Source organism: Patiria miniata, unplaced genomic scaffold (assembly GCF_015706575.1).
Source record: "Patiria miniata isolate m_02_andy unplaced genomic scaffold, ASM1570657v1 HiC_scaffold_6, whole genome shotgun sequence".
In the NCBI taxonomy this organism is placed as follows: Eukaryota; Metazoa; Echinodermata; class Asteroidea; order Valvatida; family Asterinidae; genus Patiria; species Patiria miniata.
In genome coordinates, this window is record NW_024037073.1 from 7,906,939 (window position 1) to 7,977,702 (window position 70,764).

General features: G+C 40.1%; 3 protein-coding genes across 5 annotated transcripts in view; 1 reads left to right on the forward strand and 2 right to left on the reverse strand.

Annotated features, from left to right (window-relative positions):
• Positions 1-691: 691 nt before the first annotated feature.
• Positions 692-27,946, reverse strand: LOC119742600 (nuclear factor 1 X-type-like). 2 transcript variants are annotated; one of them, XM_038218713.1, is made up of 12 exons: positions 27,610-27,942; positions 26,166-26,700; positions 18,709-18,780; positions 14,021-14,107; positions 13,153-13,437; positions 11,946-12,152; positions 10,750-10,907; positions 10,145-10,337; positions 7,234-7,412; positions 6,221-6,389; positions 3,850-3,897; positions 692-1,724 (listed from the first exon to the last, which is right to left on the reverse strand). In XM_038218713.1, the coding sequence occupies exons 1-12, from the start codon at positions 27,643-27,645 to the stop codon at positions 1,645-1,647; spliced, it is 2,049 nt and encodes a 682-aa protein (XP_038074641.1). In that variant the 5' UTR covers positions 27,646-27,942; the 3' UTR covers positions 692-1,644. The 2 variants fall into 2 exon arrangements, 1 of the variants encoding a protein (XP_038074641.1); XR_005272876.1 differs by lacking the exon at positions 7,234-7,412 and having other exon boundaries at positions 1,633-1,724; positions 27,610-27,946.
• Positions 27,947-38,251: 10,305 nt separating this feature from the next.
• Positions 38,252-53,454, reverse strand: LOC119743484 (palmitoyltransferase ZDHHC21-like). Of its 2 annotated transcripts, none has more exons than XM_038219904.1 (8): positions 53,345-53,454; positions 51,249-51,547; positions 49,809-49,907; positions 46,325-46,436; positions 44,522-44,660; positions 42,498-42,614; positions 40,724-40,776; positions 38,252-38,486 (listed from the first exon to the last, which is right to left on the reverse strand). In XM_038219904.1, the coding sequence occupies exons 2-8, from the start codon at positions 51,511-51,513 to the stop codon at positions 38,351-38,353; spliced, it is 921 nt and encodes a 306-aa protein (XP_038075832.1). In that variant the 5' UTR covers positions 51,514-51,547; positions 53,345-53,454; the 3' UTR covers positions 38,252-38,350. The 2 variants fall into 2 exon arrangements, with proteins under 2 accessions (XP_038075832.1, XP_038075831.1); XM_038219903.1 differs by having other exon boundaries at positions 53,366-53,453.
• An 8,196-nt stretch (positions 53,455-61,650) lies between these two features.
• Positions 61,651-70,764, forward strand: part of LOC119742787 (muscle, skeletal receptor tyrosine protein kinase-like) — a 14,447-nt gene continuing 5,333 nt past the window's right edge. The window contains exons 1-6 of the mRNA XM_038218959.1: positions 61,651-62,123; positions 65,825-65,917; positions 66,109-66,168; positions 66,430-66,702; positions 69,203-69,327; positions 70,492-70,670. Of these exons, the coding sequence (XP_038074887.1) occupies positions 61,898-62,123; positions 65,825-65,917; positions 66,109-66,168; positions 66,430-66,702; positions 69,203-69,327; positions 70,492-70,670 (956 nt within the window). The 5' untranslated portion in view covers positions 61,651-61,897. The remainder of the gene's footprint in view (positions 62,124-65,824; positions 65,918-66,108; positions 66,169-66,429; positions 66,703-69,202; positions 69,328-70,491; positions 70,671-70,764) is intronic.

Sequence of the window (70,764 nt, forward strand, 5' to 3'; positions counted from 1 at the left end):
TTAGTAGTTCAAATGAGCACCAGTTAGAAACGACCTACTTTCAGTATGACCTTCAAGTGTCCATCTCCATGGCTACCTGTCCACCGTTTCACTAAAATGCTTTCCATGTCAACCCAAGACGTAAACTGGTGCATAGGATAGAACATTAATGTGATACACTTGATGGTTACAGTATTTTGCATGCATGATTAAATGCAACATATGATATTTGGTTACATGTTTCTTTATGAAAGTCAACTTGTGCATACATTAACTATGTAGGCAAAGTCTGGGTACAGTTAAGGGGTTCATCTAAACAATTTCATATCTTGGTTTCCAACCTACAATGGAATTAAAACCATTTGAATATATGCATTGTATGTGGATAAATATGGGGCATGCATGTGAATTAGGGTGGTAAAATGGTTAAGTAAATATATGTCATTTATGTACACACGATTGGCCACCAGAGGTGTTAAAGCACACTGACGAACAGCAATGCAGAAAAGAAATGACTTACGAAATCTTGATTAGTGTCTTTTTATAACTTTTGAAGTTAAGTGCTGGGGAAATATGACCCTTTCTTTTTATGAAAACTTAATGAAGTGATTTTTTTTGTTTTCTTTATATTTTGCCGAATATATTCACAATTTCAATTTTTTTTAAACAAATCTCTTAAAAATATTGTATTTTGTTTTCATCATCAATTTTTTTCCTTCATATTTCAAGATTTTTAAATAATGAAATGACTAAAAACAAATTCAATGATATGTACCATATCAGTAAAAACATTATAGCCTTTATATCACAATACCCTTAGAAAGCACATTTTGGCTTTTCATTCAATTTCAGAGTCATATGGGATACAATGATAAAAAAAATCTATATTGAGATGCAATAAGCTAGAATTGCGATAAGAAAAAGCTCTGATTAAAACAAAAAAAATTAAATGTCTCTCTCTCAAACAAACAAAAAAATAATACATAAAACATAAGCTTTTAAAGCATTTCAAACACAGGGACTGTACAGAATACAATATTATTCATAATATTATAAATATATCTCAATAGGGCACTTCAGCATGCATTTTTTTTTCTTATCTTACAAAACAAAAATTTCCCCTGAATATATACCACAAAACAAAACTTCACAGCACAAATTGAGGAAGACTGGGCAGTATGCCAATCCTGTAAAAGATGCAACATTGCAGATGTCTTGATGTCAGTATCAGAAGGCGAACGTTGTTGTTGGAGTTTCCAGCTTGTAAGCATTGCAGTAAGCGGAGTCAGCAAAGAATGATATATCACTTCATGGATCATGTTTTGCTGACATGACACATGTTTGGGTCTATGGAGTTCTCTGCAGTCAGTCAGCTACACAGAAGCTGCCATCCAAGCCGTGCATACCAATGTTGTAGTACTTCAGGGGTACATGTAGGTACCCTCATTAGTAAGTTCCAATTGGTTGGCATTTGTATCCAACAACAATGTTTTACTGGTCTCAGACACATACAATAAACATGCCTTGTACTTAAAGTATGTGACTTCAACACCGTTTCATTGTCACTCCAAGCCGCCTGACTTCACTCCAGATTTATGACTCAGTTGGAAGCAAACTGTCCTTGTTTGTTTCCGATACCGAGAACTGTCACTCTAGTTGCTTGTCTCATTTACTCACTGTGGGTGTGACGGCATTACTAGCAGTCTCCATCGGTTCCGCTGTGAGGTTGACGGGCAAAAATCTCTCTGTAAAACAGCAGTACAAGAGGAATAAACAACCGATTAATGGAAATTTATGGATAAAACATAGACATTGCAAGATGCCACAAGTTACTTTCTGTATATTACATACATATTATGGCATGAGGCTTTACCCTAGCCGCTTTGCAGTGGAGGTGGCTTCACTTTATAATATAGCGGTGATGTTAGGTTTATTACAAAATATCCTAGTGAGGAAATAGGTAACTGAGCAATGCGCTGAGAATTTCATGTCCAACAGGAAAACTCACAGTAATCTTGATTTATTCATTTCTTGCCAAGCGTACACATGCAAGTCACACCTTCATATATTATGACTTATTGGAATGTGTACGTATTAAGATACATTTGTTCGATGCTGTGATGTGGGGGGGGGGGGGGGTAGAGACAAATGCCGTATCACACACTACACCAATCACCTACTTTTCAAGCCGATGTAGGTGACAAATGTCGTATCCATTGATCTCCATTGGTAAGACTGGATAGGACACGCGTATACTTGCGCGCAGTGAAGATTCGGAAAACGCAGACACAAACAGCTGGGTAGTACAGTGCGGGTTTAATGTTTGTGACCGTGCATGCGTAACATGCGCGTGCTGCATGCTCTGTGCGTGACGAACACATTTCAAACTTTCAAACCCTCACCGATAGAAAACGTGTGCGTGAACAAGAGGGCGCTGTGTCCTATCCAGTCTTACTAAATGGAGATCAATGGTCGTATTCCACACTACACTAATCACCTACTTTTTAACCCTATGTAGGTGACAAATAACGTATCCCACACTACACCAATCACCTACTTTTCAAGCCTACATGTATGTAGGTGAGGTGTACATCCTTTATATGTGACAAAGGGTTGACGTTAATGTGTACCGTAATTTTCGGAATATAAGCCGCGCGGCGTATAAGCCGCAGCACGCAAAAATCTGCAAATTAAGATTTGAAGTCGGCGTATAAGCCGCACCGGCGTATAAGCCGCACCGACCGCTGCGGTTTCAATTTTGTAAGGCCTCCAAATTCTAGTTAAAATGCTCTGAACCAGTTCCATTTACACTACAGAAGCTATTAAAAGGACCACAAAAGTTATATCAAATCATTTACAATCGATACTTTTACAAACAAATATGGGAATTGATGAGAAATAAACACCGGGAACTGCTGCCGGCTGCCCCGTCATATCCCGGCAGCCTGCGCCACGCACGCCGGTGAATGACAACATTTTCCCACAGCACGTGAGAGAGTATGAAACCCACCGTGTGTTGTCTGACTGGAGCGCTACAAATCTTGCTTTGTGGCAACAGATGCTGATTTGTTTTGTCCTAAGAATAAACAGGTCCGTTTTTACCTCAAAACTTATCAAATTGTTGCGATTAGTTGCGAGAAAAATTCAAGTTTCGATCTTAACTTTCTTCGGAAATAGTCAAAACGAAGCGGACATTTTAATAGACGATTCCATTAATTTTGTAAGGGGTGATTTAGTCCCTCTTTTGAGTTTTACATCGTTTCTTGAATACATTTCAAGAAAACAAAATATATTGTGACGTTGAACAACTGATTATGTAATAAAAAAAAAATTGAATGCCATAAAAATTTTAGTGGTCTTTTTTTTTTTTTATTTAAACAGCGAAAATATTGGTAATTATTGTTCCCAAGAAAGAACACCCATTTGTTACCACAAATGGTGTGGTCCGTCGTTGGGAAAGCATGCCTGCATATCGCTGCTGCACTGTACCAGTATCACGTACGGCTGGTGGCAAGTGTCGAAGACAGCTTTCATCACCGTACTTTTTTACCGCTCGGTACCTTTACGTGAGACGTGGTTTCGGTTTGTTAATGACTTTCTTAATTTATAATTCATTTCAGCAACATATCTCTTCTTATACCAGTACATTAAATACACATGTGAATTTCATTTTTATTCTTCAAGGCTCGGCGTATAAGCCGCCCTGTGTATAAGCCGCAGTAAACATTTTCATGGGCAAAATCAACGTATAAGCCGCGGCTTATATTCCGAAAATTACGGTAATGTCGATGTCAAATTGGGCTATGGGCAAGTATTACTTCCCTTCATATAAGGGTGCAACAAGTATCTGCAAGCAATGGTGAGACTTACCCCCACAGCTGAGGAATGCTTCCTCACTGGTTGCAGCTGCTATTAAACCTGATGCAGTCAAAGAGAAAAAGCCAACAATAAAACCAATGATGTAGTCAAGATCTTTTTCAAGACCTCACACAAATGTTCATACAATGGAAAATCTTATTTGATTCAAGTCCAATGAGGGTGAGCACAGATTAGTTATGCTTTGACTTTGAACATACAATTCAGTTGGGTTGTTTTAATGTTAAATTAGGATTTCAAGTTATCATTTTATCGGGCAATTAACCTGTAAAAGTCTCCAAAAGGTCTAGGTGAGATTTTGGCTTCTGAAAATAACTTTTTAAATCCAACATTAGAACTAGCGATGAAGTCACTTTTTTTTTAAGGCCTTACACAAATGTTTACACAATATAACATTTTTTTAGCTGTGGGATAGCAGCTCCACAAACCATCGTGTTTCTCTGTTACATGTAGTCCGTTATAGTTAGTAATAAACGCTGACATTGTCCATTACTCCTACATACTTTGACCAATTTCTACCAAACTTTGTCAAAAGTATCAGTAGCCCAGCCCCAACATGTCACATGACCAAACTGGGGTCAAAGGTCATCATGGGGTCACTGGGGTCAAAAACCTGATTTTTATTTACTCAAAACACTACTCTTTCCAGAAATTACATGGCACAATCACTTGACTCATGCATGAACACGAATTCGTCGGCCCGCAGCTTCTGAGATCCGATCGAGCTTGTTTTAAGACAAATGTGGATTAACAAAGATTCGTAATGCTTTGACTTTCAACATATAATGAACAGTGAACAAATTATTTGTATTCCTCACTAGAATATTTGAATAAAATGTGACCATGTGCTCAAAAATGGTAACGTGAATAAAAAAATAACATTTTGATGTAACATGCAATGGTCTCTTTAAAACATAAAACTTATTATTAAAAGATAAGCAAAATATGTAGGCCCCTTTAACACAAATATAACTTTAATTCAAATGCAAAGAGGGGAAAATAATAACAATAATAAAACAACATATTTTGATCATAAATCAGTTAGTGATGTATCAGATCTGCCCTGGCATACAGGATATCCTGATCAGAAATGACAATAACTGTGCCTGGCAGCAAGCCAATCAACTTTTTAAGTGTTTAGTCTTTCCTCGTGGGGTCGGCAAGGGCTGGCCCTTTTCCTGCTTCAAGGCCACAAAATCTCCAGCAGCGGTATCGTATATTAGATATGAGTTGACTCATCTCCCAGCTGTTCAGCTCATTAAGCCGCAAAGGGGATTGGTCCGATCCATAAAGTACTAGAAACCACACGTCATCAATCCCTGGGCTGATTACCATTTCTGGGAACTTCCCAGATCATATGATCTTAATTCTTGGCAGGTGAAAGCTAGGTACAATTACTGGGGATTTTATTTTCCCTCTAAGTGAAACATGGCCTTCAAATCACCTACGTGGCAAATACATTCCATATGTGGCGTACTAGGAATAATTTGTTTGTAAAGAATTGTTTGAATGGGGTCAGAACATGATTAATTTATGTTAACATGATTAAGGGAATTAGAAGGTTTAAAACATTATGTTTAAGATCGGTTGAGTCAGGATGCTGATAATTACCTGAGCCGAAGGTTTTCGGTCCAAAAGTCAAAACAAATCAAAAATTAAAACTTCCCAACGATTTTGTTCAATAATCTAACTTCATGTTTTTCGAAACACCCCTCTAGCTATATAATGGAGTGTCCGGCTTGCGAGTAAGATGTAAAAAACTTTCATAGAGATTGGCGTGCCCGTCGCGCATACTGCGCGATGTCGCACAGATGCAGCTGTGGGGAGTGCGTTGTGAATTTTGGACTATGAAATATTAACTCACTGGTAGTATTGCGCATTGTGAACGTTCAACCAATAAAACGGTAGAAGGCACCAGATTTCATGGGAGTCCAAATTTCATGTGACACTGGAAAAGTGTTAAAGACCAGACAGCCAAGTCTTTATCATCTGTTTAAGACCAGCCACGTGACAGGCTCTCGACCAATGGGAATGGGTAAGCTGTCTGAGGTATTTATGAATGATGATTTAAAGCTCTCTCTCTCTCCACAAAACTCATGAAAATGGTCTTTTCAGAAGAAATACACTGATACAGTCTCCAACAGGTACCACATTAGCTCGCTGTATACAAAGAGTTAAAAGCAACTTGTCTTACATCACAACAAAATAATTTTAACAGTTTAACAAGGAGCTCAGCTTTAGATTTTTTTTTTTAAATGTGAAAGGATATCCATATTGCATCACATTAGGAAAAATGACTACAGAAAAGAGAAAGGAAATACATATCGGCTGAGACTGAACTTGATAACAATGTTAAATATCTCACCAGACAGCATGGTATAATCTGTATTCTCATCGAGTGAAATCAGGGGTGTCGTCCAACGTGGGATGGGTGTCGATCGAGGTGTAGATCTGGGTGTGGCCACCGGGGAGGTAAGAAATCCAATCGTTGTTGGACTGATATTGATAGGACTGATACTGGGGTAGGACAGCACCTGAAATTAATTACAAAAAAAAAAGAATTGTAAAAAAAATAGGAAAGCTATGAAGAAAACATGTAATGTACCACAGCAAACCAACATATACAACAATGAAAAACACTATGTACGTATTTTTTTTTTCATGCGAATTTAATGTCAAATGCAAGATGCCATAGACTTTGTGAGCAGAGATGCAATGTTAATTACAAAAAGCAGGCCAATTTGCTTAAGTTAAAAGAAATGTGCATTAATAATTACTGTTAGCAAAGCGGGATTGAGTATATATGCAAGTTCTTTTCCCTGCCTACCATCAGAAGTTTATAGTGAATGGGGTTCACTTTGGAAAATATGTTGGGGTGTGCCCTACAAAGTGGATTTTAAATGCCTTTAAATGTAAAGAAATTTACATCTAAGTGAAAAGCAAATTTTGAGAGTAAAATATCCATGCACACACTATTAAGTATGCAGATAAGCCTTTTCCATGAACTGAACTTGAAGCAAAAAACCACTCTGATTGCAAGCTTCAACTTTCACGGAATCACCACATGATGTGTTCAAGAGTACTTTGAGGTAAATTCGTAAATTAAAGAGCACTTTGAGTACTCCCATCATGCTTCGTTCCTCTTGAAGATGCCTAAAGGATATGTAAGATTGTGTTCTCAAATATTGCCTAACTTGAATTGGTTGCAATGGCTTAGGAAATAACTGAAATACATTACTAGAAAAGCAGAGACATTGAGATGGCAGAACTTTGGAGGTTCACTGCCATACTCTTGATAATTAGCGTACTGTTTCTATGGGATTTAGTTGGGGTGCAAGGTCAGGGAGACAATCTGGAGGTTTCCACACTAAGACACACCTGTTGTTGATGGGCATGGACCAGGCCGTTATCGGGCCTACTGGTACCCAGGACGGTGAAGGGACTCGTCATGATGCTCCTACTTACAGGGGGTGTGGTCGGATAGGAGGAGACGGCAGCTGAACTGGAACTGGACGATGAGGGTGTACAGGATGAAGACGCTAGTGATGAAGAGGAGACTGTATAGACACAGCAATGTGGGATACAAGACAAAAGCCATGATTCAACGCTATCCAATGGCTTCATACTCACACACCCCCATCATCAAACAGAAAACACACCGTTTACTTCATGTAAAGCAACAAATCAAGACTTGCTCAAGACTTGCTCAATTTGCTCTGGACGTCTCGGATTAGGTATGTCTTTTTGATCTACTTTCTTAGATGTGCAGAATAGCAACCTCGCATGTAATGTTATACAAACGATGAATGTTTATGAGTGCAATGGTAAGAATAATTTCATGAGGTGATAGATGAAATGTTCCATTTCACGAGGCGAAGTTTCATACAACACCTGAATAAATCCTCATCATCTGATATAGTGTGCCGCGTTTTCTCTTCTCAGTCCTGAGTAAAATAGCGACAAGAAGTTGTTCAGTTGTGAATCAGTATAATGCTTCAACAGATGTCCCTGTATGTTTTGCAAATGTGTCTAATTGTTTGGCAGCATATTTTATTTGCTTCTTTGTGTTAGCAGCTGACCTACAACTCTGATATTTCATCTTCTGTTAGGAGAACAAACGTTGTTTCAGTCTCGCGTAACGTCCGCATTTTGTGAAATAGATTCGTGTCACAGCGCCACCATCGGCAGCACTGAATCCGTGTAATGGAAGTTCTATTCACAGTGCAATAGAACTTCCATTGCACTGTGCGCTGCGCGCGGTGCGTTGGGATGAATAATTCAATGACATGTGATCAACGATCTACCAATCAGATGACGGGGATTCATTCAGGTGTTGTATAAAATGTATTGTGACCACCAACTGCCTTGATGTCACTCATAAAACAAACGGTTGGGATTGGTTCTATTATACATAGTTTTCTTCAGTTACATGCCAATACTGAAAAACCTGATTTGAGTACAAGACGACTGTGCGTGTATATAGTACTGCCTGTATTCTTAGACTACAGAAGAGAGACACCTAGGATATCAGGTAACTTCATGAGTTTGACATTGCAACTTGCATCCTCAGACACAGTCACACATTTTGGAGGATTTAAATTATTCTGTCATGTGTGTATATCAGTAAATTGGTAATGTATGTGAAACATTTTTTTTTGCCATGCAGCCTACAATGTACATGCACAACTTAAGCAAATTGTGAGGAAGTTTGTAGCAGCAAATGTACCGGCCCACCTGCTCTTTCATGCACATCATCATTCTCGCAGGATATCATAGTCAGTTCATGTCGAGTCATTGTGGAAAAACTGCAATATACTACAAACTCGTCTTTTGTCGAACAATGAGAGACTTTTGAGACGTTGGTGGCAGCAAACATACCGGTCCTTTTCAATTGTTTACGTCATGTTAAATCTAAAGCGCGCATGCTCAATATGATGCGAACAATGGAAAAAGGACGGGTGTGTTTGCTGCAATCAACGTCTCAAAAGTCTCCCATTGTTCATGAAATTCTTTAACAGATGTGAAACATGTCCATCTGTTTAAAAATGTCAAGAACATTGGGGGAAAAAAATCAAATGACAGTCAACTTCTGCATTGTCACACAGCTGTTTTTGATTGTCTTCTGAAGTAACTCTGTTGAGGTGCTTGATTGGTACTCTAAGCACTCTGTCTGTCCAATCAGAATGTATCGTGTAAAGTATTTTTCTATCCATGACATGCAGAGAAAGTAAGAGTTTGCAACTACAAACATATAAGCATGAACAAGCTTAGCTCTTTAAAAAATGTCTTACAAGTCAAAATGCAAGCAGATATGCAAGCAAGCACAGCTCTCGGAGTAGCAATGACAAATCACACATTTTCTTGAGTCACCAACGTATTTTCAAGGTTACATTATATTACAGTCACCTCAACTATGGCAACCTATCAACAAGATATCCGAGGGTGTTAGCATCGAGTGTGTTATTCATTCATTTGGTTATCTAAGGCGGCCAGTTTTCATATGCAGAGCAGTACATAACAAACAGTGACAAAGGAAGAAATGCATAAATGTCCTTAAACCAACAAGATAAGATGCCAAAAACTCTCAAATTGTAGGTTTCAGTGCTTCTTCAATTTCAATTTTCTACAAGTTGAAGTGTGCAAATTGTAGGCCCTGCCCTAAATTGCTAACACTATTTGCTTATAATCTAATACAGGATCACACATAAACCCTGTAATACCCAAACTCATATCAGAACTTGGACAGCGGCCATGCAAGAGGAAATAAATATCACCCGTTTCTCCCCAAGCAACCCCCAGATGGTTTTATTACTCCCTAGTTTCCCAGGCAACCAGCTGGGCCAATGACAAGCATGAATCATCAGCAGGTCCTAATTGGCCATGACATTCAAGGGGGCCTGTGGCACGCACCGCTGCCAGATCATGTGACTTCCTGTGTGCCCCGCGGATCAGCTGATGGGCATTGTTCAGCAATTTGCTCCTCCAGTGGAGTTTCCGCGTGGAAATTGAGGGCAATAAACTTTTCGGATTGACAACTTCTTCCCTTACACAACTGCAGCCTTAATAACAGGGTTTTTCATGCAGGGTTTTTCATTCTTGCAAAGATTAGTTGTTGCTTCGTATCTGAGGCCACAATTTTTCACTATTAGGCATGCACAATTCTTAAAGGTACTTTAAAAGTATCTCTGCAGAGTGATCCGAGCCTTCAATCTTTTTTGGAATTTGGCCTTTCCCGAGTGCCTTGTTACTGAGATTTCAGATATCCCTGATCATGATTCAGCAGACTCACCTTGAGCACTAGTTGAATTAGGAACGCTGGTTTGACTGGTCACACTGGACAGGGCACCAGTTTGGCCGATGGCGGTGGCTATGGCAACTGGTCGTGCCATTGGAGGGGGAGGGGGTGGTGGAAGCATTGCCGTTGGGATGAAGCCAGCTATCTTGGTGGGGCTACTTGTGTTGCTGACTGCACTACTTTTTATCTGAGATTTAAAAAGGGTTAAAAGTTCAAAAGTTTGTAAAACTCATGCATTTGAAATTCAGGTATCAAAATCAAAAACAAATCTATATGTGTACAGTTGTATGTGTGAATAGTTATTTTTGAATAAAAATTATTGGATCATGACACACAGTGACAAATACTGTGAAATTTTAGTCACTATGTCCAAGCCGAAGAAGAAATTTAATAAAAACAAATAATTTGTAGGAATGAACAGTAATAATTTTAATAATAATTTAACAACAACAACAACAACAACAAACAAAAAAACCTAAGGTGCCTTCTAGCCTTTTTTTTTTTATCCTATGCAGCAATTCTGGGCAGACGTTCTGGACAACAGGTCAATCGATGGTTTCATATCTATGGCTATGAAGAGGATGATGTGATGGACTTACTTGCTGCTGGTAGGCATCTTGGTGGCACACAAGCTGAACAAAGTCCGATAGTGGGCCAGAGTCAGGATGCTGGGAGTGTAACCTCAGCTGGTTAGAGTAATGAGGGGTCTGTGCTAAGGACGGACCCGTGAAAGACGCCATCGTTCCTTGTATCTGACCTACTTGCAAGGAAGAAACAACAGAAAAGTGGCATCATTAATATCATCTCTCTCTTTGGCGCTTTAGATTTTAGCATCAACACTGTTTTTACAAAAACAAAAATATTATTAATTCTGATCACTGACAAGTTATTTTAAGTCCTTTTTTGGTTCATACACGAATGTAATGCCAAAATTTTACTGTAAGTAACGTAACAGCACACTAAGTATTCCTGTAGCAAAATCACAAGAGTTGAGCACGTTTCATCAACTCCTGCACATTTTGCTGTGAATACTTTGGGACATACCAGCCTGGTATGGGGAAGGATAACAATTATATTTTAAGTATTCTGGCATATATAATGTACTTGTTTTGCATGTCAATACCCTGGAATTCACATCAACAATTTTCATCTAAATGTGTGCAAAGCTGTATTGCACCAAGCGTATGGCAGCAACGGTGTAATAAGAATCTGCTGTAAGCCGTGCTACAACTGATAATGTAGTAACAAACGGATAACGTATCACCAACCGCTAATGTCACAAACATTGACCGATCACTAACCGATAATGTAACAAACATTGACCGATACTGTATCACTAAACGATAATGTAACAAAAAAGTGACTGATAGTGTGGTAAAATGTACTACACTATCAGTCAATTGTTGTTATATTATAGGTGTCAACTGATGATCTAACAAAAATTGACTGACAGAGTCGTAATGTTACTACACTATCAGTCAATTTTTTGTTACATTATCGGTTTAGTGATACAATATCGGTAAATTTTTGTGACATTATTGGTTGGTGCGTATCCGTTTGTTCCTACATATGTATCCGTTTGTTCCTACATTATCACACCGCCTTTTTAAAAGCCATTTCAGTCCAATTGAAGTCCGATGTGTACAAAACCTTATTTTTAATTGTAGGCCTAACAACACCTCTCACAAAAAATGGAATGACAACGGAAAGGCAACTTAACACTCCATTGGTCACAATACACGCGGTACTAAGGCACTGAAGCCAAAGCACCATGGAAACTAAATTGTTATCTCACCCTTATACTCGTTTGCCTGGCTAACGTGGGACAGTCCCTGATGTAGGGAGCATGAAGACATTCCTCCATCTCCTTCAATCTTTGGTTCAATTTTGAGGATTCTCCTGGTTACTGGAGAGGACTGGGTAGCAAAACTGCTGGCTGCCTCTGAGATCTTGGGTTTGTGACCAACTAGGGCTAGGCTGGACGGGACAACAGGACTTGAGCCTGTAACAATAAAAGGTTGGAAATACAATGTTAAAGAGTTCATCTGAGACTTCACATTTGCTTAAAACACGCTTATAATTGAATTACTTAATTGAATGGAAAATAACACCAAAAGTTTTCACATACTCATAGCCTAAAGTGCATAAACACATTAAATTGTCACTTTACTCTTTACACCATTTTTAATTACAAACACCTTTGACCATAGCAAAAGAAAGCCTAATCCTCAACATCACATTGTCAATGGATATGGATGATTGTGCACCAGTTATAGCTTACATTAGGCCAAGCTTTAACCAAATCAAATTCTCTCCAAGCACAATGCAATCAGGGAGCAATTTCTCTTTGCATTTGAAGGTGGTAAAAACAGGGTTGCATGGGTGTTCCTGCCATGCATGACTCCTGAGTGTAAAACCAAGGAGCCATGGGTTCAAGCCCATAGAATGCGAGCTAGTCGAGAGCCAGTCAACAGAGCTCCTCTTTTGATGTTTTTTTTCAACTGAGGGGCAGGTTCATGGTTGCAGCTAGGCCAATAAATAGGCCTCAAATTGCCTATACCAACCAACTCACAGCCAAGGGCGGATCCAGGGGGGGGGGGGGGACAAAGGGGGCCATGGCCCCCCCAAAATGAATCAATTTCTTTTTTCTTTTTTTAGATGACTTCGCAATAAAGGCAGGCAATGAGTAAACCACCATCTTTTCCTCAAAAAACATTGGTTAAAGTGGTCAGAAATTCTAGAATCCAAAAATTTTTCGGGGCCCTTAATGCGCACCCCGAACCCCACAACGTAATTTTTTTTGACACACCCTTTGGGGATCAAAATTTTTTTTAGCCCACCAAAATTGTGTTCTGGATCTGCCCTTGCTCACAGCTACATGTAGTTTGTTCATAGGTAAGTGTTTGGTCTGTCAATTAATGTCTATGTATGTGTCTTACATGTAGGTCTCAAGTCAGCAGAAAATTGCGTGCTTGACACTTGTTGCCTACTCATGAACATACCAGGGTCTATGTCACTGTGCCAACTACCAGATTGGCTGCTCAGAGAGGCCGGAGACCGGCCATAGAAGTTCAGATTCTCTGTGTCTTCCCCGACACTATCCACGTCATCATCAGCTGAGGACATGGTGCTGGAGTTACGCTTGATTCGCTTGGTGATTGGATGGTTTGGTTGGATGTGGCGGCGGGTGGCAAGTGGTTGTGTGACATCCGGGGCATACTGGAAGTATGTAGGACTCTCTAGATCACTCAGTGGTAAGGTGGTCGAGGCGCCGTCACAGATTGACCCTATATAAACCAATGACAAACAATAAGGTCTTTCTCAAAGTTAAATGAGAAGCAATTAAAAGAAGAATTAAGAATAAAGTCAATCACAGAAATGATTTGCAACCCAACAAGTGATTGTTGTATTGTGACTAGACTTGTGAATGGACTCATGAATTACTTGTAACTGGACTTGTGATAGACTCGACCTACATCCCTAAATCCAACCGAATTCTTAAATCAGCAACAAAAATTGAACTGTTTAATGTCAAAACGAATCGGGTAAACAAAAAAAAGGCCGCAGTACAGGGAAGTGAACGTGTGATCTCAATACTGCTACAATAATCATCTGTAATTGTTCTTTGCCAAAATTACAAGGTCAAGTTCAAAAAGTGTTCCCCTGAATTATATATTTTTTTGATTTTCAGTTATAATGAAAATATCACTCTTCCCAATAAAATTTGTTCTATAAGGTTTCCCTCCGACTTGTCCAACCCAGAATTCTTCCTTGTGTATATTTAGGGCTTCAGGGAGTTGCCAAACACACCAATCACTCCAACTCACACAGTGCACTGTACAATGAAGTAAAGCATTTTATGAAACATACCTTGCGTAAGTCTTCTCAATTCATTGGAAGAGAAAACTCCGCTGGTGGCAAAACTATTCGGCTCTTCTTGGGCAGTTACAATTGTTACTAACAAAAACCAAAATCAGAAAAAAAAATAACTAAATAAATATATACTCTTTTTTTTTTTAATGATCTAAATGTTCCAATTTTGTTTTATTATAAACCCAAATTTTCTGAGCTGCAGAAGTGATCAATATTTTCAAAAAGAGTACACCGTGACCATCCCTAACTATCCGGCTTAATTCTGAGTAAGAAATCTTTTTGACATTTTAACATGCATTATAATAATCCTCCCGCATTATGTTATTGACTGGAAAAACAAACAAAGAAACAAACACAATAATAACTAGAAGGCAAATATATCACAGGTTTCCATTACCTTTTGTGTAACAAATGTTCACTTCAGAGTATTATGCGCCTATCAAATGTCCCCCCCCCCCACCCCACCCCCGCTGCCCCGGGTCCGATGCCGGGATTTGGCCAAGTTTTTCATGCCCCAGGGTGGGGATTTTTGGTCACTCAAATTACGTTGTTAACATTGGCGTACTGCATGGAAAGGCAATCACTAGTGCGCCCCACGTAGGCATGTCGGGCATGGTCGGGGATTGTCACTTAAATTTTGCCCGAGGAATGGGGATTTTGTCACTTCAAAAGTGACAATCCCCACATCTTGGGTGGGGCAGCCCGGGGGGGGGGGGGGGGGATTACGTTTAAGTTACACATTTACATTTCGTATCACTTTCTTTCAAGCTCTCCACAAGAAATTCATTGAAAAATTCTTCCTTTTATGTTATTCAAAATGACTACAATGCGTGCTCAAGATTGAGACTTTTTTTTTGAATGTTTTCCCCTGCTTTAATTCCTTTGATCATGATGATATTTAGATTTGAATTGTATGGTCAAGAAGAGAGAGAGACAGAAAAGTGCAGGTGGCTTCAAAATTAGGGTAGCAGCTTAGCCAATAAAAAAAAAAACCCCAAAAAACCGACAAAACTTTCTGTTAAGCTAAATGCTCTGCCCATGCTCTACCATACAATTCTCCATTTGATACTCGCAGGATCAAGGCATTTCTCTCAGTGTTACACCCTGACTGTGGGTCCAGGGAAGGATAAATCCCTGCAATTTCAATACTGAGAGCACCACCCCCTCCATTGAGTGTGTATATAAGTAAGCCATACACCATTTGTCCTTGCCCTTGGCATTTCAGCATCATATCCCATCAGCTTTATTTGCCATTTCCCTCACCTCACACACAGGCCATTGACCCCATAACTGGTGTGATCCAATGGGGGTCCAGGTTCTCAAATCCCCATGCGTCATTTTCCAGTAACCCAAGCTACCGGTACGTACACAATACTCATGTAAGTATGAACATGAACATGTACGCATACAGTTTATACCCTACATGTTTGAACGTACTGCATCCACATACATACCCTAGGGGCCAAGAGGTTTATTGACCATCAATGCTGTACCAGGATGTGGGGGCAAACTTTCATAAACAACCAGTTCTCAGAACTTTCACTTTCACTTCCTATATCCAGTCTGTACATCTACTGGCCTATACTCAGCAAAGGGCAGTCAAGCTCAACAATAGGCAACGCAACCCATTGTTATCAACCAAATTGACCTCCCAGGGCTGATTGCCATGGCAACATGAACAAGAATCAGTGGATTTGCAAATCCACCCGTGCATTGTGCTCTTCATGCTGTACATTTTAATTGCCTTATAAAGCATTCATGAACACATACACATACATGTACAGGTACGTATACATGTAAACATAATTATGAGTATGTTCCGGCCCCTACAACAATAAAACATCTGCAAAGTGTATCACAATATCAGTGCCCCCCCCCCCCTAAATCCCCCCCACCAAAAAAGAAGTGACTGAAAATGTTTAGAAAATGAAATAAAAAAACGTGTAATTACTACAAAACCCTGGCTTCTGCAATTTTTCTGTGATAAATTAACCCCCCCAAAATGTATATCAAATGAGTTTGGAACACCATCCTATCTCCTAACCTCTAGAGAAAGAAAAAAAACCCAGCCAACTGAATACCAACAACTGTGTAAATGTATCATCCTATATGTACACGTACATGTATATTAAAATACATCCCTCAACCAAATTTATGATGAACATGATGAAGCCTGGCAGAAATCTATAAAACAACAGCCAGAGAGTAACTACCAGAGAGAATAATTCAAATCCCTCTTGATGGCCTCAACTTAGGTTGTTTACCGATGCCTGAGTTACAAGCCTCGTGACTCATGGACCAGGAAGCCGCTGAAGTCAACACTCACCACAGAAAAATTATACAACAAACTTCTCCTGGAAAAAAAACTGACAGCGAATTTCCACTGTGAATTTGCTCCCTGGAGGCAGGTAGGAGGGCATTGATCTCAATTGTTTGTGAGAAATACTCCCAGAGCGCCCTGTGGTGTTCAAGGTTATAGTTTATTAGGGCAATTGTCCATCAATTCTCTTTTTCTCTGAAAACAGTGGTCAGTAAGTAGGCCACAGAGTGGTGCACCCAGGTACACAGTGGTACATGGAGTGGTACTGTGTATTTTTGTTTTAATTACTAATTACAATTCCAGTTACCAACACTTTCTGTTGAAAGCTTTTATTGTTGAACACAAATTGAGTCTGTGTAATAAGGCCAAGTAAAAAAAAACCAACACAGTTGGTCGCCCCCGCCCGCATCCTTTTTTGAAGCCGAAATCCTTTTATTTTTTTTTCATTTTAAAATTGTTTTTCTATTTTTTTTCATGCATAAATTGGGTAAAATATGGTACATAGTCATCATTGTTTAACACAAACATTTTGACTTATTATACTAGTAGAATAGCTAATAAAAAGCTGGAGGTCATTTTGAACTGAAAAGTTGGCGGCCATTTTGAATTTAAATACATGGCGGCCATCTTCGACAAAAATAAAAAATAAAAAAATAAAAAAATAAAATGCCCTTCATCCTCCTCAGTCTTTTTGAAAAAAAAAAACCCGACCAACAATTGGTATTTTTTTTTTAACTTGGCCTAACCTAGTTACACTGAAAAAAATGTGGTATTTAACTAATTAAGTTTATAATTTATCAAATTAAAGGAAACTAGAATTAACCAATGTGCATTAAACACCTAATCTATTCGTTGACAACTTCAGGGGACCATAACAACATATGAACTCTGAAAAAATGAAGAAGAAATTTTCAACATCACTGTGCGACACTTTCAGAGGGCCTTTCCGACTCATACGAGCCAAATTATACTTGATTGCATCAGAGAAACACTGTAATTATTTTCACAATAAACAAGTCACATCACACTCACTGGACATAAAAAGACCATAAAAATCTTAATACAGCTATTGTTTTCAAGATTGGTCTATGTATCAAGGAGCTCCACTTGCTGTAAGTACATGTACCCTTCCTTAATTTGTGGAAAAAGTCAACCACTAGAGGGCGATATACACAGAGCCGATAGGCTTAAAATGTCACTTCATAATCTTGTACAAGGACTGCACAAGATGTGAATGACACATGGAGGTCAGGAACATGCCTCTAGAGAAAGCAAGAGGAAATCTCCACTTTCCCACTTCTGGGAAACAGAAATGTGGTTTAGAAATTTGGGATTGTTTTATGTGGAGTCATGCAACTAGCAGGGGACCATAGTTGGCATTGAACTGTCAAGACCTCCATGTACATGAACAAGTGGGGACATAGACTTGAGGACAAGTCACTAGACAGTCGTGTAATTGTCTTGTGGCACTTATGGCCCTGCTTGTACATGTGTATGTGTTTCCGGGCTGCCAACTTTGAGCAAGAACTGATTTGAGCAAGAACTAATGGGAGCGTGAATTAAGCGCAAGCATGAAGCCCTAGCTAACAGCATGGGGGCACCAGAAAGTTTTGGATTCTGACCACTTTAACCAATTTTTTTGTTAGCAAAAGATCATCATTTAAATATCATGTTCGAGTTTGGAGCCAATCTCTTGATTAGTTGTTTTAATTTTCATTTTTGTAAAATTATCAATTTTTTTTGCATGAAAAATCCTGTGTGGGCGTGAGCATAAACCTGAAATGCTTGGGTCTCAATGCGTGAGGGTTGGCAGCCCCGGTGTTTATTATCACTTTCTGTTTCTGGCCAATGATAGCTTACCTCCACTGAGGAAGCATCCACTGTTAGAGTACATTTATCTTTTTCTTTTCGAAAGATTCTCATTAGAAATTTAAATTAATAAAATTAGATAATATTATTTGCCAAGTACTTGTTCTCCGAATAATAGAAATAAATATGATTGAATACCAAACGGCTCAGGAATTAGCAAACTGAGCTACAATTTGGTAGTTTTGCTATACGCCTTGGTCTGTAGGACTCAATGTATTTTATGTCTATTTCAAAAGTTTTGTTGTAAATTCATTCCTCAGAAATTATTTTGTTCAAACCTTTTTTCCCCCTTCAGCTGCAAGGATGAATCCCAAGGCGGTGGGTAGGGGGAGGAGAGGGGATCAGGGAATTAATTAAAGAGCCCCTCATTCCTGTTTAACCACCCCCCCCCATTCCCTCCTTCGGCCCTTTCAGCTATCTCTTGTTTTTTTAAAATATGTTACAACTTTTCCTGAAGTTAGTTTGTGTCTGGCTATATATCTATGTAAATGCTTACATGGATTCTGCCAATCTGGTTCACTGCCACTTTTGACTGACATGCTGTCCCCAGAATCACTCAGTGCCCGCTCTGCAGGAAAGGAAAGAAAGAGATCAAGGTGTAAAGAAAGAGATCAAGGTGTAAAGAAAGAGATCAAGGTGTAAAGAAAGAGATCAAGGGATGGATTAACACTTACTACATTTATGCTCAAATTATCAAGAGTCTGTATGATTCCAATAAACCATTGAAGCTTCGGGTTAAGTTAAATGCAGGATACTCTAACAAGTGCGGGTGCTCAATAAGCTCTGGCCTGGTTCCAGAACATCAGTATGCAAAATAGATGCGCATGCGCATCGATCAAGACAAAGAGGCTTGTTCCGAAATCTTTTGTCAAGAGTGCATTTACAGACGACAGCATTGCATTTGGTCGATTTCTTGATCAATTGGGGGCCCGTTTTCCGGGGACAGACCGACCAACCAAGAACAAAGTGACATATGTAAAAGCACTGCCAGAGCTCAAAAACAAACTCAAACATTTGAATTATAAACTACTACCTACAGGTTACGAGAAAAAGGCTCAGCAGGTCTTTCCCTCTTCCCCCAACTCCCAAAAACAAACAAACCCTGAACATCCCCCAAAAAATAAAATGGAGAAAAAATATTCTCCAACCACCCCTACTCCCCCCCCCCCCCGAAAAAGAAAAAAATTTCAGAGAGCAACAGTTTTCAAAGAAATGTAGCAATTAATGCTTCAAATTAATATTCTGAAAATGCATCAGCTGGTTATGAAAATATCTCAAAATCAGAGACTCAACGAATGACATGGGATTTCTGAAATCAATCAGTATGCAAAATATCATTCAAAGTAGGGCTGTGCCTGCCAGGGAAAATTTGTGTTGGTTGCATTCAGATCAACCTGTTTAACCATGCAAGTCCAAACACAAACTTGGCTGCCAAGTTCTAAGATGGCAACCCCCGGATGCGAACCTTTTAGATACCCGGATAAGATGCGGTCACTGTGGTAAGTTAATGGTCGAAGGGAAAATGAAGTCAGTTCCCGGGCACTTAGGGATAGATCAGGGGAAAAGAAGGGGACAGCCCCTTACTAAGACGAGCAGAGCGCCAGGGTCCTGACATTTCCTGTTCAGATTTACTTCCTCAATACCATGGATTTGTACACATCATTTTCATCTCACACAAAATGCCCATATAAAGAGATGGGGCAAGCTCCTTAAATATGGAGGCTATAGACTATATAGGCCAATGTATGCAAATTGCAGATGATGATGACATTTATCACCCCCCCCCCCATTGCTACTCCAAAACCAAACCAATGCAAATCCCAAACTCCGAAGTTCAGAAATAAATGTCATACTGACCAAGGTATGATCTGAAGAAGAGAGAATTGCTTATTTTATGTCATTATTTACTGTGAACACTTGAGCTGAGTGACGAATCAGTTAAAAGAGGTGCATACAAAAACTTCAGACTTATCTCTTTTCTCAATATATTGAACACTTTAAGTTTAAGTTACTTAAATGGTCCATTTCACACAAAAATTGAGTATCCCTCATGACAAAAGTTGTGTTTTGTACATTTATAAGCATACTACATGTATAGTGTTTAGGTTTAAAAGTAGCGTCCATTGTAATTTGTGCATTATGTTCGTTTGAAGCAACAAAAGTGCTCAAAACCTAAAGAAGGGTGCTAAACAACTAACCTGATGAACTTTCAGCTCAGCGAAGGCTGTATATTCCGAGAAAACACTATTCTAGGATCTCGTTTTCAAATCAATTTGCTGATTCATGTTTTGAATTGGGCCTGACTTCAGCGTCCGGGACACATTCTCACTGAGCCGATTGAAGCTATGCAATGTTGCGCACTGAACCGACGAATTATAGCAACCCCGCGCACGTGTGCGTTGTGTCAACGCTTCGCGCACTTACAGAAATTTCCAACAATGCGTTTTTCTTTCATTGATTTCTTCAAATTGACAGCTTGCCAGAAAGAATAATTTTATAGGGAGTTTAGTTCCATTACTATCTTTAAAACCAAGTAGGCTTTTCAACAATAATGATGTCAGCTTAACTTTTTGGACAGAAGCAAATGATGGACTGTATCTTTAACTTGTGTGAACATATGGTTTGACTGTTCATGTGGCTGCACAGCTGTCATATTACAATACAATTGTACATGTACATGTAGGCCCCAGTGCTGATACAACCAATTTGCACACATGAGCACTCAAGTGTACAAACCTATTACATGTATGTAAATCACCACCCCTTGTAACATACTACACGTATATTAATGTAAATTTGATACTTGTGAAATTATCAATGCATTTCACAGTTTGCACCAGTGGGAATTTTGTTAAGTGTGAATGAACAACACAAAGCGGCTACATTCATATGCCCTATGTAGTATGACACACAAGCCTTTATACATGGGTAAGGTCAAAGATCCAAACCTGTTTACAAAAATCGGAAGTGTAGATAGCAACCATGGTTGCAACACAGAATCAATATTATTGGCCCCAAAGTTTCACCGCAAGTATGTAAACAATAAGCAACCTTGACTGTAAAAGTTTAAGTTTCACTGTCTTCTTGATAAAAGGCCTACATTGTCCTTGATATGGCTACGCTTTTCACATTTGTACCCATTGGAAATTCATGTGCATGAGTCTCACCAAAAATTAAATATGATTGAACAACCAAATGTCAAAGTCTCTTAATCAATTCAATACTTTTAAGTAATGGCACTGTATTATAAACTAGATTTTTATCTGATCTCCCTTTTTCCAGCATGATTGGTGCAGTCTGGTTGGCACAGTACCGTAGTTCTTTCCTACCGGTAGCTTTTTTTTTTTTTTTTACATTCATGTACACATGTACTCCCCACTCCTAGCAGTTCTAGTTTTATTCCTTCTAGTCTACTAGTGCTCTACATGTGGATTTCAGTCTGCTAAGTGAGTTTTTATACCAGTTAACGTTCTCTCAAAACATTGCTCAGGCAACTCATGAGCGTTGAAAATGTATAAGAAATTAAGTTAGTAAAAGTAACTACCAGGCGCACCCGTGCTTGTGTGATAATTTATACTACTATCTTCAAACTGGTCGGTAGTAGTAGTTCTATAGATTGCAATGTGCTCTCCTACACTAACGTGTAATAGTTGTGATCGCAAGTGAAGTTGCCGATGGAACATACTAAAACCTTCATGATAGACAAGTGAGGTTGCCGGTGGAACATACTAAAACCTTCATGATAGACAAGTGAGGTTGCTGGTGGAACATACTAAAACTTTCATGATAGACAAGTGAGGTTGCTGGTGGAACATACTTAAACCTTCATGATAGACAAGTGAGGTTGCTGGTGGAACATACTAAAACCTTCATGATAGACAAGTGAGGTTGCTGGTGGAACATACTTAAACCTTCATGATAGACAAGTGATGTTGCTGGTCATTGCTGGTGGAACTACACTAAAACTTCATGATAGACAAGTGAGGTTGCCAGTGGAACCATACTAAAACCTTCAAGAAAGTGAAGTTGCCGGTGGAACCATACTAAAACCTTCATGATAGACAAGCAAGGTTGCCAGAGGAACCATACTAAAACCTTCAAGATAGTGAGGTTGCTGGTGGAACATACATACATGTACGTACTAAAACCTTTATGAGAGACAAGTGAGGTTGCCAGTGGAACATACTAAAACCTTATTAAACAATAGACAAGTGAGGTTGCTGGTGGAACCATATTACATCCTTCATGATAGACAAGTGAGGTTGCCGGAGGAACCATACTAAAACCTTCATTTAGATAGTGAGGTTGCTGGTGGAACATACTAAAACCTTTATAAGAGACAAGTGAGGTTGCCAGTGGAACATACTAAAACCTTATTAAACAATAGACAAGTGAGGTTGCTGGTAGAACCATACTAAAACCTTCATGATAGACAAGTGATGTTGCTGGTGGAACATATAAAAAACCTTCATTGATAGACACGTGAGGTTTCTGGTGGAACCATACTAAAACCTTCAGATAGACAAATGAAGTTCTGTGCAAGGGATGTCCCATAAACTTTTCAACAAAGTTTGATAATGAAACAAATTTAAAAACAAAAACAACATAGTTTTAGTGGCTGACCTCCCTCTACTTCGTGTCCGGAGGAAGTCAAATCAACCAACACCTGAGAACCAATAGTTTCCTACTACTTCCTCTCAAACCTTACATAATTGTATATTTTGGATTATTATCCCTGATGGCAGAATTGTTTTACTACGCGTAAATTCTATTCACAAAACTATTATTGTAATACATGTACTCAAAAGTTCTACTACGTATAAGTCAATGAACATCACGTCTGAAGCCTCAAGATCTTGCTGCAATTCTCTTTAAGACAATGAGGTCACTGACCTCATGACCTTGACTACAAGGCATGGCTCTTGCAGCTCAGCTTTAAGACATTGCACAATTTGTCAGGACTAATTCAACCCAACCTCTGATGACAGATGAGAAACTTGGCCTCTACCCAGATTCCTCTGAAACAGGAAGTGGCCATTTGGGGCCTAATCTAATATACCCGCTCCCAAGCAGCCAGATGTACGGTACATGTGCGTGTACTTGACACTTACTCAGAAGCAGAGTACACGTTTACATAACCTACAGCACTGCACAAGTGCACACACAAAAATTTCCCAGAAAGAAAAGCCTGTAAAGTATAATTCAACTTACATACATGTAATGTACAGGTACATGTACCACTGACATACCGTATAGTATACAAAGTTGTAATTTATACATTTGGTGATGATCTCTGGCATTCCTGCATGAACCAGAATGTGCAGGTGATGGTTAGCAAGTCTAACATCATTTGCATTTAAATGAATCTGAGCACGTGTTCACTGTACACTCACTAAGGCCCCCTTCAATGGAGAAACCACTGTGCATGCTATTGTACAAAGCAACCATCCTGTGACGGATTATCAGAGCAGAAGCGAGCACAATGCTTTCGCTATTAGGGGAGCCTCCATGACAGAGGTGATAGCGTGCCCGGATTGGCCTGTAACCAGGATCAGATGGAATATTCTGCTGAAAAAATATCCTTGAAATGGCTACTGCCATTGAAAAAAGAAATTTGTTACTTTGATCAATGAAGCACTTGTCACACACTGTACTCTTTTAAAAAAAATGTAACCATAGTTAGGGTGATGTAAAGGATGGGAAGCCTGGGAGGAATAAAAGCCTTTGGCTGCTCCATCAGTCCCCTATGCTGACATTTAGTTTTCATCTTTAAGTGACGTAGCAATATTTATGAAACTGTTTCCTTCTTGATTACATAACACGGTCTATATTACCAGCACGAAGAGTAAATCTTTCCAAAACTTATTAAATGATTGTACTTTGCATGAAGACTGATACAGAATACTTATGGAATTGGAAGAAACTCCAATTTGAACCTAGTATGTTACTTGTCATTGAAATATATCTTCACTTCAAATGTTAGCAAACTACGTAAGCATATGACCATTCAAGTAAGTTACCACGTTACTGAGATATCTTTTTGTGGAAACACTGCAACTTCTACACGATAACACAGATTTCAATGATAATTTTTTTTTGAAATCTATATATACAAGAGCAAGTTTTACTCGGCCTCCAAGAAATGTTTGCTCCTGAAAGGATCCAAGACCACGGTCTCCCGCGACGCCAAAATCGCTTCACGTCAGTGGAAAAATGTGGAGGGTGTCTTCCGCCGGGTCGGACACTTCGGGTCGTCCTAATTTTCCCGTACGGACCGGCGATCCGTTTCGTCGATTTTTCATGACTGCGTTTTTGTACAGGAATTGCAGTCGTGTGCACTTTCACGTTGACTGCCTGGCCGCCTTCTGTGTTGGCTTTATTTCGAGTCAAGACTGTGCGTGGTCAGCGGCTTCAACGTAGGGGCTCCGTTTATGTGTTCTACTTGCCCGTTCTACAACAGTGTTCACCAAACAGTAGTGAGGGGTGACCTTGGCAAAATATTTTTTCTCCATGGTGCGTGGCCACCAAGTTTCCCTATTGTTTCCTATGCTTTGCTTGCCGCCCCGCGCCAAGTGCCATGAATACTTAGAAGGACCACACATTAGTATACCTTGCGCGGTCAGCATCGGACCAATCTAAAGCCTGCACTGCGTACTTCCGGGCTATGCGTAAAACTGTCGATGTCAACGCGTACTGCAGCCTGCTCGACACACTGGAAACGAGGTTGGGTCTTCGGTGGAGGCTCGCTATGTTTAGTGCAAGCGTGTGACGTGATGGAGTGATGTTGCTTCCACCGGACCCATGCAAGGCTGAGTGTTGTGAGTTTGCTGCCCGCCACGCATAATTCAGTGTCGCGTGATAATTTCGGGGGCATTGTTTTGGGATCAACGAAGGATCAATTGCTTCAAATATCGCAAACTTAAGTTGAACTTCGTTAGGTTGGAATAACGAATTCCATTGGCGGTTGTTGGCTGTTTGGCCTTGCTTTATTAATTATGGTTGAACCAACTTGAATAAAGTTGAATCGACTTTTTCCTCGCAAGTCTCGCAAAAATTGTAAGAAGTTCAAGTTTACGTTTGTTTTCCAATACTGTAACTTAATTATCATGGGTGTCAATCGGTGGGGGACGGGGGACCCCCCCCCCCCCCACCCACCCACACACATTTTGAAGCGGGGGACATTGTTTGGTCCCCCCCCCCCCACTTTTTCTTCCCCAAATAAAAATTGTATCCAACTATAATGATTCTATTGCTCAGAATAGCTGATTCAATGACTCCAAACTCGAAAAATGATGTTTAAAAGTTGATCTTTTGCAAAAAAAAAAAAAGTTTTAGTGGTCAGAAACTCGGAAATCTCGGAAATATGCAATTCAACGATCTAGTATCTCAGAAACATGGAATTCATCTTCGAAAAGCGCACAAAATGATAGCGTGTGGTTTGAAGGTTCTGCAACCTTATCGTCTGATCCGTTCATTCAGCTCAGTCTTGGGTACATAAGTTATCATTACATTTTAAGAGAAAATCATTGAATTCCGTACATTTCAGAGATTCGTTATCATTAAATTGGTTCCCAGATATAAATAAGGGTCAGTATTTATAAGACTTTTACACTTTGCATTAGGATTGTACATCATTAGTGTCTGTCATTATCAATATTTTCACAAGTTAGTCCAAAATTTCAAGATACATGTAGTTGCTGAAATGTCTGCATTATACAGTTGAATGAAACTTAAGAATGGACAAAAATTGAATTAATAAAACCTTATTAAGCCCGGTTCATACTTCATGCGAAAGCGAAGCGAAGTTCGTGACGTCAACAATATGCACGAAGCGCGTCCGCCATCGACGACAACATGAATTTTGCTTCGCACTTGCTTTCGTTTGAAGTATGAACCGGCCTAAGGCCTTTAGTTTGCAAAATGTCAGCGTACACAGACAATCACAATACCTACCTGGAGATTGCACAATGAAGGTTGCAAGGAACAGATCCAACTCTCGGATGCTGACACTAATGTGGTGTGGCTGGACACACAGTACAGGATTGGAACAGTTCATAGACTTGACCAACCTCTCACCATCGGTGCTCTCCAAAGGTATAGCCTTGAAGAGCACCACCATCACCAGGTCTAAGCGCCAGACCTTGTCAGCCTGACGCAGGCAGTCAATGCGTCGAATTTTACCCTTTTGGTCCGGGTTACTCAGTATGCACATGGGGGTCTTCTTGCCTGTAACAGTGAGAACAAAGTCCTCCCGACACTCGGGCCTGATGTCTTTGCGCAGTTTAGCCAGCAGACGAGACGCCCACTTTTGCTTGACCTCGGGCTTGTCATTGGCAAGCTCTTCTTTGACCTGCCTCTCTTCTAGTGCCGACATGCGTTTCTCATGCTTCTTCAGGTACTTGCGCTTCCGCGCTTGCAGGTTGAACCATATGTAGGAGAACGATTTGACATAAGGCAGCACAGCCTCAATGAAGGGGTGAAACTCATCCTGTATAAAGAGACCAAACATTAATCAATTTAGCGTCATGTCGGTGGCCTCAGATGCAGATAGCCAGTATACAATAGGATATTTATTAAAGCACACAATCAACAAAATGATAAAGTGAAATAAAACCTGCATAAAAATGAAAAAAAAAAAAAACAACAAAGAATACTGCTAATGTTCTGTTATTATTTTAAGTTATTCCTACTCAAACATTAATGGAAATTTAGCACTTACTTCTGCATTTATTGATTTAAATCTTTCGAGTGAACTGAAATGTTTCCATAACCCCTGGAAAAGAAATCTACTTGTTTTTAACATACTCATCTAGTATAAAACCTCATGTCAGTATAGGTTTCCCAGTTTTGTTTGGACAGTCTTTTATCTACACGTATAATATGAAGAAAAAAATGGTTTTATCTACATGTATGTAGGCAGTATACCTAAAAATATTAACAGCACTATTTTATATAGGGCCTACATGTATTAAACACTGACATTAGTATAATAATTAGTATTCAAATAGGTAATACATTTCACTAATCCAGCTGAATCATGTTTTGCACTTCACTATAAAATTAGTCCAGCAACAGCAAGTACAAGTACATTGTGTACAGTCATTCTATTCCATACACTATGCCTATAATTTATCATAAGATTCATATGGCACCATTTGTTTACCGTTTTTTGCACAACTGCAATTTTATACACACAAGCATGAATGAAGAAAACATGTTGTCAAAGTAAGCAAGACATCACAGATTGGATATTGAGCCGCAGGAACTAATTCATTGGAACTTTTAGAGCTATGATCCAACATGGTTCGAGTCACATGGCAATATTTTGGCGGCATGAAAGGAGCCATGCACGCCGTGTGTGTGGTTGATGAATGTTTACATCCATGGCTGAACTTACCACCGACATATCGGAGCGTAATCGCCAAGCACTCATGGCATGCACCAAGAGTACACCCCAGAAAAACAGAAGCCAGCAAAGATTTCTGGCACGGTTGATGTTTCTTGATCGCTTCGGTAGAACGAACTAATCATCTAAGTTGAGAGCCATGAACGCGTTTAGTTGGCTATGATCCATGCGACAGTGCTTTGAGTTCTGTGTTTACACTCGTTTTCTAGTGTGAAATACACGCATGGATCTTACTACGTGTATGTCACGCTATGCGTCACCGTACAACGTACGTACCCAAGCTAGCTTTGTATGTAAACATTACCAGCTATGGCGTAGTAGAAATTCTGTTGAGTGTTTCGCAATGGCTTTGTTTAGGTCTTTCATGGTGCATTATTATGTTAATTGTAACGAGAAAAATCGCGTAACCTCTGTGGGCGTTCTTAAAAACAGTGATTTGATTGGCTTTCGTGCCATAAATATATTAAATATTTATATTTGGAAGTAGAAGCTGACCAATACCAATGCATGGAGGCGTATCTTACCTAATTGATTGACAACATCGAGTCGGCAATCGGTTGGTAAGGAGAATTTTGATATTGATCATTTTGTTTACATTCCATTTATATAAGTTATTGAGATAATTTTGAATAATTTCGCAAATGTTTAGATAGAAAATGTATTTAAAGGTAATTAGAAGCGAAAAAATACCCCTAGATTGATTACAGTTTCATAAAGATATAAAAAATAATAACCACGTGCGTTAACTTCTTTCTAATCTTTACAAAGGTGCGTTGAACCCGGCACGAGCGTGGGTAGTTACGGTGTGGCGCGTTTTCTAACCAGATGCCTGAATGATCAGCGTTGGGGGACAATTTGAATATAATTGCTTTGAATTATTGCATCAGAAAAAAAAATCGAACGATTTTGTCAATATTATAATTTTAGAATAAAATAGATGAAGTTAAAATAACCGATTTACAATGACATTCATGAACAGTATAGAAACATCAGAATTGTTTTTATTACAAGCCGGTGTTTCACTTTCAATAATTTGCAATATCGAGATTTTGTAGAAAAATATATATATTTTTTTAAATTTTTGAAAGGTTTTGAGGGAAACCAGTTGATCATATGTAATATAGTAATCACGTTTAATAACAGAAGCGAAGTGAGAGGTGTTTTTTTTTTTGGGGGGGGGGCAGAATAAAACAAATCTTTTGAGTTTGTGACAGGTTATGACAAGAACCAGTTGGTATGCAGTTTTGCATTTAGGGCCGCCCTATAAAATAAAATAGTAAGCCCTTTTTATAGGTTTTTTTTTTGGGGGGGGGATGGGGATGGGGATGGGGGAGGGAGAAAAATCCTGAATATTCCGACCCGTAAACGGGGTTCAAACCCGAACTCCCTTTGGAATATAATAGTACCACCCGATATGAGGGTGCACCGTCTTTACGATTTATATACAATGCGTACCAAAAAAAAATGCAAACAAAATAAAACGGAATGCTAGACGTACGAATGTGCAACTAACATAGATAATAAAGGTATGGTTTGAAAGATACGCCTTTCCGCTTTAAAATGAGACACCAAACGTCCAAATCCGATAATTTTTGACAGAGTTATGAGTAATTTTCCAAGAGATCAAATAGACCATGGGACCACTAAGTTTTCAATTTTAGGCATCGGGACTGTGCGGATATTTGCCTGGCCTACAAAAATGTGTTCAGCGAGTAAACACAATTCTAAACACTTTCTTGCTATCACCTCAAGCTAAAAAATGTTAAGCATTATAAATATGTTTACAAACTGTTACACATTCTACATTCTGATCCACCTTATAATAGGCCATCAGCCTGGGGGTTTCAAATCAGGGCATAAATGATTATAGTGAGCATGCGCAAGGAATACCGCCCCTAGAGTGGTAACAAGCATTTTGATGGACATTTTGAAAAAAGGGTGATAACACCCAAAAAGCTGCCACCGGTGCAATGCTATCACATATTTTCCGACTCCGGAGGTGTATACCTTGCCAAAAATCGCTATGACGATTATTCCCCTCATTTGATACCGGTGGCCAAAATTTTGGACCGAGGCTGATGGCTTATAACGGTTAGCGTTCCCACTACACACAATTATTGCCGGATCTGATCCACCAATTGGGGGATCTGATCCGGCAATTGGGGGATCTGATCCGGCAATTTGGCAAAAGGTGGACCAGATCCCCCAATTGGTGGATCAAGTGGGAACGGGGTCTACGTCTGGCATTCCGTTATATTTTGTTTGCATTTTTTAATACACACTGAAGAGGAAACCCAAAGCACTATGGGAAGGTAAGCCATGCAGTCTTAAACGTATGATTACCTTGCAATTGTTCGGCTGCCGCGGTCTCCAGTTTCTGACAACAGAAATTGAATTTTTTTTATCGATAACTTAAAAAAACCTCATTCAAGGAAACTGTCTTAAAACTTTCTTTTTCACATAACTTTTTTTTCCTCATGCCGCGGTGACACTATGGCGACTCCTTTCATTGCATTAAAAGGGATATATTAAATTACAATTCCTAGATATCAACGAGTTTTTAACATTATTCATTCCGCAAATAGAGAAATAAGTATGTGCACCATTACATTTTTGAGATGTTTTAGTGAGGAGATATTTTAGTACAGGTACTTTGTTATGCTCTGATTGTTGTATAAAATTAGTTTTTGTCATAAAAAACTATTTTAATGGCATTATTATGCATGCCCTCCTAATAATGCCGAGTGGATTTTCTCCCTCTTTACCAGAGTTAGAAAGAAAAGTTTATTTTTCTTTTAACAATTTTTTTTTTTGTGGGCTACTATAATACCCTGGTTCTACTACTTGCTGTGGTCTTCTAAAAGTTCCCGCTCCAAATTCATAATTGGACACTTACCATAAAAAAATGATCAGTTGGTTACCGTTATAAGCAATGTTGTTTTACTGCAAAGCTAATTAAAGAATAATAATCTTTATGATACTCCTGGCAGTATACTTTGGCTAACAATGTCATGCATTTTGGCCATACTACCAAGGGCGGATCCAGAACAGAGTAACTGGGGGGGGGGGGGGGGGGGGGGGGTTGGAACTCATTTCAAGCCAGGGGGCGCTCTTTCCCCCTTTCCTTATCTCTTTGGACATGCCTTTTTTGTTTACAAATCCATAACGGTAGAGGAACAGGGGAATGCAGGTTGTTCTGAGAACGGTGATGGAGAAGTCTCATCGGATGAAGATCAAAGCATCCTGACCGTATAACACCTCTGGTTCTTCAAGTAGTACCTTGTAGAATATACCTCCAAAAACCCATCCTCGTGGGAGTATGACTGGGTGCATACCTAGTACGTAGGACTATATAGAGACGCCCCCCCCCCATCGGGTAGACCCGTATAACTGGAGGCTTGATGAGCGTTTTTGGCCTACGCTTCCATGATGTGACAAAACGTTATACAGTCTCGAATCAAGACTAGTTAGTTGGTGCAAGTAGCTTGCTCAGTCAATTCCAGGGCATCGACCTCAACCTTAACTAATGCATGCAAGATGATTGTATATTATAAAGAACAGTTCGGGGAGTCGTAACGAATCTTTTCCCTAAACCTATAGTATATTTTCAACGTGGCCCTAAACAAATGTTATCGTTGACGACTTGGAATCGAGTTCATAATGCCCCCCTTTCCAACCCCCACACTACCTGCAGGAAGGAGTCATTATTCACTTCAAGTTACATGTACTTCCTCCGACAGTTGCATCCGACCCAATAGGAGCATTTCACAATGAAGGAGGGGGTGTCGTGCCACGTGGTGGGTGAATAGGTTACTTCATGTTTGAAGTTACCTTATTTTATACGCATATCAACGCTAATGACTGTTTTCCTTGGAGGATTGACGGTGGAACCGCATCACAGTTGGGGGAAAGAAACTTTCAATTAATCGGAAGTGATCATTTCGCATCCGCCCACGACTGCCGGTCGTTGGAGGGCTCTAGCCACGCCTACGTAAGTACGCCCGTTGCGCGCGCCGTAGAATTCTCAAACATAGTAGCACCAAAAACAAGCTGATGTACAATTATATATGTATATACGATGTGTTTGTACTAGACAGAGCAGCGAGGAAGGAACTAACGTCAAGGAACTTCTGTAAATTATCATTAAGAGGTTTTGATGTAGGCCTACCTTAGCATCTTGGTTTCTACTTTACCATTTTTACAGTGATTGGGATTTTTCTTTTCCGTTTGCAAATGCAGGCAGGAAATTAATGTGCCATCAACGTAAACAAAAACAGTTGATCATATAATTTAATCTTGTGCGGAAGTTCACAATTTCGAGGGAAGGGTGCGAAGGGAGTGAGTTTTCTTACACAATTTGGGATCGACATGGCATCTCGACAGAAGTGTAATAAAGAAGAATCCATTTTTTTTTTTTTTTAGGGGGGGGGGGATATTTGGGGCTCGTTTTTTTTTCCGAATAGGGGCATAACACCTGACCTCGGAGGAGGGGGCGTACCCCTCCCCCTCCCCCGCCACCGTCTGCACCTGGATAAACGCCTCCGCGGCAGATCTCCTTCTTTGAGAACATCTCTCAGAGAACAGTGTTCCGTAGTTTTGACGGATTCAATGCAAGACGCTTGGGTCATCGGATTCTCCTTTTTCCTTGAATTAAAACTATCCCAACGATAAATTTAGAGAAGAAAAATTGTACAGTGAAATCTCGGTAAACTCTGATAACTCAAAACAACTGTTAAGTCAAACAAGGAATCTATTGCTCTATGATATACAACCCTGCTTAACTCAAAACTCTGCTTAATTCAAATGTTGAACCTGTTCCCTTGATGTTGACTTATCAAAGTTTCACTTTCACTGTAGATGAAAAATGGGAATTGGTGGATTCGAAGCCGGGATCTTTCGATCCATGATCATCTCACTACCCTGTAGGCTACTGTGATAGCGTTCGACACTGAGCGTGCTTTAAAATCCTTTAATGTGACAAATTAATAAGCAAGTAATAACAACAGAGTGGGACGTCAATGTTCTTTTCTTATGAATAAACATAAACTTTCCCATCGAAACCACTGAACACGGGTTCTCTAAGATAGTTCTCAAAGTAGCAAACATTGATCAGCCGCGCCGTCATATCACAGGTTTTCCATATTTGATGAAACTTTCGATGGCAATTAGCGGGCCGCAGTGGTGTTATCTGGATCAGATGTGAAGTGAGCACAATGTGACAATGAAAGGTTGTATACAAGTCTTTGTAAGAATGAGACCGTTTTGTTGGTTTTCTCAGAATTTTTCAGCAAGTTCTTTTGTGGCAACGGGACTCACAGGGATAACAATGTTCGGTTAACCACAACCATTACTTTTTACGGTTCGGCTTTTCTGCGGTTCTTATACCCCTGCGAAATTTATCGACGACCCTAGATTTTTTTTAAAGATCTTTTCTATTACGCTGCTCGAATTCCAAGAAATAATCACACGAAAGGGCTCCCAAAATTGCCGCGCCTCCAGATGAGTGAATGGTTAACAGCAAATGTTTTGCAACAACTCTTCGCTTGTTTTCAATTTTTTTTGAGACCGTGTTTCGGTGGCAAGTTGGGATGCAGTGAGAAAACAAGTGGAGTACGGCGAAAGCAAATAAAAGCAGCTTAATTATAGTCAATTCATACTTTCTGGTCTGCGATTGAGGAAACGGTTATCGAAAACAAAACTAAATCTGGGTCAAAATATCCGAGTTTTTTGGGCGGATCAGGTCGACAGAAGAGGGAGTCAGAAGAATGGAAAGGCCGGAGTTCGGGCAATGGACCCATAATAATAAACTGATGTTATTTTATGGTTTGACAATGTCATGGTGGATTGGGATTTGAAAAGAAACGGGTGGGGACCACTGCACTTTTGACCCATTTCAGCATCCATCACTTCGTGCCCTTGAACGAGAGATTATCATCACATGATGAAACGGCCCGCAATGCCTTATGGGACACCAGGCAACCACAACATCCGGTTGGGGAACGCTTAGTCACGTGTCACACCGACAAACTCTAATGGATGGTTTAAGTTTTACAAACTTTTTTCATAATCATCGGCTCTTTGTGACGATTAATGAATGTTCAGAGCTAATTCCCGGGCTTTGCTTATATCGCTTGAGAAATGAGTCAAAGCTATTCGTCCGGAAGTTCCGTTCCGCTCCTGTCGTCCTACGGAAACGATTGATTTGCATCTTTAGATCGAGTTTGGTTGTTGTGTAATAAGTAGGCCCTTGAGCGGGAAGCATATTGGTCTTTTCACATGTTTTTTCGGTTTTATTTAATTCAGCCATATACGTTTTCATGGACATATAATCCGTGCTAGTCATTCTATTTCGTTTGATGGCATTAAAACTACAATTATAATGTTATTCATCTTAAAGATTAAATTTCTACCATCTATTTGTAATCAGTGAAATCAATTAGGGGTCATCCAAGCGCATTACGTTTTGTTTCCGTTGATAGGTAAATCAATAATTACAAGTGATCAAGTCAAATGTAAATATGGTTTAAAGTTGCGACCCATGTGCTATTTTTGAGTTTCATCCGGCCGAAAAACATTCTTTTTTTCCTAAATTGCTCTTTTCCAAGCAATACAAAACGTTAATCACTTTTAAATGGAGCGCTGACCCAGACGATTCGGACCATGTTTAGTTATTGAAATATTACTTTAATTACAACCGATCTCAAATAATGGCTGTCAGACAATAATTCCGTTCTCGCGTGGTATAGGCTGGTTCCAGCCTCACAATCAGTATCGATTATGGCCCCACAATGAGTATCGATAATGTACCGACCGGGAGCCAGTCTGCTCACAAAGCGGATCTGTTCGTATACCAAAAACAAAACCCTTTTTTTCATCAGAAGGTTGACTTGCAGACGTCAAAAAAAGGGGGGGGGGAGGGAATTTGTTTTGGTTGGAATACAACGTATTTTGGAAATGTATTAACAGAAACAAAAATCGAATTTGTTTAAGAGCACCGGGAACGCAACTTTAATTTTGAAATAAGTCAATTTGTAATTAAATGTCATGTGCGAATAATTTCTCAATACCAAGCTTGCCTTACGATCCTAGCTACTTGGCATCCACACAGGATGCAACTTCATACTTTACCGATTTCGCTTTTGCTACTTAAGTGTTCACTTTCTTAGAGTTTAGGCACTCTCCTGAAGACGGTCACAGCAACTGACCGGAACGTCGAGTACCTCTGGTTCTTTTCATTCTCTAAGTTGAGAAATTATTTGCACATGCATGGTGTTCCGCAAACCTTTCATTTTTTAGTGTCTCCACCATGCAAAGCCTCAAATCTTACTTAATTAAATGTTAGTTTTGCCCTTCAACGATGTATATTACATGGTAATGTAATTAGAGTTTCTCTAGTACACCAGCACAAGATCCAAATTTGTTTTAGCACAAAAATACCTGCCGGACCCCTCACACGAGGCAGAAGATCGCTAATTTGAATTCAACTTTAGTTTTCATGATGATGTCATACTAGACCTACTAAATTCCTCCTTTTTTCCCTTAAACATTTCTCTCCCTCTTTTTAATGAGGGGGCGATACAAAAACCATCGCATGAAGAGGCTAAAATCTCAAGGAATTTTTCATTTCATTTCTAGTCCGAGTATCAGACATTCAGGTGTGCAGAGCCACACGAGGAACGTGTGATATACATGGATATCCTAGCATGCATTTCATGCAACCTCACACGCCAGCCAATCGGAGTCAACTTTAGAAATAGTACGTCATTCCGATCAGAAAGTTGGACTGAGCTGTTCATGGGCGTCACCAGGATTTTTTTCTAGAGGGGGCAAAGCTCTCAAAATCCTTGTACTTTCTCTAGCATTTTCTCAATTTTATCATATTTCCGAGGATGGGCGGGGGGACATTTGCCCATTCCACCCCATTGACACCCCAGCGGACGCCCATGTTGTTAAATGTGAATATGACTTCGCATCTCGTCGTCTTTTTTTCCCTCTCCTTTTTGTTTGCTTTTGTTTGTTTGTGTGCTTTTCCGGGGAAAAGGGGAGGGGGGGGGGGCCTCGTAACACACATGAAGCTGTTGATTAGGCAGTCAATTTGGCCACCATATTTTTGTAAAGCAACAACGGATTACGGAAGATGCCTGCTGAACGGTCAGAATGTGGAGATTAAGATGAAGTCTTGTTTTGCATAATTCATCGCTGAATCTCCTCGCATATCATAGACCGTTGCTTTGCAATGAGATATTCCACAGACTATTCAATTTATTAAAAGATTACATTTACAATACACACCCGACCAAGACAATCCCTACACTGAAATGCAATACATGTACTTAACTTCCTAAAACTCATCCTTTTCCAAGGCCATTAAGAATGAGAACACGGAAATACATTAAAGCATTTTGAACAGGAATAAACTTTTGAAAAAATAAATAAAAATAAAGTAGTGCTTCGATTTCTGATATTTCGTAATAAAGTTCCTTGTGTCCACTTATCTCTGAAAATGGCAGATATAATTACCAATATAATTGTCATAATGTTTTTTGGTGTCACAGCAGAATATTTTAAATATATTTCTATGTAAAAAAAGGTTTGAGTCAAAGCTGGGGGGGGGGGGGGGGAGGCTATGTAATAGACCCTGGCCCTGGCGAAGCTGACCATGGTCTATAATACGTAAACTGATTAGGCGATCAATTATGCAACTAGACTGCGTATGACCTCTGGAAACTGACCAATCAGCAGGCGCCTTCTATACGCGCGTAATGTAAGCTCCCCGCATGCGTAAACATCACGCCCACGCTGATTTGAAATTGACCAATCACAATCTTAGTCCTGATTTCGGAATGAAATGACGTCACGCATGCTTAGATATATCAGACGTTCTACTGGAGATGGGCTGTGTGGAGAACGGGTGATACTCAGACTGGGGGGGGGGGGGGGGCCCAATCCACCTGCTTACATAAAACAATCAACCTTAAAAAACAATCAGAACATACAACAAAAGGATCTCTTTAAAAATACTATGCCTTTGATACATACATGTATAGTAATACTGGCAGCTACATTTCAAGAGTCATGACATTGTGAATAACTCAATAAATTTATTTTAAGATATTTTTTTTCAAATACCAAACACATATCAAAAACTTTTCAGCCAGCCATGTATTGCAACATGTCAAATAACATCTGCCCATCTTTTATCTACTCAATGAAACCATAGCATTTACCCAACACCGCCCTTAAGAAACATTCAATTTATGAAATCCTGAATGAACCAGAAGAATCTGCTCAGGAAATTCCACCAAATGCCTCGAGGGGAAACTTCCCGATCATTAACGGTCTTTCTGGGGTGGCCTAAACATCTGGATACATCCTTGACTTCTTCATGGGGATTTCCCCTAAATGCAGAAATACCCGGATTTCCGCGCCGGGCAGTTATGATCTTGTTGATATAGCATTTGCAAATTTCAGTACAGCTGCAAATCTAGGATAACAGATGGAGGATTGTTTCCACAGTTCCCTGTATTATTATCAAGGCAAAGGGTTGTCAAATGTGTCCACTATACCGCTTTAATAGCATCCGACTTCAACATCTGCTTCAAAGTGATAATAAACGCAGAGGGTGCAAGTGAGGGTGTGAGTAGGGGGGGGGGGGCTGGGTTAGTAAACCAGTAGACTCAATTCCAGTCTCGGCTGCAAACAGGCTCCCGGCCCTCTATATGTACCCACTGTTATACAATTAATGACAAGGTTCAGTAAAGAAATGACTGGAGGGGAATGTAAATCTATAACCCCCATGTAAACAAGAGTTGTTTTCCAGTCTATGGGCATGTACCATCCGTCTGTCCATAGACCGTGTATAAAAATTGTGGGGCGCTGTGGTCCAATGGTTACAGTGTTGGACTCGTGTGCTGTAGTACATGGGTTCAAATCCTGACCGTGGGTTCATGGTGCTTGTGCTCTTGAGCATGGCACTTTACCATTATTGCTTTGTCTTCGGATGGGACGTAAAGCCGTAGGTCCTGTGTGTTGTGTAATGCATGTTAAAGAGGTTGTGGAATGCTCGAAGACATTTCCGTCATTTTTCAGGTATATGTAGCCTAAGGTGTGATGAAATAAAAACGACTACTGTTTCTGTCATGAAATGAATACAAAAAGTACTTTTGAGAGCTGTTTTTCAGGTCCTGTTTCGACCCGAATGTGCAATTTGTGTAAAAGTCGTCGTAGGGGGCAGCAAACAAAACATAGTAAATCGTGATGTAATAAACAGGACTCCCTATGCAGCGTAGTATAAACGAGTCCTGTTTATTACGTCACGATTTTTCTGATTTTATGAAGAACCCGACGACTGTTGATTTCAATTATGCACTTGCCGACCAACAAATTACTCGATGAATTTCAGTTTTATAAACATATAAACGCACATTACAAAAGAATGGGAGTTTGTCATTATGATATATATGGGTCTACTCTACAATAAAAAAAATAAAATAAAAAAAAACCGATTTTCAGCATTCCACAACCTCTTTAAAGAACCCAGTAACACTTATCGCTAAGAAAGGGGTTTGCCCCAGTGTTTCTGGCAGTGGCAGCAATATGCGCCGCAGCACCTAGCAAAAAGGTGGGGGGGGGGGGGTGAGGGGCATATGGGGTTAGGAAGGAAGTGTGGAGAAATTTGTATCAATTCCTTGTAGGCAACTAAAACTTTGCTGTAGATATTACTACTGACTCTTCACACCGTGTGTTGGTAGTAATAGATCTCAGGTTTTGCTGAATGACGACGGAACGGATTGAACCACCACAGTATCGGCCCAGGTCCACAGACTTCACGGAAGCTGTCATACGCTGACCGAGGAATCACTGCTGGCCTAGGAAGTGGGATATCAATAACAATCATGACCCTTCAAACAAGATAGGACAAGATGAGCAGAAGACACTATCCAAAAGTCTAAACTCGAGAACTGGAGGCCAATGTCATGTTGAACAGCAAAAGCAGACAATCACGCTTATTTTAGTTCACAGCTAGACAAGCAAAGCAAAGCAATTTCTTTTGTGCCATTATTTGAATCAAACACTTCTTTGGAATTATAGGCATTCTCTTTGCACTGTTTACTTCCTACTGTTTCTGATGAAGACAAATATTTGGCGCTAAAAAGGTAATGGACACCATACATGAAAATTCAAAACTGAAACTGCCAAAATATTATGAAATATCCTACTTGATTCTAAGTGAATGGGATCAAGCAGCCTGTCAATTTTAGGGCTGTCCATTTTCCTTCCAATAATTTAGTATTCGATTGCTCGAAACTGCGTTTGACCGAATATTCGGAACAGCCAACTGAAACTGCATTCCGCGCCGGTCAAAAGTTGCACATATAATGCATGCCAGTTAATATTTGTGTGTGGCGATCGATGCGGTCTGCTCATGGCTCCGTGGTCTGCTGGAGTGTTTTGTAGTAAATGTTTTATAACTGTCAACATGGTCAAGGGCTTTAATCTGCTAAAAGGACGGGAATAATGAACCGCCGCCAACAAAAAGGTTACGGTCGACAGAAAAAGTGCCACCGTGTGTGTATGTGCATAGTTTTGTTTGGTTTTCAGGTATTCAAATTGGCAAAAGGCTATTTGAATATTCGGTTGATAATCGAATATTCAGTATATTCGGGACAGCCCAAGTTGAAATTGTGCCTAGTTTGCTGTTAACCAGTTCGCGTTGGATGACATGTTAACACAATCTGGCTGTTTTTAAACACAGGCACGGCTGACAGGTTAACACAAAAAGCGTGCCTCCACATGTCTCCAGATGACCTCTAACCACGCTAATCCCCCATTTGTTTTGTACACACACACACACACACACAGTCGTTTTTTGCTATGCTTCCGAGGATTGGCTTTGTGTTTTCCTTTGTCCCTGTAATATAACACTCTCCCATAGACTAAGCACACAAACCTGCGTTCGAGGACAATAGGCACCTTCCTTCGAGGATCAATGGCCCCTTTGTGCTCCTTTTGTTGTCTGTCCTCAGGCGTAATGCCATGTAGGAACACACCCACACACACACAGTCCAAGGGGGACTGTGTGTTGAACTTGACAAGGCCACACGGCCTGTTGGGGTACAATTTATGCTCTGTGGGCACTGCCCATAGTGTTGACAAATATGAGGTTGCAGTAAGAAATATCGTACAAATACTGTTGAAATGACTCTTGTGAATGAGTATTTGTGGCGTTTGGCTGTATATCAGAAGTTGGCTGTTATAATTTGCCTTTTTTCGAAAATCAAAATTTTCGCCAAAATAATCCCAGCACGAACTGGTTAAGAGGAACTGCCATCACTTCCTTGCCGTGGTTAGGACCGGACCAGACCATCACGAGAAAAAAAGTGGCTATCACCATTGCCCCAAAAGGACAAAATTTAGTTTAGTTTGCAATCGTTTTATTTCCATGAATATGAATCATTTTCCCAAGTGACAAAATGGGATTCATATACCACAAGAGAGTGCAAGTCACAATAATAAAGGGGTAAGATCTGGAGATCTTGTCGCCCCTTGTTTAGGTCCTTTGCCATTTTGTCCAGTTTACAATGTTTCTGCACTGTCCGAGCATTATGCTCCCATACCTCCGGAAGGTGTTTGACCTATCGTGTCTTGTACCCTACCTGTTTCATTAAACGTTCTGACCATCAAGGCCCTTTGGACAGCAGTAAACTGTGGCCTTGCCATAGCTACTTTGAAATAATCTGTCTTGCAGTGTGCTGGCCATTAAATAACGTTTAATATCCTCTTAAAAATATTAGGAAACATTGTGTTGGTAGTGTTTTTGGGTAGTCACAAAGAAAGGCCTGTATCCTTTGCATGCATGGCTGAATATCAGGGAAACATTTACTGACTGTGGTCGATACCCAGACCAAATGTTGGCTGAAGAGCAAAACTGGTAACCTTTCCTATTTTTGTGGGAGACAAGGTCTTATCCAGTGGGACATTTTCATACTCACCCTGTACTATCAAATACTGTATTAGATTATGCATCATTCTGTGTAACCAGTAGAGTAAAAAAAAGAAGAGATCACTGGTTGAATTATACTGGATTTGGTTTCTTATGACTCACCTTTCATGGATGGGCTTGCGTGCATGAATTATAGATTCAACTGTTGACAGGTTCTAGAACAGATATAACAAAAATGTGTGTTACTTTAGGACAGACAGATCTGGTGATATCCCTGCCACAGGCTGAAGGCTATTTCTGGCCCACCTTAGGCTAGACTAATGATTTTGTTGTATAAAATTCTAGAACATGTTTACTGAGCGGAGCTGCTTATATGGAGGTTGAGCATAAGCAGTAGATGAATCAGGGTGGCCTATTGACTCCGTGCACAAACAGTAGTGTATGGAGCACCGTGAGCATCAAACTCACAGTCTGCAGGTAATTCTGCAGGTTGTGGGTTCGAGTCCAGCCTGGGGCTGTGGTGCGTGTGTCCTTGGGCAAGGCACTTTGTCACTCATTGCTTCTCTCCACCCAGGAGTAAATGGGTACCTGTGAGGGCAGAGGTGGCCATTGTGGTTGATTTTAGCTGCTTTGCACCGAAATGGCAGCATCGACCTGTGTTGCTGAGATTGGCCTGATGATCAGGGGTAATAATGATGTACAGCGCTTTGATCTAAAGCCTGCCGCACACCTTTCTGATTTTACCGGTTCACCGGAACATCCGGCAATCATACAGAGGTGTGCGCTGAAAATTCAGACCGATCTGACCATACACCGGGCAACTGGATGAAATCAAACATGTTTGATTTTTTTCCGCATACGGTGTCACCAGAAAGGTGTACGGGCAGCACTTCTATTTCATCGGACACGATATTTATGTTAACCAATCAGATTCTCAAGGACGAATGATTCATAACTGACAGCTGCCAGTTTGTCATCATGTGACTGGTCATCATGTGACTGGTGATCATGTCACTGATCATCATGTGACTGAGTATAGGATGGAATCGGGCATGTGTGTGGGTAACGTTGCGGTCTAACCGCAACAGTGAAAAAAAAAGGATCGGTGATGGGGTGATCTGGTAAACTGGCAAAATCGGAAAGGTGTGCACCGGGCTTTAGTTAATAGCACTACATATATACTACATGTATTATTATTAGATGGTGCAATGGGATGCTTGTATGGTAGGCTTGCCATGTGTGAAATTCTGAAACTAGAGTGGGACCTGACATCCCACAGTGAAATGTCATATGCATTCTCACAGCGCCAGTCTTAGGCCAAAAAAAAAAAATATTCGGTCTCTGGTCAGACCAAAGTTCCGGAATTGACGCGGAGACGCGGCTTTTTTTTCTTTTCTTCAAGCTTGGATTGTACAGACAAGGTGGGGTACTATTTTGCTATTTGGTGTCCTCATGTACATTGGTGTCCTCCATAATTTGCCTTGGTGCTCTCGATCATTTGCCTTGGTGCAATTTCCCATTCCTTGGTGCTCTTTGGTAAAAAAAATTGAGGAGGTGCGGCAATAGAGGGCGCTGTTGGAGCTACCGCGGAACATTTTGGAAAAAAAAGATTGACGCGCATGATTAAATGCGACGCGCGTGCTGACCAGAGACCGACTTATTTTTTTTTTTGGCCTTATGTTGGCTAAAAATTCAATGATTTCTTTCATTGCTAGAAATACATACCAACACGGAATAAATCCACATCAGACATAAACAAACAGGGCATTGCCAACAGTATTTCCATAAATGTCAGACATTATGTGGATTTTGTGTGTGACCAAGACCATCAAAATATGGCTTGTAAGCAATACGAGGCCAAAAAATGTTGGCAGACTCCCGATGAAAGTGTACCTTTCAACAATGATGGAGTAGGCTCTAACGTGTACACACTTACTGTGATGATATTTATAGTCTGTTGCAAGACCTGAGTCCCAGCCAGCGATGTAAGGATGATACCAAGTACAAAGGAAACGTACATGAAATATCTTTGGTGTTTCACTATAAAGGATGTCTGCAAAAAGGATTGGAATGAGGAAAGCAATGAAAGAGATTTAATTAGTGTAAAATGTGCACATTGTGTACCTTGGGACATCATCAGATGCCAATGTCAGAGCATTAGGGAGAAATCTACAAACCATGTAGTGGGCACAGATAATTTGATAATGTGGGTTCCGTTCAAGAACTCTTCAACATACAGTGTGGCTTATACCAGCAAAGTCAGATATTGTTTTCCAGTATTAAAATGTCACTAAATTGTACGTTGTCTGTTTGTGTATGATTTCTATTCGATCACAAAACAGGCATTGAATCACCTCTGCCCCCCCCCCCCCACTTTGGAAATAAGCTTGTCCGACTTTTCTTTGGAATCGCGTGGCAACTCTATAAGTTTTGTCACAGGTAACATAGCAATTGAATTACTTCGAAAATGAAGCTGTGAGTTTCTTGTGTCAACCTTGGTAAATTTGAAAATGACAAGTTCCACAAGAATCATGATAAGTTTCATTTTCACTGTATCATTTTGAATGATTAATGTATCTTCTCATTTGTGAGATGTATCATACTGTGAAACAACTGTAGAGGACAGCATGGAACAGAGGCAATAGACCCATCCATTAGGGCCCGCCCACTACATGCACTCATGGGCAACAATACATGGGCCTCTCCAATGCCACACTGCATGTTCAAGCCATTCAGGTCATGCGCACATGTCGACATACAATACAGCTGTGATTTGTCAAACACCATGGGGCTGGGCTCAATGGATTAGAGTTGTGCAAACCCGACCCGAAATCGAAACCGACCCGACCTGAAATCGAAACCGACTCGACTCGAAACCGGGTCGGGTCGGTTTGTCCACCATGTCAGTTGGGTCGGGTCGGTTTCGGTACGGTGTTTTCGATTTTCGGGTCCGGTTGGTTAAAGGGAATATACAACATTTGCAAACATCGAAAAATAAAACTACCAAGTTTTTACGAAATACCTTACTAGGGTGTTGGTAAATGACAGTCAAAAGCATCCTGTAAAATTATGGCACCTGGTGTGAAGTCATTTTCAAGAAAATTGTATTTTTTTATACATTTCCAACGGTGGTCGGCCGACCACCGTTGGAAAAACCTAACTATTTTTCAACTACTGCTCCAACTCTACACTTTTTTCAGTCCAAATTTTGTTTGCTATTGGTTACATGTTCATGAACGGGTGCAGGCCAGCTAGACTGGTTCCCTTACCTTACAATTTTCCGGCATCTATAAATTGATCCATTTTATCTTAAGTGGAGTCAAGGAACCAGACTACTTGAACATTTTTGTTTTCTTGGTTTTTCCAGCATTTTCGAACACAAAACTTCAAACATGTCAGTGTAACAATATTTGATCTATTATACTAACCCCTCAAATAGTTCATTTCTGAAAATTACAGCAAAAGCCAATGACGTACATTCCCTTTAAGCCACTTTGGAAAAACCTGAAATACACCACAACTAAGCCAAACATTAACTGAAACAGTTTGGAAATTCACACGGTGCAATATTTATTGCAGAGTTACTGTGCCTGGTACGACCAAAATGGTTTGTGGTCTGCCACACGGTCTAGAACTTGTAGGCCAACCAGTAGGCCACCCTGCGAGTGCCGTACGGTATGATTCTGTTACTGAGAGACAATGATTTTCACACTACGCAGGTAAGTTCAGGCACATAAAAACAGACACACATGCCCAAGCCAGATATTACAAGTAGGTTTTTTCGGGTCAGTTCAGTTCTGGGTCAGTTCTGGGTCGGGTTTGGTTGGTTTTAGGGAGTTCAGATAAGTTTCGGTTCGGATTAGGTTTAGATCTACATTAAAATGTTTCAGGTCATTTGGCCTGGTCAACCCAACCGATGCACAACACTACAATAGCTGGGTCCATCAGCAATCAACTCACACTATCACAAGTCTGGCATGCAGGGAGGTAGTAAAAATGAAGCGTGTCTAGCACCAATGTGTAGATGCTCAGTATGGCAGCATACAGGACAAGCAAGATGAATAACCACTGATTGTCCTCAGCTACACAATTATTTATCCTGGAATGAGAAGAACCAGAACAACAAATCAAACATCACAAATGAACCAAGTAGAAGGTGCCTTATGGCCTTCCTGAGGTCACCTCAAGCTCCACCCTGAAGGATATTTGTGAGAGTTTTAAGGGGATCAAAGTGTTATCTGCAACATCAACTGACATTTGAAGATAAAAAAGTAGGAGGAAAAAAAAATCCTGCATCGCCGCACCACTTTTAGGGCAAGCTCCATACCAGAAACCGGAGACTTTTTTTTGGTCTTATAACAGAAGATAATATTCATTACCTAAAATTAGGTTTTGCCCTTCACCGACGTTCCATCTTATAATATTCATTACAGCAGCATTCGTTATAGCAGTGTTCATTATAGAGGCGTTTTACTGTACACAAAAAAAGTTTCCACCGATTTAATGAAAGAGCTCTTGCTCAAAGTGAAGATAGGACTGGTATCAAATACCCTGTGAAACTTTTCTGCTTGAAATGGTATCATTTGGAAGAAATTTAACATTGAAGCTGGCACACTTTTTAACGTACTTTAACTACGTACGGAATCCCATTTTGAAAACGGAAACCAAAATGTATGCATACCTTGTCTGTTTTCTCAAAGTGCACAGTAGCCACTAATCTATAATTTCAACGAGTTAGTTGTTATGCACCATACATGTACTTAACAGTTTAAGCAATTTTGTTGCTTCAAATGAACAAAAAAAAAGGACACAATATGCAAATGATCCCATACCGTTAAGCACTGTAGTAGCAGACTTTCATAGAAACCATTCCCGGGAACAATCAACCATACAATGATCAACACATTGATTTGATCAGAGAGGGCAAGCTAAACTGTCTTAAAGGGTAGCCATTACAATTAATTCGTTCCTGCAGCTGGAAATGATTGCTACAAACTATCTTGCTCAAGAACACAACTGCTGTGGCTACGTTCAATATCACACTCATTGGACCTGGCCACACAGCACAAGCTACACATTATCCACTACATGACTTACAATGTACAATGAAAGTATTACAGTGGACTATATCCCACGAGTCCAAGTAGTATGAAATAATGTAGTGCTGTCCCACATGCCACGAAGCCAAAGGTCGCATGGCATATTTATGGGACACAGGTGCACTACATTTTCAATGTTCCATGAGTGCAAGTGGGTCAACGAATTTAACTTCAAGCAACTTTAAAGCACAGTAAAGATGGAATATGCCCACTGTAAGAAATGTTCTGCGTTTATCCTACATGCATTACAATTGGGTGCAGCACGAATACCACACTTTTTAGAATAGTGATGTAATATGCAGACTGCAATGCATCATGATACAATGTGACATCACACTGTTGTTGCAACGGATTGACCTCTTCAAGCTTGCTTGAAGATAATTAAGGTTACTGCCTCCCGCTCAGTAAAAGATTCAGAGGGAGGGTGGGGGGCAGCTGGCGTGGTATGTCTGGTCTTTTTTCCGTTTCTTCTGCTGTCAACTGGTTATTTAATCATTTCAAAGACAGACATTTTCACCCACATGAGCAAATATATGCCCCACTTGTATGTTCAGGTTTGGCCTCCATATTTTGGCTCCCCCTTCCAGTAATTCTGGATCCGACACTGGGCCTGAGACCATGTGCAGCAAACATGGCAAGTATATCCCTGCAAGTCTATCATTACCAGTGACAATGGTGATCCATCTTGCGGATGCATCGTTGACACTTGCTACAGTGGTGTGACTTGAGTGGGCGCTGGATCAGGCATCGTTGGCAATGGGTCCAGTTCAGCTGATCTGTAAGCCAGAGAATCAAACAATCTACATGTACCAACATTTGATTCAGTGATCAAACAACTCTATTTCTCTGTCTCTGTTTTGTATACCTCAGGAAATTTGCTGCAAAAGTGTTGCAACTAAAGGTCACTTTGATTGTTCCTTGCAATCCATCAGTGTTGTAGTTGAGTCACTTGAGTTGAGTTTGAGTCTCTTGGGTCGAGTCCGAGTCGGAGTGCAAGGACATGGACACACATACATATAGTCGATGTGTAGGGTATGCAGTGTCACAGGAAATAGGGAGGGGAACATTTAACAACGACCATTCTTTACAACACCACTTGGACATAGGTGCTGTACGGTTGGTGTGCTTAACGTTCTTTGGTATTTCTTTAATGTTACTTTAGAAAAATAATCATTACAATTATGTTTTTAAAAGTATTTCTTTGGTAAAAACAGTAAGTACATGTAACTCCAAAGTCACAAGTCATTAGAGTCAAGTAATGATGGTAGAGTCCAAGTCCGAATCGGAGTCTTTTGACAATGTGACTCGAATCGAGTCCAAGTCACCAAAATTGCGACTTGAGGGACATTCTCTCCACTGGCCTCTCTTCAGGCTTTTTAGCTACATTGCCATATGGGCAATTCTCCATGGGAGAGCAAAAAATGTCAAAATTAAATATTGACATATTAAACCTTTTTCGTACTTTTTCCAGACCTCAATTAAATGGGGAATTCAGTTCAAAAAACGAAATTAAAAAAAAATACATATTTCTGGTAAAAACAGTGATTTTTGCAATTTATGATTAAAAACGTTCAGATTTGGTAAAAAAATAAAATTTTGTGTATGTATTACTTTCTGAATTATAGGGAAAAGATTTGATTTATTTTATGATGTTACAAGTTACTAACATTACTTAGGGTCATTAAAAAAAAATCTAAAAATATAAATATATATATATATATAGTGTAGGCCTTCATTTAAAAATGTCAAAATTAGCACGTAATTCCGTTACCGAAAAAATGGCAAAAGTTACTTATTTCACAAATTTTCTTGTTTTTTTTCTACAAATCATGTATGTTGAGAAAAGACCCTACTATAAACATAAATGAAAAATAAAAACTTTAAAATAGTAATTTCTTGGCATTTTTCCAAGTGGTAACGGAATTACGAAACGGTAACGGAATTACGGTAACGGAATTACGCATGCACAAAGTATGCACACTTCCCCCATATTTAATATGTACATGACATATTAAATAGGAGATTTGCATGTAAACCTTGGACAATAACTTTAAATACTAAATTACATGTACTTGTTAAATCATTTCCCTCTTTAATTTGCTAAATACAATTAAAAATAATCAGGTGTTCCATTGATATTTTTTACTTTTACTTTTTCTTTTTTTACTATTTAAAAAATGCTAATAGTTGTTTGGATGCTTAAAGGGAATATACATTCGCAAACATCAGAAAATAAAACTACCAAGTTTTTACGAAATACCTTACTACACTGTAGGATGTTGGTAAATGACAGTCTAAAGCATCCTGTAAAATTATGGCACCTGGTGTGAAGAAATTTTCAAAAAAATGATATTTTTGTATACATTTCCAACGGTGGTCGGCCGACCACCGTTGGAAAATCCTAACTATTTTTCAACTACTGCTTCAACTTTACACTCTTTCCCATGTTTCCAGTCCAAATTTTGTTTGCTACACCTATTTGTTACATGTTCATGAACAGGTGCAGGCCAGCTAGTCTGGTTCCCTGACCTTCCACTTTTCCAGCATCTATAAATTGATCCATTTTACCTTTAGTGGAGTCAAGGAACCAGACTACTTGAACAGTTTTGTTTTTCTTGGTTTTCCAGCATTTTCGAACGCAAAACTTCAAACATGTCACTGTAACAATATTTGATCTATTATACTAACCCTTCAAATAGTTCATTTCTGAAAATTACAGCAAAAGCCAATGACGTACATTCCCTTTAAATATGTTGCCAAAGCCGTTGTCTGGTACCCAGAGAAAATATATTCCACAACAAGTAAATGAAAGTTGAGTACCAGACTGTACTTGTACTTCTACTTGGCATAACTTAACATCTTCCCTTGCTCAGAGATGCCAACCAGTATAGTTTTATTGTATTTTCCACGATAAACTAGTGAAATACGATACAATTGTTCATAGTAAAATTTGATTTTCGTTAAAAAATAATAAAAAAACGTTGCTAACAGGCAATGCAGCCATCACCAGACTGCTTTGTTTTGACCTTGACCTTTGACCTAAAAAATGAAGCCCAGACATGTTTAGGCCTACATTTACATTTTGATCTGCTTATTTTCACTGAGCTTTTCCCTAGTGGCATTTTATATACTTCTAAAATTTGTATTGTGATGAGTTAATGTTGAATTCAATGTTAATGTATTGCATTTACCTATTACATGTAAACCTATGGCGTAATTCCGTTACCGCCCAGGCGTAATTCCGTTACCGTGATTAAAATGCAAATTATGAAAAGAGTGATTACTTTTTCAACTTTGTTCTGCATTGTAGTTAACAACACCCCTGAACTCTACAAATAACAGGTAGTGTCCAATTTTAAAATTTCAAAACTTCAGAGAGTTTTATTAATTTATGCGAGAACTCAAATATGCTTGTCCTCCGTCCGTAATTCCGTTACCGATATTAAGCTCCGCCCCTAAAAGGGTAATCTTGTGGGATTTTTGTTTTTTTAGCGGTCAATCAATTCTACTGGGTCTTGGCTCCCTTTCCATGTTTAGATTAGTTGCCTAGCATTGAACATATTTTCTTGGGAAAGAATAATCCTTGACAAAGTGACAAAATTCCGTAATTCCGTTACCAAAGAATTGCCCATATGCCCATTAAGTATGAAGTCTAAGGTTATCGTTTTTGATATTGGCATTTTTGAGAACTGCTTTGGGGAAGTGCTTTTGTTGATTGCATCCTTGAGTACAGTACTGAGCCCAATTCCATAGTTCTGCTTCAGCAAAACATCCCTGCCAACTATAGTAGAAAATTTTCGTGGGTTAACATGAATTCTGGCTTATCCTAATGTGCAGATAAGGGGGGAGGGGCAGAGGAAGGGGAATTAGCATAGAGTATCTTGCTTAGAGATGTAAAGCACAGAAGGATGATTGTAAGAGCAGAAGTCCGTTGTTAGCAGAGCCATAAAATTGGGCCCTACTCATGTGCTGTCTAGATGGTCTTGCTACATGGATGGATGGTTTTGATAAAACAGAGTATCTTGCAGTTCAGCTGTTTGATATATCTCAAGATGAGGTAAAACCTGATGAGTATGGGGTAACACATACTAACAGAGCCTTGGGTGGTGAGAATGTGACCCTTAACCCTACACAGATTGAAGACCTACCATGGGATGTTGGCTTCAGGTCAAAGGGCAAACGTCCTGGGTCACATGTGACTGACCTGAACAAGGCTACAACGGTGAACAACGAAACTGCATAGTAACCTGCAAGACAGCAACAAATGAAAGCATACTTTCATCCATGACAAACGTTCACACAATTTTGTTCCTTAATTTTTTTGACCACAAACCTGTTGAGCAATTATGAGTTATTATGGGGACCAAAGACGCTGTGGGAACAGCAGAAAGTCCCCACAACTCAGTCCTAATTTCCCAAATAATAGAAAACTTCCCCATAACACGGTGTCGGCTAGGGCAACACTACCTCAATTCTGCACACAAAGCATCAGAAGAAACTTCTGGTGCTACCGGTAAGTCTAAATCTGTATAAATTCCATTAACAAATCATCTGCACTGGACTTCTAAATTGTCCATTTCTTAACCCTTACTGAGGCACTTTTGCTAGGATGTAACCTCAATCCTGCAAAATCCTCCAACTACCTCCATGTAATAATAGCATATAGCCTCAAAACTGCAAAATCCTTCATTATTTCTTGAATCCTCAGTTCTGCAAAATCCTCCTGCAATCACTGTCAATATGTTGAGGTAGAGCCAGTGACATCCTGGAGCAGTGCAGAGGATTTCAAGTATAATATAGGCCTAAATTTATGCACGGCTGAGCATATACATCACAAGGTCCGGCCCAAGACCTTGACACAATGCATCCTCCGAAATCACTGCAACACATTTTTGCCATGTAGCCTCAATCCTGCAAGATCCTCCATTTTGCAAAGAGGATTTTGGAGGATTTGGGAAGGTTAGGGTTAAAGAAAGCTTGGTCATATACCAATTTATACAATGCCTGAATAAATCCCTGTTGTCTGATTGGTGGGTCCTTGATCACATGTTATTAAATTATTCTTTTCAACACATGATGTGGCTGCATGGCAAACATAGAAGTTCCATTCCATGGTAAATGGAAGTTCCATTGCACAGTCACACTTTTGCCAGTTCTGACCGATCAGATGATGAGGATTTATTCAGGTGTTGAAAAAAAACCAAATAATGAACATTTCACGTTCATGCAATGAAAAGAATAATTTCAATCGGTGTCAGATCTAATTCATACCACTCTGCATGGAACATGCATGTGTCACCTCATGAAATTATTCTTACCAATGCACTCAAAAACATGCATTATTTGTATGCTAGTCTTAGTCTTCATATTTAAATCACTTAAAACTCGTGTGTAGAAAACTCATTGTTAATTTGGAATTGAGACTTTAAACTGCACATGTAGTATACTCAGCACATCCTGTTTGCCTTATGAGTACTGTGTTGAGTATGAGTATTGTATTGGCTTTTAGAGTGAGCAAAGCTGTTGGTCTAAATTTTGTTTTCCACCAATAAAGTCTCAATCTGATAAAACGGTTTACATTCACTTACATAAAACAGGAACCAGACCTATATTGCCCTCATAATACTGTGGTAGCAGTATTATTTCAGGTACGATGTAGGTATTGTAGGCCCAGGTGAAGACGATGAACCCTAAATAGAAGTACCCCTTAACATTGCGGACAAATTGAAGTCGGCAAGGCAAGGAGATTATTTTGGGGGATGACTGGATGTACTTGGACTCCGCCCGCAATGCTGAGTAGGCATCAGGGTCTGCACTCAGCCTTTGGAAGTCTTGGAAAGTAAAGTTAGCCATGCTGAGACGTCCAGGGCATCTTATAAATACATATCTGTGCACAGAGGGAAAAATGGGCTTGTTTGTTACGATTCAGTTTACCATATACCTTGGGGAAGGAAAAAGGGGCTCTTCAAGGCCCCCTAGTTTTTCAAGTTCCGTTCAAATTACAAGCAAAAACTCACCTATGACAGTAGATATATCATTTATGCAGCAGAGGATCCATGCAAAATGAGAAAAGGATCAAGTGGAACAAGAAAAAAGAGATATTTTCGGTGCAACTCCGAGTGTGTACAAAAGAATCCCCGTTTAATTGATGTACACACGTGCCGCGCCTGCGCTAGGGCCGTTATCATATGCGGGGACAAAATCGCATCCGAGGATCATTCAGAACAGCCAATCACAGGGCGCCTCGATTATTAATGCTGAGTAGGACATCCAACAGCCCTTGGTCTACAGACTGTACTGTGTATGCAGAATGTAATACTGACCCGGCGGCAGAAACATGTCCTACAGCATAAATAATGGAGGTGCCCTGTGATTGGCAGTTCTTATCCTTGGATGCGATTTTGTCCCTGCATTATGATACGGCCATAGCACAGCCTAGGCCAAGATGCCATGTACATGAGTACGTTCAATGCAACAATGAACCTGGAAATTACATGAAATATAGACGTCTGAAAAGGGGTGGGGGGGGGGAATAATTTTCTTTTGCTTTAAAGAGGGCGAGTATGCTTCTAAAGCATAAATAAAATACAAAGTCTAAATGTAAAAATAAAAACTTGACAAAATTCTACATATTCAGGTACATGTTCCAAGTGTGGCCTTTATTTACGGAGGTAGTCCTGTATATTGGCCACATTTATGGGGCTACTTCATTGCAACAAACAACTCGGTACTGAAATCTGCATCTCGACAAAACATATCGTAAAATAATAACGTGAGTAGTACATTCTGCATGTACACAGTGCAGGCCACAACCCGACGGCTTTTGGATGTCCTACTCAGCGCGTTTACCAGTTTGTTCTTGCCGGCTGCGCTGGCGCGGCTGATGGCGCATGACGTTACTAATGCGGAAGCAGAATACCCGACGACTGTTGAGGTTTACCACTCGCATCATAGCTGCGATACTGGACGGCAACCAAAGCTTAAGTTTGCCGGTTATCGTGCATGAAATAGTCGTCGAGTAATCCGCTTCCGCGTGACGTCATGCGCCATCAGCCAGCGCAGCCAGCAAGAACGAACTGGTAAACGCGCTGTGCACAAATCCAATTGCGGGCCTCGCCATGACCGCACGGTTGTCGGTTTATGCCTCGCTTTTTTTACTGCAATTGTACTTTGTAGGCTGCATCTTCATCGTGGATCGTTTTTTTACTTCAAGGACCTGTGTAATGGTTATTCCAGGCAAGGTTTGGGTTAGACCCGTGAACGTGGCTTGTTAATGTTGTAGTTGTAAACTACAACGCCACGTTCACGGGTCTAGGTTTTGGTGAGTTCCAGTTGAAATTAGTGTGTAACAGGGACATAATTGCACATGTTCGAATTTTTTGGGGGGACCTGCCAACTCTGCTGGTTCACGTGAAAAATGTCCTCCAGCCCTAAATGACAACCCAATGATAAAATTTAGGGCTGGGTAACTCCAGCTAGCTAGGCAGCTGCAGCACGAATTTTGTACGATGTGTTTTTATTCCTCCATGGTACGATACAGATGACAAGGGTCAAGGCTCACAAGTTCGCATAGGCCTATGTCCGAAAAAAAAGTTTTAGACGGCACCCAGCTCGTCTATGACCAGTCACTGGACTAAAACGCTGCTCAGTAGTAGTCTAGAACCGTAGTAGGTATAGTACTCACTTTCAACTATTGTTTTCATACATGTAAATCAGGCAAATCATTCCTCGTTGGTCCACCCTTCATTCAACTTCGGTCAAGTTCGCTCCATAAAATTTAAACACTGCCCTCTAGAGGGCTAGGTGAACGTTTAAAGATGTCGCGTGGTGGCGCGCTCATCGAATTGCATCGGCTCGATCGTCGAGCTTTTTGCCGGTGTGACAGGTAATTCTGTCCCCCCTGGTAAATGTGTCCCCCGGACACATTTACCGGATCGTGGCCCGGTAAATGTGTCTGGGGGGACACTTTTACCTAGGTAAATTTGTCCCCCTCCAGGTAAAAATGTCCCCCTCCCCAACGGTGAAAGTGTCCCCCTGGTAAATGTGTCCCCATACAGTATGTAAGAGAGCAGCAGCGTGTCGCACGCGCCAGTACATGCTGCAAGATTTGAGGCAGTGATTATCACATGTGTACATATGCGTCTCCCTCTACACTGGAAATTCGTCCAATAGGAAATTTCGTTACGCGCTATGATGGGAACACAGACCAATCCAAGTAGACGTTGTATCATACTATCAATGAGACGAGGGCCATCGCCATGCATCGCCGCTGTGTTGAACTATCGCGGTAGAATCGCGATAGACTCTTAATCACCGTATTCCGAATCGAAACATTGTGTTCACGTATCATCTAATAGACTAAATTAAATATTTTTATATTCATGAAGGGCAGACTAAAAGTCCAAAATGTATACCTTGTAGAGTGAATTCATCAAAACAATAACCTTCCGGGTTTTAAAAGAGGGGGACAGAATTACCTGGGGGGGGGGGGGGGGAGGACAGAATTACCTGGAGGGGGACAGAATTAACGGCCTAGGTAATTCTGTCCCCCCGGACACTTTTACCGGGGGACAGAATTACCTGCCACACCGGACGGTGGGCATGGTTCGCTCGTACCCGGTACCCCTGCCCTGCACCTGGGGCGGGGGAGGGGGGGGGGGGGGGTACGAGCGAAATCGAATTACAGTGCAGTGGATTTTTTCCCCTGCGTTTACGAAGTATAGCACGAAAAATATGTCTGTATGTTATCTCACAAGCTTGCTGCTTGAGTGATCATAATAAAGAATAGGGTTAATTGAATAGAATGTCATTGACGTAATTGAGTAAAAGGGCGTGTACTGTGTGGCCGTAGTATCTAGTATGGCCATTCTAGCCTGTGTCCACCACGTCGCTAGGTCGGTAATTTTCATAACGACCATAATACATCGTATATTTAATTTAAAAGAGGAGGAGACACTCGGAGTATGTTATTAACAAGTAAGTTAATGTATAAGGAATCGGCCACAAGGTTTTCCAGAGTTTTTACCTCATAGAGTTTTCTTCTCCTTCATTCATTCATTTTCATGATGACTTGATGAGTTGGGCCCAACTGCCCCTGTCGAGCATAGTGTTGGAAAGAGATGGACCACTCAGACCAGTTTCTAGCTCGATGGATGTTTTCAGGGTCATGTTTGGACGACCTTTTCGTCGTGGGGCTTCAGGATTCCAGAGAAGAACTTGACTACTAGCTGGCTCATTATGTCGATAAACGTGACCGGCTAGCCGAAGGCGACGCTGTCTGATGGTGGTGGAGATAGGGGGAAGGGCACCATACAGAACAGAGTTAGGGAGATCAGTGTTGTCGCCAAGAAGCGTGCTAAACAGCCCGCAACATCCGTGTGCCATCAAAGGTGCCATCAATGGATGCAGAGATCTGTTTGATCAGGTTCCAGGACTCGCAACCGTAGAGAAGGATGGATTCTACTGAGGTCTTGAAGATCTTAACTTTGGTATTCTTGGGGATCGAGGATCTCCATACTTTTGTCAGTGAGAACAGAGCAGACCAAGCTTGAGCTTTCCTACACTCGATGTCATGAGCTGTGTTGGTGTACTTGAAGTCATCAACTTTATCGAGCTTACTGCCATTTAGTGCAGTGACGTCGTCAGAGGTAGATGGGTTTATGACCATGTACCTAGTCTTCTTTACATTAACAGAGAGACCAACGGACTTGCAGCAAGCTTCTACTTTATGGAGGAGAGATTCGGCATCAAGGAGGGTGTCAGCAAGCAGACTAATGTCATCTGCATAATCAAGGTCGGATAGATATTGGGCAGGGTGTCTACTACTCCTCCTCTGGTTTTTCACCCTGGGCAATTGCCAATTGACAAGTAATAGAATGGGTGGGTGGGTGGTGGTGGGTGGGTGGTGGGTGGGTGGGTGGGTGGGTGGGTGGGTGGGTGGGTGGGGGGGGGGGGAGGGGGGAGGGCTGGTACCATCTTCCAACGTAGGGGGCGCTCTTCAAAACCAATGATTATATGCTAAACATACATTATGTGCCCATTTTCAGGGCGTCTTGTATGGGTTTTGGGACTTGGTTTTCATATTCCTCGTTTTATATCAAAAATATCTCTACCATTATTGGGAAATGGTTACTTCTACGAAATAGTAAGATACTTTTAAGGGCATTTTTGATTTATCTCGAGGGACACTTAAATGCTCGAGGGGGCACATTTATGGCCGCAAAAGGGGCACTTGGGAAAATCAAACTTGGGACAATCAAACGCCCCCCCGTATCCGCCACCCCTGTTAGCAAGCTTCAAATTTATTCAGCTAAATACTGGCACTATTACTTTCATATATAATGTTTGGTGTAACACGCCACCTTTTAGTCCGATAGTACGCTGTGTGCATGATCGCCCGGTTTGAGCAGCGCCCCATTGGATGATGGCACCAGCACCCCAGCCCCTCCCCCTTTGATTTTACCGAGGCCAACTGAGATTTAGGAGAAAAAAAACTGTCTACATTTCAGCACGGATGTGCGAGTGCCCTTCCACGAACTCGATCCTCCTCCATTATTGGGCCTATAAGCCAATGTAAACAAAAATCCCGGATGTCCCTGCCCTCGTGGCGCGGCGGCACTTGAACAAATCTCGGATATTTAACCATTCAAGAATTTTTATTACCTATTAATATCTCCATTCTCCACTCGCAAATTAAACAAACTACACGTTTTCCGGAAAATTATTTCATTTTATGACGCATTTTAAAAGGGCGCATTTACAAAAAATAAAACTTGCGTAAATCTTTCTCTTCACTTTGGGACGGGTATGTAAACTTAAGATTTACAAACGGGAATGTTGAGAGTCTGATGAAATTTTTGGCTACTTGTGGTAAAACATGAGGAAAAACCTTTGATGATTATAGCAAGGTACGTATACTGCAGGTGAAAAATCAAAGTGAGTCATTATAGGGGCCGCGCCATGTAGAATCATGAATAGGATCATGAGGATCATTTTATGATACACACGCCCCAAAAGTAACCTTTATAGCGAATTATTATCAAAAGGCTTATCTGGATCAAAGATTGCACTGAAACTAGACACAACGTGAAATTATTCCATGGCTTCCTGTCATTTAGAAGAAATCAAGAAATATAGGTAAAGTTTACCAATCATCAGTCACGATCATTGGAAATAAAGACTTTATTCTATTGACGAAATCGTGTTTCGTTGTCAAAAGCAGTGGCGTAATTTCTGTATAGGCCTAAGGGATACTCAACGGGTTTTATTTTAATGACAATCCCACTTTCCCGAAATTCTGAGTGGCCATTGGGAGGGGGCACAGGCCACTGCCTTTGCTTCAGGGAACGGCCGCTACAATGATGGTACCTGCTTTCACACCTTGATATAATAAAACTTAATGCTCGTGTGTACTCTGCCACTGAAATCCTGACGTTGTAGGTTTATCTGCCATACTGACAGGTCCAAGGGGCCCATCTCACATTTTGTGCGGTCCTTCTTGTGGAGAGCGCATCTTCCACTGAGTTCCATTCCATTTCTTGCAGTCACGTGCTCATAACTGCATAACTGCTCAGACTGTGGAGCAAGAGCAACCACATCCAATGCAAGAATCCATCATCAATTATCCTATTAAAAGATCCTACGCTGTCTGTCTGTCTGATGTAGGCTGGCTGGCTGTTTGGCTGGATGGCTGTCTGTCTGTCTGTCAGTCATGTTTGTGTGTGTGTGTGTGTGTAAAAGGCCTAACGAGTGTGCACAAAATGCAATATGGAGAGACTTGGCTATTATACTATGCAGGTCCTTAAATGGTATTATATGCTCCGATTTCTGAGTCACGGTTGGCACCGTGAGGTTTATTTGTTGTTTTGCTCTTTTACGCCAATTTTTTCCCCAGCCTTTAAAAAGGTAAATAATTATTACAACATATTTCCATGAAAGTCCTCCAAAACGTATCGCTATTACGCAAAATATAACGCCAGTTGATGATGAAACATGTGGCAAAATAATTATTGCTTCACCAAGGCTTACCACGCCCACTTGAGGGTCAACATGTAAATTGAGGTCAAGTAAAATCTTGCTAGTAATTAAGAAGCCTCACTGTGTGTGAAATAAGTTCATCAAAACAAACCCTGCTGGAGCTGTAGATCGCCTATATACGGAGACTGTTCCGTCGATCCTCTCATTAACAGCGAATACGTTTCTACTTCTTTGGACCAATTGTAAAAGACAATTGGGTGACACTGTGGACCAGAGTGAAGCCATCTTCAGAAATTAGGTATTTTGTGTAGAATACAGGCGCGGATCCGGGGGGGGGGGGGGTGGGTTCAACCCCCAGCTCTGTCCAATTTTTATTTTTTGAATCGAAATTCATTAAAAATAATGCTGGTAATAATGTCCGCCTGTACTGTGCACAAAATAAGTACAGAGCCAGGTTGGTTGGGGGTATTTCTACACTATTCTGTAATATAGTGTTAATAATCGTCGGATTGAACAGCGCCCCATTGAAAGTATGGTACGAGCCCCCTATTGATTTTCGGAGGCCAAGTGTCAAAAAAACCCCATGACTTGTCTACTTTTCAGTTTTTTTGCTGATGAACCCCCCCCCCCCGTGCAAAAATTCCTGGATCCGCCCCTGCTTTACTCCGACCGTTTGCCCTGAAATCGTTTACAGACTGAGAAAACATCAGGCTTATACAAAAATATATTTCTGCGATCAACAAGAGGCTTATGCAGCATCTGTCTTATTTTTCACCTGAAACCGGGAGACATTATTTTGCGTACATACAGGGTGAGTAAAAAAAAAGGGAAACCCAAACGTCGGGACCATTGTTTTAGTGAAGTTCTGCTTGTAGCACTTTCAAAATCTAGGATATGAAAGCCCAATTCATAAGCTTTCTTTTAGTAAACACAACCACCGTTTTAAAGTTCTGTCCACGGATCACCAAAAAAGGTGTGCGTTCTTTCAGCAAAACGAAAACAATTCACACACATCCCTATGAGATTTGTTTTTAAGTAAGATTTGAGGCTTTGCATGGTGGAGATACTAAATAATGAAAGGTTTGCGGAAACACCATGTGCGAATACTTTCTCAACTAAGAGAATGGTTCTGATTTGTTTTCATTTTGTTAAAATTAAGAACAATTACCTTCGTGTGATCCGTGAACAGAACTTTAAAAGGGTGGTTGTGTTTAAAATTCCGTAATTTGAAAAGTACATAAGTGATTGGAATGATTCTTGTACTAAAAGAAAGCTTTTGAATTGGGCTTTCATATTCTAGACTTTGAAAGTGCTACAAGCAGAACTTCACTAAAACAATGGACTAGACATTTGGGTTTCGCTTTTTTTGACTCGCCCTGTATACACCATTTGATGTGAGTTAAGTGCATGTTGCTATACGTCCTTTGGCCGTACACAGTGGTGTTTAGTACCGGTATGACGCGCATAAAGACATTAATATTCACATCAAAAAAGACAGTATTAAGAGATATCTCTAAATGCAATTCAAGATATATCTAAAAGCATTTAGAGATATCTTGAAAATAGAGATATTTTGAAATCATCTAAAGATATGTCTATCATTTCAAGATATCTTCAAATCGAATTTAAGATATCTCGAAATATCTTGAAATTGTTTCTGCTTCCGCCGGGATCATAATGTACATTTATAATTATGTCAGGACAAGGGTAAAAACGCTAGTGTGACACGGAAGCGGAAACGATTTCGAGATATCTTTAAAAGATTTCGAAATAAATTGAAAAGGATTTAAGGATGAAATGGATTTCGAGGTATCTTGAATTTGATTTCCAGATATCTTAAAATGAAATCGAGATAGAAATGGATTTTGAGATACCTTGAAATGGATTTCGAGATATCTTGAAATAAATTTGGAGATATCTTGAACTGATTTAAGAGATATCTTGAAGTCATTTAGAGATACGTGTAGAATGAAATCATTTACAGATATATATCGACTAATCATTAAGAGATATCTCGATATCATTTAGAGATATCTTGACTATCAAGTGCTTTGGAAGTGTCTTAAAGTTTGTTTTAAAGATATCTTGTAATAATTAGAGATATTTTGAAATAACTTGAGATAAATAATTGAGATATCTTGAAATAATCAAAGGCTACCGCTTTAAATATGAATAAATGTCACTTATGCCCGCATAAGTTTTTGAAAGCAGGACATAAATTTAGCCGGAGTTCCATGAAAGGCTTAGTCGCCCGAACCGATGATAAAACCAAATTGAAATGCGTGTAAAGTATGGTTCCGGTATATTGTGCCGTTGTGTTCTACATGAGCGGCCACAACTTGACGGCAGTGCGAAGCCACCACAACATATTATGATTATTATTATTTTTTTTTTTACAGTTTTGGGACCATGGGCGTCGCCAGGATTTTTTCTAGAGGGGGGGCAAAACATATTTTCCCCAAAAAATTCCGGTATTTCTCAACATTTTCTCGATTTCTCAGTTTTAGAAGGGGGCAGAGACATTTTGCTCCCCCCTCCAACTCATTAAATTTACACCACTATGACTTCGCGCCTCTTTTTTTTTTTTTTTTGCTTTTTGCTTTTCCGGGGGGGGGGGGGGGAGCGCCCTCTTGACCCCCCTCGCGACGCCCATGTTTGAGACTCGAGTGTTATTAGCCTTAAGTTCGACTCGAGTCGAGTCGAGTTTTCTGATAAGGGACTCGAGTCGAATCGAGTCCTTTGCTCGCAGTGACTTGACTCGAGTCGAGTCATTTACCCCTATATAGGATAGTATAGTGGCTTTAAAGGGACATCGCACATAAATATTGACGCCAATATTCACGACATGGCCACCATGTCGCAAATATTGACGCCAATATTGACGCCAATATGTCGTGAATATTGGCGTCAATATTTGCGACATGGAGGCCATGTCGTGAATATTGGCGTCAATATTGGCGTGAATATTTATGTGCGATGTCCCTTTAAAGCCACCATAGGATAGGGACTCGAGCCGAGTCGAGTCGCCAAAAAATGTGACTCGAGTCTGATTGCGTGTTGATTGCGAGTCATTGACTCAAGTCATTTAACTCTGCCTATGGATTTTCAAACCATGCATGCACGATGGGTTGAATTTACTTTTTTTCAGACTGGGATTTTTTTCTTTAGCTTCCACTTATAAATTGCGTGCAATATTCTTCAATATTTGTCTTTCACCAGTATGATGTATCTACTTCTTTCATCATAGAAATGACTTTCTCGGCACTAAAAGGACCCCACACATTGAAATAAGTGGCTTAATACGCAGAACTGCACGGTGCAGATATGTTGTGAACGAGGTACCATGCATTCCACAAACCCACTTTTGCTAAAGCCATTAAAATTCATGAACCATGGCGCTGCTATTTTCGTGAGTCATTCTGTTTGATCAAGGTAAACCGTGAACGTCTATTTTGCATATCAGGGCATTGACTCGAACCTCGCACACAATGCTAGTCCTTACATTATACCATGGAGGTAGGAACAGTACGATCTCTGAAATGAAATTACATCTCTAGTACAACTATGCCTCTCTTTGCCTTTTAAATGAATGTTTTGTGGATTGAATTTCTCGCCAGACAAGTTACGGTTCCGCATAACTGTTCCGGTTGTTGTTTCTGGGTACCGATATTGACACCGAATTGTTCAACAATGTATTCCAAAAGGACTTGTTTACTGCGTATTGCACAAAAATTCCAGTCCAATTTGCGCATATTTGTTTATGAATAGTTGTTTGCCTTTTGCCGCTTCTGAGGGTCAAGCCACAAAAGTTTGAAAGGGGCGTAAATATGACTACACCTTAATAAAATAGTAAAATTAGAGCAATGTAGCATTTCCCTTTCAATTTGTTAACTTTGACATTAAAAAAAAAGATTTACATGTGTTTATTACTTCATAGTTAATCAACAATGAGCGTATATTTTCCCTTTTTCGGTTCAAGGAATGCTAACACCCCTTTTTGTTTAATCGACTAGCCCCACCTGTTTACGCCGTGCATAATAGAGCGAGCCACAATACAATTACATACAATATAGTCGCCATATTGAAAAGGCCCAAACCGAATGTCTGAAGAGGAGGCAAGAAAAAGCCTGCAATTTCAGCAAAAACCTCGAAATATAACTCCAGAAATGGAAACTTTAAGTTGTCCGAAGATGAGTATACGTGTCTACCAACGAAAGTGATTTTTCTTTGACCGGGGGATGATTCAAACCCGCGACTTGGAATGAAGTCTGGATGGTTTTCTGTCGCTCGGAGGTCTGGCGGGACACCTTGGGCTTGGCGGAGCAGTATGGCAACGCCCGAGTCGAAACGGCGAAATGTCGCCATGAACGGCGCAAGAGCTGACCATCGTTGGGCCTGGAGATACAGAAGTGCTGTTGGTGGCTTGCAAATAGTGGTGATTTTTTGCCTGTTGTCTCCTGCCTCTTCCGCACCGACTGCAACAATTGGTGAGCAAAATAAATTTGCAAACTAAATATTATGTTTTTACATTACTGTCCATTAAAAATGTTAAATATACAAAAATGCCTAACAATGCATGTTATTGTTAGTGTTACATTTGCTTGTTTATGTAAAGTTTAGTAGAAGTAAAGTAAAATTTTCTGTAATTTAAAAAAAGAGAAGAATACAGTATCCTTACGCCACTCAAATTTTAACATTGTCAAAATGTCACGCAAACATCGATGGAAAAACAATTTCTGCGAGTTAATTTACACAACTTGATATTTTTGTGCGTGTATTCATAATTTTCATGTATTTATTACAAGGTTTTAACACTCGTACTTGTATTGGTAGCAATACAGCTTTGCATGTTTCTGAAGTTTCTGCCGTTGGTGCATACACGTGCTTGCCACATGTACAGCGTAGCTTGAGGAAATCAATTTCGGGGCTATTTTTTTCAATTTATATTTACCATGGACATGATGGAAGAAAGTCATAGTCAGGAAAATTGAGTTCTGTTTCTATAGACCTGTGTTTAGTTACCCTGTAATTTTCAGACAAAATGTTCAGTGAGTTTGTCTAAAAAAGATTGCAGTTATTTTCTCTAGGTCAAAAGTCATGTGCACTTGACCATTCGATTTTTCCTGGTTATTAACCAAAGTATCTTCCATGGTGAATATCAAGTGAAAAAAGTCCCAATTTCCTCAAAATCAACTTTTTTCCCACAATAGTGTATGACCGCTGTGTGGCTCACAATACGGAGGAAGTTCAGTATCTGAGCCGCATTATTGGGCCTTTTTACATAAGTTACAGCACTACATGTTTTCTAAATTTTCCGCTGCCAGTACATTCATATTGATGCTGGTACACATTGCAGTCAACAAAAGCTGATACCACACGATATAGACTGTTGACCATTTTCTCTTCAAGGCTAATTTTATGCATTTTGTGGCTTGCACGACGTACATTCTCCATTTTTCTTGGGTAATATTGTCAGCGTTAACAGCGTTAAATATTTCCTTCTTTAACCCTAACTCCCTATGCACTTTTGTTAAGATGCAACCTCAATCCTGCAAAATCCTCCAACTGCCTCCATGTAAAAAATGCATACAGCCTCAATCCTGCAAAATGCTCCGTTATTTCTTGAATGTGGTCCTTGGAGGGGTGGCCACAGCCCCCCAATCCTGCAAAATCCTCCAGCTATCACTGCCTATGTTGAGGCAGAGCCAGTGACATCTATGAGCAATGCGAAGGATTTCAAGTATAATCTACAAATGTACATGTGGGCCTGAATTATGCACAGCTGAGCATAAACAACACAAGGCCCGGCCCAATGACCTTGGCACAGTGCATCTTCCAAAATCAGCTACACATGTTTGCCATACAAAGCCTCAATCCTGAAAAACCCTCAATTTTGCAAAGAGGATTTTGGAAGGTTGGAGTTCCCTATTTTGAAATTGCAAGCAGATAGAAGCAAATGTTTTTAGCCCAATGTAAATATTGAAGGAGTGTGTGTAGGTTGAACATTCTCACCTTCCATGTTATGGGCAGTCATATGAATTTGAGACGAAAAGCATTTGAAAGTTGGAAAATATGTTAAAAATTTTCATGAAACCAATAAACTGTACACTTTAAAAAAATGTATAATTTTAAAAAGAGATCAATAGGCCTACCTTTTCCCACATTAATTAACCATAACCTCCCCAATTCCATCAAAATCCATCCCCACATTTTGGTGGATTTTGGGGGAATAGGTCCTGCAGGCCTGGTTTGACTAAATATTGATGGAGTAAGATGGACTTGGGCCTGGAGGCCTAAAGCAAAACATGCATTGGAAAAAGTGTGATTAGGTAATGGATTTTGGCGGACTTGGTCTAGTACTTAGTAAAAAACAGGGGAAGAATGCCATACATGGACATCACTAATTCTTTTTTCCTGCAGTGACCTATCAGCCATCAGAAAGTGATAACATGCCCTAAAAAAGTCAAATTTAGCAGGAAAAAATTAATGAAGCATTTGCTGAGAAAACACTTAGACTTTTTCAGACCAGTCTCACAGGGTTTGTGCACAGAGTGACAAGTGATGTCCAGGTATGGAACTCTTTCCAAAAACAGTAGGGAGTAAGGGTTAAGGTGCAGCCTGTGATACTCTAACTTCAGAAGTTAGATCGTGTACATGTATGTATATCATGATACCTATCATGCAGTAAAGTGATCGAACGTTTCCATTTGTTTATTAATTTATTAAGTGTTCACATGCTATGGTGCATGTTGGACGGGTTTTAGTTTTCTAAAGTATGCAACTCTATATGACAACTGCCTATTTCTTGTCACCTTTGATATAAAAATGTTCATGTTTTTGTTCATAGTAACAAGATGTGCCGTCCACAAATTAAGAATGCTGGTACCTTCCGTTTTTGAGTAGATGGGCCTATAAATTGACTTAATTCATAACCAATATCGTGATGAATGTTTATGAGTGCAATGGGAGGACAGTCCTTCTGATTTGAGGCGTGCAATCGCACCCCCACGCCATCGCACACCTAAAAGCTTCCCGAGAAGTGTGAATAATTGCACGCCTGAATTTCCTTGGACCACAGAATCACACACTAGATAATCACACGCACATGCAATTTTCAAATCAGAAGGACTGGGAGGAATACAATGTATTTTCATGAGGTGCAAGATTGACTTTTCCATTCAACCTTTCACCGAATGAAAATATTCCATCTATTGCACAAATTAAATAACACCTAAATAGATCCTTGTCATTTGATATTTTATGAAAAAAAATACTTAGGCTTAGGCCAAAAAAAGTAGGTCGGCCTCTGGTCAGCGCGCGCGTCGATTTTAATCATGCGCGTCTATCTTTTTTTTCCAAAATGTTCCGCGGTAGCTCCAACAGCGCCCTCTATTTCCGCACCTCAATTTTTTTTTACCAAAGAGCACCAAGGAATGGGAAATTGCACCAAGGCAAATGATCGAAAGCACCAAGGCAAATTATGGAGGACACCAATGTACATGAGGACACCAAAAAAGCAAAATTGTACCCTACCTTGTCTGTACAATCCAAGCTTGAAGTGGCCGCATCAGTTCCGGAACTTTGGTCTAACCAGAAACCAAATATTTTTTTTTGGCCTTACCTTCAATTTTACTTCATTTCCATGGCCATCCACAATATACAATATATCCAACAGGTAGTAAAAGTTCCAATCCAAACAGTAGTAAACACAACAAGTTGAAGTTCAAGTCCAAAAGTGTTCAAAAACAGTCTTTAACTGGTCCAATAGTTTAAATGATTTCCGAACATTGTCAGGGTTCGTGTCAAAGGTTGCGATTGATGCAGTGTCAGTACGGTCGGTCATGTATGGTCAATGCATAATGTGCATGCAATGGAGCGAAACGAATGGAACCAAAATGCATGGTAAATGGAACCATGCAAATCGTTAAATTTATGATGTAAATTTTACAATTGAATATTTGTCAATGAAATGGGCAATTGATTTATTGTCATGTGACTAAATTCCACCAATCAAATGACAAGGTTCTGTCTGGGTAGTATATTAAATATGTTATTATGATGCCGGATTGTAGTCTCATACTTGTATTGTGATGAACAAAACACTGATGACTTGTTACACCCCTGGCACAAAGCAGTGATCCAACTTGTTTTTAGATTTTTTAAACAAGTTTTCAATTTTCCCTTGCAGTGCCTTCTTCATCTGCTGCCCCTGATAACCTAACAACCCCAGCAATAACAGATCTAACTCAGCAGCACACATCAGAAGTCAAGCAAATTTCAGGTAGGAATTAAAAAAAAACTTTAAAATTGTGTGAAAATGTTGTCCTGTTTAATTGTTGCAAATTTGGAAATGGACAGAAGCAAGTATGAGCTTGATTGAATTAGTAAGACATTGAATTGAAAATCATGTTTAATATTGTAAAGTTTTATTATCGTTTTTTTTTTATTGTCCCATTTATGTTTCTTGTACAGAAAACCCAAGGCAACCAGGGAATGTTCAAGTACCACTTGAAATAACTCGACAACCCATCGGTAAATCTGTCAGTTTCAGAACAAAATCAATTTAAAAGCTTATACAGTGTATTGAACTATAATAACAATTCTACAGTAAAAATAATGGAAGCAAACTATGATGAGCTGATTACTCTTAAATTATCTACTGAAAACGTGCCCTGCTTTTCTCTTTCTGTAGCCTATTGCCATAGTGTCAGCTACATGGTGGCAGACTATCTGAGGTTATACATGTACTGCTAATTTCATAAGTTCTCTTTCTTTTCTCATCTATGTCTCTAGAGCCCCCGTCAATCCAGCGAGGCCCAGAGAACAAGACCGTTGCCGTTGGTGGTCGAGTCACATTCCGCTGCCAGCCTGTGGGTCAGGGGTTAGAGGTCACCTGGGTCAAGGATGGACACGACATTCCGCGCAACAGTTCCCAGTATATTATTAAGAGTAATTTCAACCTCAGGATCCCCAGTATCAGTACTTCTGATGGTGGTGTTTATCAGTGCCGAGCATTGAATGCTGGCGGGGAGGTGTATTCATCGCCAGCTTTCCTTGATGTCCAAAGTAAGAGTTAGTGTTTTACTCAGGGGTGTGAAACTTCAGCTTTAAAGCTGATTTCAGCTTTTTATGCCCCGCGGCGAAGCCGAAGGGGCATACTGTTTCCGCCTTGTCCTTCCGTGGGTGGGTGGGTGTGTGGGTGGGTGTGTGGGTGAGTTTGTCTTACATACGCAGTGTGGACTTCCGAACAAAAGACGTCCACATAATGTAGGTAGCACCGACGTTGTGTGGACTTACCCCACGTCCACACAGTGTTTCCCCATTTCTGGAAAACAGGTTTAGAGGCATTTTTGGGTTAGGTTTATCTGTAGCAGAATGAAGAGAAACACTAAAGGGAATCATAGAAAAAAAATTAGGTTGAAAGAGTTTTCACAGTTTGAGAAAAATGAGTTTTTTCACTGGTTTTTCTTAACTACACGAAAGCAATGGAAAGTCCACAATAGTCATGTGAAACAAGTATGGGTGGGTGGGTGGGTGTGTGTGTGTGTCCGGACAAATCTTGTCAGCGCGATAACTTGAGAAATACTTAACATATGAACTTCAAATTTGGTTTGTGGATTGTTCTTGGTAATCCTAAGAAGCCTTTTGCATTTGGGGCCAAAAGGCCAAAGGTCAAGTTCACAGTGGCTAAAACAATAGAAATCTTGTCAGCGCGATAACTGGAGAAATACTTAACATATGAACTTCAAATTTGGTTTGTGGATTGTTCTTGGTAATCCTAAGAAGCCTTTTGCATTTGGGGCCAAAAGGCCAAAGGTCAAGTTCACAGTGGCTAAAACAATAGAAATCTTGTCAGCGCGATAACTGGAGAAATACTTAACATATGAACTTCAAATTTGGTTTGTGGATTGTTCTTGGTAATCCTAAGAAGCCTTTTGCATTTGGGGCCAAAAGGCCAAAGGTCAAGTTCACAGTGGCTAAAACAATAGAAATCTTGTTAGCGCGATAACTTGAGAAATACTTTACATGTGAACTTCAAATTTAGTTTGTGGATTGTTTTTGGCAATCCTAAGAAGCCTTTTGCATTTGGGGCCAAAAGGCCTAAGGTCAAGTTCACAGTGGCTAAAACAATAGAAATCTTGTCAGCGCGATAACTTGAGAAATACTTAACATATGAACTTCAAATTTGGTTTGTGGATTGTTCTTGGTAATCCTAAGAAGCCTATTGAATTTGGGGCCAAAAGGTCAAGGGTCAAGTTCACAGTGGCTAAAACAATAGAAATCATGTATTTATTCTGAGATTATAGGGATTAGGGATTAATTCATATAAAACCTACAGAAGACACTAATGCTGTCAATGAATGTTCCATGTGACCAAGGTACATGTAAGTTGATTTTAAAAGAGTGGTGTTATGTCATGGGAACTGTCACCGTTGCGGGGCATTTGTGTTTGTAAACACACCTGACTTGTTTTGTTTTGGATTTCAGCTTTTTTTCCCCTCACTTGCTGTGTACAAAAGTATAGGAGATTTCCAAAGTTCAGCTTTTTTACACCTTTTTCAGCTGTTTTCAGCTATTTTTATCAGTGGTCACTCACACCCCTGTTTACTACAAAAGGGTTAAAGCTATGAAACCCTAACCACCCCAACTCCATCAAAATCCATCCCCCCATTTCGGTGGATTTTGGGGGACTTGGTCCAGAAGGCCTGGCGTGATTAAATATTGATGGAGTATGGTGGACTTGGCCCTAATGGCCTAAAACAGTGCTAGGGGTATCCGAATGATTTTGCCTAGCTTGCTGTACTGCTATTGTGATAAAAGCCATGTGGCACGAATGTCAACCAGTGCGTCAGTGGTTGATTCCATTTTATCATGTACAGTTTTGTATTAGACGCACAGTGATTGATGGATTTTGATTGAATTGGTCCAGTTCCTAGTAAAAGACGCTAGGGAGTTACCGGTAGGGTTAAAGGGAATATACAACAATTGCAAACATCGAAAAAATAAAACTACCAAGTTTATGTGAAATACCTTACTAGGATGTTGGTAAATGACAGTCTAAAGCATCCTGTAAAATTATGGCACCTGGTGTGTAGTCATTTTCAAGAAAATTATATTTTTGTATACATTTCCAACGGTGGTTGGCCGACCACCGTTGGAAAAACCTAACTATTTTTGAACTGCTGCTCCAAATTTACCATTTTTTCAGTCCAAATTTTGTTTGCTATTGGTTACATGTTCATGAACGGGTGCAGGCCAACTAGACTGGTTCCCTTACCTTACAATTTTCCGGCATCTATAAATTGATAAATTTTTATCTTTTGTGGAGTCAGGGAACCAGACTACTTGAACATTTGTGTTTTTCTTGGTTTTTCCAGCATTTTCGAGTACAAAATGTCAGTGTAACAATATTTGATCTATTATACTAACCCCTCAAATAGTTCGTTTCCGAAAATTATAGCAAAAGCCAATGATGTACATGCCCTTTAAGAGGAAGTAAATTGAACATTATCATATCATATCATCAATCAAACTCACCCTGTAAATCTTTTCCATTGGTTCCCAGTTCCAGCACAGATCCCTGGTGAGCAGCAGACCATTGATGTGTCTTATGGCGCCGCAGTCAACCTTACATGTGCAGCAACTGGAAATCCTAAGCCAACATTTAGCTGGACCAAGAACACAGATTTTGTGAGTATCATTCCCACCTGACTGGTCTGTGCATCCATTTTTTTTATATTGGTTACATAGTTTTAGCCCAAGAGGATCACTGTTTTTTTCTGTCGCTTGTGCAGAATTGGATACTAACTAGCCATTGAGTATTTGTGATGCGATCAATCTAATGAGTCATTTGTCGACCTTGGTCAAAAAATTTTTTTGAACAGTTTCGAAAAGAGCACAATCTCAGCATTACTGCTGTGAAAACCGCATGCTGGTACCATCTTTAGTTCAGAACTTATGGAAGTCGGAACACCAAGAGATGTGATGAATTGATGTGATGAAGTGACCCTATTTTGGCCTGAATCTTGAAATGAAAGTTCCCGACAAATGACTCATTTAGCTTGACCGCATCACATTTATTTAAGAGGGGCACTTCCAGCATTATGAAAGGAAGTGTTTTTGTCTGTGACAGCCAATTAACCAATACATGGATATCCAATTAACCCAACCCAAGCCTTTTTGCTAAGATGTATCCCCAGTCTTGCAAAATTCCCCAAGTGCATGCCTCCATGTAATAATTGGATACGGACTTAATCTGCCAACATCATCTGTTCTTTCTTGAATTTGCTCCTTTTGAGGGGTAACCACTGCCTCAATCCTTCAAAATTCTCCAACAGTCACTGTTAATACATTGAGGCAGTGCCAGTATTATCTGGTAACCACTGCCTCAATCCTTCAAAATTCTCCAACAGTCACTGTTAATACATTGAGGCAGTGCTGATGATTTCAAGTATAATCTAGGCCTAAATTTATGCATGGCTAAGCATAAACAACACAAGGTTTGGCCTGAGATCTTGACACAATGCATCCTCCAAAAAAACCCCACTCATTTCTGCCATACTGCCTCAATCCTTCGAAATCCGCCATTATGCAAAGAGGATTTTGGAAGGTTAGAGCTAATGATTTAAAGAAATGTTTCCAACCTTATTACTCACTGAGCTCCTCAAAGCTCTGTTCCAGACTTGACGTAACGCAGGAATTGCTCGGAGGTTTGACATTCAAGCTTGTATTTATACACATGCAGCAATCTAGAATTGCCAAAGGCTGTTCCATAGTTGGCAATGATATTGGGCTGATTCAAAATGACAGCTTGTAATATGTCCTAAGTTGTGTTATTTCCGTTGTCCTGTATAGGTGAAAAATGAAGAGACTCACCCTCCCACTTACTGGGTCAAGCAGTATCTGACCTTCAACGCATCAAAGTCTCTCAATTATACCTGCTTAGCAAGAAACAAAGTCTTACAGCAGGATGGCAGGGAGAAGGATTATGTGTCCACAATGCATTATAATGTCAGAGTCCATGGAATTCCAAGGTGAGTAACAAGTTATCAATTCCAGCTTTAATTCAGTGTATTATTTCCCTTGTATAGCTTTAATTCAGCATAATATTATCCATGTATTGCATGC

What these genes read in the sequence shown, in the direction of transcription:
- LOC119742600 (XM_038218713.1), bottom strand. Translation starts at nt 27,645, where the DNA reads ATGAGTGCTTGGCGATTACGCTCCGATATGTCGGTG. An exon ending in GCACAGTGACATAGACCCTG is followed by an intron (nt 12,153 to 13,152) that starts GTATGTTCATGA and finishes TTATTGTTACAG; the next exon opens with GCTCAAGTCCTGTTGTCCCG. An exon ending in CCAGGCAAACGAGTATAAGG is followed by an intron (nt 10,908 to 11,945) that starts GTGAGATAACAA and finishes CCTTGCAAGTAG; the next exon opens with GTCAGATACAAGGAACGATG.
- LOC119743484 (XM_038219903.1), bottom strand. Translation starts at nt 53,385, where the DNA reads ATGATTTGCCTGATTTACAT. An exon ending in AGGTCTGGTTCCTGTTTTAT is followed by an intron (nt 49,908 to 51,248) that starts GTAAGTGAATGT and finishes GCTGTCTTGCAG; the next exon opens with GTTACTATGCAGTTTCGTTG. An exon ending in AGACTATAAATATCATCACA is followed by an intron (nt 40,777 to 42,497) that starts GTAAGTGTGTAC and finishes TATCTGTTCTAG; the next exon opens with AACCTGTCAACAGTTGAATC.